Raw genomic sequence first — 53496 nt, 5'->3', positions numbered from 1 at the left:
TAAATGGATGAGATAGCTTTCTACTGCCTGAGCTATGTTGTTGATGTAAATTGAGAAGAGTGTGAGGCCTAGGATTAAGCCATTGGGTACTCCCTTGGTGACAGGCAGTGGCTGAGACAGCAGATGTTCTGACTTTATACACTGCACTCTTTGAGAGAGTTATTTAGAAAACCAGGACATAGTCCCCACAGAGACACCAATACTCCTTAGCTGGCCCACAAGAATGGAATGGTCTACCATATCAAAAGCTTTGGCCAAGTCAATAAAAATAGCAGCACAACATTGCTTATAATCAAGGGCAATGGTGACATAATTGAGGACCTTTAAGTTTGCAGTGACACATCCATAACCTGAGAAGAAACCAGATTGCATACCAGAGAGAATAATATAGACACCAAGAAAGCCAGTCAGTTGATTATTGACAAGTTTTTCCAACACTTTTGATAAACAGGGCAAAATAGAAATTGACATATAACAGTTAGGATCAGCTTGATCTCCCCCTTTAAATAAAGGACGAACCGTGGCTGCCTTCCAAGCAATCGGAACCTCCCCAGAGAGGAGAGACAGGTTAAAAAGGTCAGAGATAGGCTTGGCGATGATAGGGGCAGCAACCTTAAAGAAGAAAGTGTCTAAACTATCTGACCCAGATGTTTTTTTGGGGTCACGTTTAAGGAGCTCATTTAGCATTTCGGACTCAGTGACTGCCAGCAGGGAGAAACTTTGTAGCGGGGCAGGGGAAAAAGAGGCAGGAGCATCGGGGCTCGTCTCATTAGAAGGGGTGGAAGATGAGGAAATGTTGGATGGGCAAGGAGGCATGGCAAATCAAATAGTCAAATAGGAATCCTGACTTAATGAAGTGGTGATTAAAGAGCTCAGCCATGTGCTTCTTGTCAGTAACAACCACATCATCAACAATAAGGGACAATGCTCAGCTGTGAGGAGGGTTTATTCTCCAGGTCTTTAACCATTTTCCAGAACTTCTTGGGGTTAGACCCACAGAGAGAGAACTGCTCCTGAAAGTAACTAACTTTGACCTTCCGGATAGCCTGAGTGCATTTATTTCTCATTTGTGAACGAGAGCTAGTCAGCCTGAGTATGCGTGTGCCGAGCATTTCACCAAATGCAAATCTATTTTATTTTTTAATTTTTTTAAATATATATATATATTTTTTTTTTTAAATTGTACCCCCTTTTCTCCCCCAATTTTCGTGGTATCCAATCGCTAGTAATTACTATCTTGTCTCATCGCTACAACTCCCGTACGGGCTCGGGAGAGACGAAGGTCGAAAGCCATGCACAACCCAACCAAGCCGCACTGCTTCTTAACACAGCGCGCCTCCAACCCGGAAGCCAGCCGCACCAATGTGCCGGAGGAAACACCGTGCACCTGGCCCCCTCGGTTAGCGCGCACTGCGCCCGGCCCACCACAGGAGTTGCTGGAGCGCGATGAGACAAGGATATCCCTACCGGCCAAACCCTCCCTAACCCGGACGACGCTAGGCCAATTGTGCGTCGCCCCACAGACCTCCCGGTCGCGGCCGTCTGCGACAGAGCCTGGGCGCGAACCCAGAGACTCTGGTGGCGCAGCTAGCACTGCGATGCAGTGCCCTAGACCACTGCGCCACCCGGGAGGCCCACCAAATGCAATTTTTGAGGTGGAGTAACTCTGCAAGATCACGGTCGAACCAAGGGCTGAACCTGTTTTTAATTCTAATTTTCTTTATGGGGGCATGTTTGTTAATAACAATACCACTGAAAATATAAAAAAAAGAAGGTCCAAGCTTCGACAGAGGGGATCAAGCTGATTCGATACCATTTTACAGGGGGCAGTTCATGAAGGAAGGCTTGCTCATTAAAGTTTTTTAGCAAGCGTCTATGACAAATCAGGACTTGTTATTTCACTGAGCAGCCATTATGAACACAGGCTGTTAAACAGTGATCACTAAGGTCATTACAGAAAACACCCGACTGATACCTATCAGGATTATTTGTGGGGATAACATCGAGAGTCGCCTTTTCTGGGTGTTTGGAGTCATACCTTGTGGGATTGGTAATAATCTGAGAAAGATTTAGGGAGTCCCATTGCTTTACGACTTGGTCAGGTGGTTTAAGTATGTCCCAGTTTAGGTCACCTAGCAGGACAAATTCAGACTTAGTGAAAGGGACCAGGAGAGTGCCTAGGGGTAGGTAGGGTACAGGCTGGTGCTGATGGAGGACGATAGCACCCAGCAACAGTAAACAAAGAGCTATTTGAAAGTTTAATGCTTAAAACCAGAAAATCAAATTGTTTGGGGACAGACTTGGTGGAGACAGCCAAGCACTGAAGGTGATCCTTGATAAAGATTGCCACTCCCCCACCTTTGGAAGATCTGTCTTGCAGAAAAAGGTTATAACCAGAAAGGTTAACATCAGTATTCAAAACACTCTTCCTTAACCACGTCTCAGTAATGACCAACACATCTGTATTGGAAATGTGAACCCACACTTTCAATGATCCGTTTTTGGTAATAAGCTTCTAGTGTTAACTTGCGGAAAACCCAAGCTTTTACGAGAGCAGAAATCAGTGAAGCAGATATCAGAGCACAATTCAGAATTGAGGCTAGCAACAGTAGATGGGCCAGGGTGTACATGCACATTTCCAGATATCATCAACAGTAATGCAATCAAGGCACAGCAGAGGACAGGGAGAGATCTGTAGTGTTGATTTATGACGTTTGAATGTGCGTTAGATGGCAACAAGATCATATTGTACAGCAATTTCATCAGGTAACATGAATACAAAGCCGGCGAGAGGTGGTTAGAATAGGATGGGAGGCCAAAAGTCAGTGTAACCAATAGAGAGTCAGAGTCCCGAGTGTGGGAACAAACAGTCTGTTGTGATTGTGTGGGTCATTTGTAGAAATGGAATTAGAGGGATTGTCCTTCTGCTACTTCAAAATGGTGAAAGTCCTCAATGGCGCTGCCCATGCTAAAACAGGATTTTGGCCACTGGAGTCCTCTATCTACCTCTATGTGTCAATGTAACAGTATAACTTTAAACCGTCCCCTCGCCCCAACACGGGCGCGAACCAGGGACCCTCTGCTAACTAGCTAGCCATTTCACATCCGTTACACTCACCCCCCTTTCAACCTCCTCCCTTTCCGCAGCAACCAGTGATCCGGGTCAACAGCATCAATGTAACAGTATAACTTTAAACCGTCCCCTCGCCCCGACACGGGCGCGAACCAGGGACCTTCTGCACACATCAACAACGGTCACCCACGAAGCATCGTTACCCATCGCACCACAAAGGCCGCGGCCCTTGCAGAGCAAGGGGCAACACTACTTGTAGGTTTCAGAGCAAGTGACGTAACTGATTGAAACGCTATTAGCGCGTACCCGCTAACTAGCTAGCCATTTCACATCCGTTACACTCACCCCCCTTTCAACCTCCTCCTTTTCCGCAGCAACCAGTGATCCGGGTCACGGCACCAATGTAATAGTATAACTTTAAACCGTCCCCTCGCCCCGACACGGGCGCGAACCAGGGACCCTCTGCACACATCAACAACTGACACCCACGAAGCGTCGTTACCCATCGCTCCACAAAAGCCGCGGCCCTTGCAGAGCAAGGGGCAACACTACTTCTAGGTTTCAGAGCAAGTGACGTAACTGATTGAAACGCTACTAGCGCGTACCCGCTAACTAGCTAGACATTTCACATCCGTTACATCAAGTACCTCAAAGTGAGCATTCTCAGACTTGTCTATCAACCAGAAAGCTATTGTAATGTTTTCCATTATATAAAAGTCAATTGTAATGGCAGGTAATAAATCCTATACAATCATATTTCCTAGCTATTCTAACTATGTTAATCAGTCACTAAGACTTCACCTACCTTTCTCTCTCCAAGAAGTTTATCTTAACACAAGTCTCAGCACGTGCACCTCTAAGGCGAAGACACAGGGGGCAGCTGATTGGCAGTCATATAATTTATTCAGGGATTGAAATCCCATACCAGGAATAATAACAGAGACAACTCAGGGTCTTATTAATCAACAATTCAGTTTTATTAAACATAGATAAACATATATTCATCAGTGTTATCAACCCCTTGCCTTTGGGGACATGGTAGCAGGACATAATGCAAATATACAGACTGAAAGTGGGTGGAGAGAGAGAGGGAGACTGTATATATACATAATATGACATGTGTAATGTCTTTATTCTTTTGAACTTCTGTGAGTGTAATGTTTACTGTTCATTTTATTGTTTATTTCACTTTTGTATATTATCTACTTCACTTTCTTTGGCAATGTTAACATATGTTTCCCATGCCAATAAAGCCCCTTGAATTGAATTGAGAGAAAGAGAAAGTGAGATTGCTAGTTCATCGCCACTGCTGATGATAACAATTCCTCTCATTCCTTTTCTACAAACGACCCACGCAATTTACCCGCACATTTTCCCAACAGTTCCCCGCGAGAAAAATATACTTTCTATAATTTGACGCCGTTGACGCTCGCGGCTCGTCTGTTTTTTCTCATCACTCATCAAAGACTGTCAATTATATTGACAAGATAGTCAAGTGACCGCTCTAACAATGGAAATACATGTCCTCAAAGATGGAAGGCAGGCAGGAATGTGGCGAGATCAGGTGGGACCATTCTAGCCAATGAGAGGTCAGATCAAATCAAATCCAGCATTATTTATATAGCACATTTCAGACATGAACGCAACACAACGTGCTTCACAGGAAAAATATATAAATAAAAAATAACAGACATAAGAGGGTAAAACAAAATAATAATAACAAAAACTGAAAGACTGAAAAGCACCCTAAGAAAAAGCAAAGCTAAAAAAGGTGTTTTTAAGATCTCTTTTAAATATGCCCAAAGTTTCTGCCCCTCTTGGTTCTCTGGCAGGCTATTCAGGAGGCAGGGGGAATAGTAACTAAAGGCTGCCTCTCCAAGCCTCTTAGTCCTAAGCATTGTAATAGTGAAAAGGCCAAAGGACCCGAGGGACCTACTGGGTACATAACTCAAAAGCATGTCTGATAGGTATTGGGGTGCACAATCGTGGTTTGATTTAAAAACCAATAGAAGAATCTTAAAATGAATTATAAAACTCACAGGCAGCCAGTGCAAAGACTTTAAAACCAGTGTAATGTGTGCTCTCTGTCTCGGTCTTTGTCTATATGTTTTGCAGTTTACCAATGGCTTTCTTGGTTAGACCAGACAGGAGAGCATTACAGTAGTCAAGTCTGCTTCTAATAAAAGCATGTATGATTCTCTCTGTATCAGCCTGAGACAGAAATGGCCGCACCTTGATAATGTTCCTCAGGTGGTAAAAATCTATTTGGTCACATTCCTAATGTGTGATTCGAACTTGAGTTCAGAATCTAAAATGACACCTAGATTTTTTTTACCTGGTGTTTTATCTTTATTGCTTGTGAATTAAAATATGCAGCCAGATTCTGTCTCTGTGCTTTGGCTCCAATAATAGGTACCTAGGTTCACCATAGCAGTTTTTAGTGCAGTGGGGAGGGATTAACAATAGATAGCATTTCTTCAGATATGCAATTAAAAACTGTTTTGAAGAAGGTGTTGGTGATAGGATCGAGAAGGCAGGTAGAAGGCTTAAGTTGTGATATCACTTTCCTGAGTATGTCTGTGTCAACCAGGGAAAATAACTCCATAGTGCCTTTGCGTGATAGACTGGGGCACATATCATCAAACTTCTCATCGGGTCTTGATTGACTGATACCCAGTCACATGTTTGCTATCTTAGCTCTGAAATATGCAGCAAACTCATCACATTTAGATTGCAAGGAAAGTTCATGTAGGTTTGCGAGGGTAGGTTTTATCAAGTCATCAATGGTTGAGAAGAGCACTCTTGAATTATTCTGATTATTAGTGATCAAGTCAGAAAAATTTGTCCGTATGGCATTTCTAATTGCCTTGTTATATATGCCAAGTTGGTCTCTCGGAATATCATAATGGGCCTGCAACTTTGACTGTATGTGAGGTAGGCCTAAATAGACCTACCTCACATACAGTAGCCTATATCTTCTGGTTATCCAAATGTTTCCCCCTTTAATGTGGATAATGCAAGGTGCTGACAAAACTCATGTTTGATATCACTTTGGTTTAATCATGCCATGTGTGAACCTGTCCAGCTATTATTTTGTTCTAAGAGGGTGTTCTTCAAGTACCAACATCTAATTTTAGTTAACCCTCATTTGTGTAGTTTGTAGTTTTAACAGGACTATTATAATAATCGTTTAAATTACTTAATGGTTAGCCTAGATTAATTGGACCAATTGGATGAATTGTAAAAATATAACAGTCCAAAAATCTGGCCTCAAAATAGAAAAACACGGGTTATTTTCCCTTTAAATAATAATTTTCCCTTTAAATAACGAATCTCTTCCCCTCGGTTTACTCCAGAGCAGCTCTCGTTCAGTCAGAAGACAACAAGCGCACCTCAAAAGACTTACTACAGGAGACCACACACCTATGGGGATAGCAACCACATTTACTACGGGTTCCTAATGTTTCGGAAAGAACGTGAGTAGGGCTCGTTAAATAATGATCAAGGGGAATGTTTTATTATAGGTTGTCGATGGGCGGGTGGGATGTTCAAATCAGCAAGCGAACCTGGGGAGCGTATGATGCAGCAAATGAATCGCGACTATGTTGTTATGCTCAGCGATATATACAGTATTACTATGCAATTATATTATTAGAATTAATAGATATATTTGTGATTTGTCGCAGCATTGTGTCATTGATTAATTATGGAAGAGCGCCTGATTTTAGTCACGATGATGGAGCGTATCATACACTCAAGTGCATTCTCGGTCAAGTTCCGACTCAGACTAGACTCAGCAAGAATATCTCAGCAAGAATATCTGGTTTTGTCACATTTGTCATTGTCAAAATTCCACCATATGTGTGCGTGTCATAGCTAAACTAGCGCATGTACAAAGCCAAGGGCAGATGTGCCATCATGGGCAACGAGGCCGGCAAAAACTTGTAAAAGATAGAGTGCACTGCGGGATGGTCATGGTCACTCTGTTCTGGGTCTTCGAGGCTACGGTTGCAGTCATGGGCCACCGCCGCTCACGGCACAATTGATTAACGGACTTCACTATTTTCGGTTAAAAGGATAGTACAAAAGTTGAACTTGAACATTCCTAAATGCTGTCTGACAAAGGATGCACTATAATCAGTGTATAAAGGTGTTCTTACTAAATAATAGTGATTAAAGTCTTTAGAAAATCTAATCAAACTTGACGTAAACTACAGTGTTAGGCTACAGTGTTTCCTTAACAAAGTGTGGAAAGATCTTAAATAGGTTAAGTATATCCATTGATCAAATAGAGTTTATGATTTTTTTCAAGGGCTCACCTTCTGTCACCTGCCTAACCAACATGCTAGTTAGTGGCCAATAGCTGTACTGACTGTCCATTGCCTGTCTTTAGTTTATAGTGAATTATGTAAGCATGTAGCTGTAGTGTTTTTTGTAATAGGATTAGTAACAGCAGGTCAGGTAGTCATCACTGAGCTCAAGGTCACTTGTGTAGCCCTAGACTTGAACTTGAACTGAGACAATTAATGTTGATGATGCAGTAATGCAAATATGCCCCTAAACACTTACCCTCCCCAAAAACATTTACTGCACAGTTGTGCATTCCCCACAGTTGAAGTTATGGTAAAGGTTATCTGAAAGGAAGTTGATATTCAAAAGGTCATGTATGTCACTGAAGGAGTCGGAATGTGGAAACAGTCAGCCATGGTGAGTAGAAGTCAGGTATATTTGATATGATACTAATCTATGAAATTCAAATGGCCTAATTTGTAGCTAGTTTGAAATTATATGAATCTCTAGGAAATAAAAGGGGAAAACAGCAGGAATCACAAATAAAAATCAATGGCTCAATTGAATCACGTTTTTTTTATGCTATTCTTAAAAATGCTGCTTGAAGTGTTATTAGTGCAGAGCTTGCCGTCAGTTACGGGGGAAAACACAGTATGTTGCTGCAGTGTCATCAATGTGTGTGTTCCTGATGGAGTGCATTATATTGCTGAGTCACCTCAAGATTATCTGTGCTTATGCTGATGCAGAGATATTCTGCCTCATAGTTCAGTTTGCTCGTGTCCTTTCCTGTCATTTTTTGCAGCAAATTCAATGTTTACTGCAAATTACCTCATTGTAATTCAACAGATTTACTGAGAATCTATAATCAATTGATATAAGTCTGACAGAACATGTCATCTGTATACAGGACTGGTCCTCTTGTGACAGTGGCACTAGACTAGTGACAGCCTTATCGGTAAGTGGCATGATTTAGAGGAACAGATAGACTGTACATTTCACAGAAACATTAGTTGCCATACATTTCCAATTCCACCCACATATTGTAAAAATGTCAGGCTGGGAGAGTAGGCAGAAGGGAATGTACTTTTTTTTCTTTAGAGGGACACAGGAATTCTAAAGCTGCTGGGGAACTGCAATGAAGTATATGTCTGAACTGCTGGAGTGATGGGCTTTAGGTGGTTGTGTCTAGGCCCTCTGTAATAAGAGTTCAACTGAAAAATATGGTCCAAAATATTGACCAACTTCCTCTGTAAGCATAAACATGAAACTTTTTAATTCACAACTTTAAAAATAACATTGCAGTACAAACATTGAGTTATTTTGCTGGCCAGGTTTTACAACCTATCAAGGACCATACAACGGAATTTGAATTAATGAGTCACTGATGAATGCCTCACTCCTTGGCCTGTGGAATTTAGCACAGTGTGTCTGTGTCTGTGTGTGTGTGTGTGTGTGTGTGTGTGTGTTGGTTAAGATGCCCAGTGAAAAAACATCCGAGGGTGTGTACCCACTGGCCCAGCTCTGCCTGCTGAGATAGATAAAGTTGGCTTTAGCCAGCGGTACGCACGGAACCTGAGGGGGGGGGGGGGTGTATCTATTCCACACAGGAGGCTCAGATGGCCAGACAAGACCACGCACGCAGGCCCATCAATGCTGCTGAATGGATCAACAGTTGACGTCTGTTAAGTGTGGTGGGGGACCCCCTTCAAGGTTTCATCACTGACTCTACAGTACAGTACATATGTATGTGCCCATTGCCTATATAGGACTACGGTACAGATAGAGGGTGAGTGAAGACTGCTGAGAGATGACGGACCTGGAGGCATCGACAGTGGGTGAACCCCCTCCCCCATACATGATCTTCCTCCTGGTTTTCTTCTTCTTCATCACGGGCCTCCTGGGTTTCCTGGTCTGCCACCTTCTGAAGAAGAAGGGCTACCGCTGCAGGACAGGGGAGGAGGAAGATGAAGATGAGGAGGAGTGTGAGCAGAAACTGGGACCAGACAAGAATGGTAAGTATCTACCAGGGAAAACAAGCATCTGTCAGAAAGAGTTTTATATATTGGCTTTTATCTATCCATTGATGTCAGGATCAGGGATATGGCTTGAAGAAGTTAACAAGCGTCCATTATTGATTTTCTGAGGCAGATACATATGTGTGACTTTTTTCAGAGGTGTCGGTCTTTATCCCAAGGGCCTTGGCCCTTTCCTGAACAGGAAACAGAGGAACTCTTGTACTATTTAGTTTAAGAGGATGTTATTCAGCTTGAATTAAATTAATTCCTATGTAAACATTGGACACTCACAAAGAAGTCATATTTTCCATATTAAATTACTGGGTACTTCAAAAGCCGACCCGTTACTGGATGCTTTAGTTGAAATAAACTACCTTCAAGGAGCTGTAGAATCGGTTGATTCACACAAACAAGAAATAAGTGGTGAAAAAAATGCTTAAGGTTGACAACTTTGAGAATTTCCTTTAATAATCTCGAATGATGACGGAGCAAGCTTGGGGGCAAGCTGCTTCGTCAGACAATCTTTCATATGTTACAGATGATGAAGAAGGGGACCATCAAGACACTGTTGAACAAATCCTGAAGTGCATCATTGAAAATGAAGGTAGTAACTCAAGAAACAACACAATAGATACTAGATTTCGTCAATACCTTAGGAATTACACTTTAAAATAAATGTGTATTTTTTGTGTTCTGTTTTGCCTTCTAGCCAACATGGAAGCCTTCAAGGAGATGCTAGGAAAACAGGATATTTGTGAACATCATGATCCTACGTATGTATAGCTAATACCAACTTTTTTTGATTTGGCTATGCTATCTATTAGTCATGTAAGTGGATTCACATTCACCTTGTCTTAAAAATATACTGAAAATAAGTACACTTAAAAATGTGAACTGTTTTGATTCAGAAAATGAAGCACAGCTTGTTCAAACATTAAGCCTCTTTTAGATATAAAACATTGATTTACATGATGCTTAGTTCATCTGACTGGCATTACTCCATGGCTGTATTATCACCCTTGGTGAAAGTCTTTTAGTGTGCAGAGCTAAGGTAAACAAGCACCTTACTTCCTAAGAGCACCATCTCTCTCAAGTAATAGAGTCCTAGTTCCTTTTAGCTCTTAAACAAACCAGTCTTTATGTGGTACATAATACATATGGTTATGTAGGTCTTCTGTACTCGGTGTACTATACTACTTTTCCCTCCTGCTTTAGGGTGTGGAGTTTTCAGAGAGGCCACAATAATGGGTGTACATTTCATTGTGCCTCTAGTAGTCAGACTGAGCCTGGATAAAGTGTATTGTGTGTAGCTTGTATTTTATCCTGGGACCAGATGGTAGCTTTACAGTGGGGTGCCCAGCCCCTCTGTTCCTGTGTCCCTGTAGGCAGCTGTGTATGCAGTCAGTGTCTCTTACCTTGGGCTGTCTGTCCCATGGGGCTACCTGGCTTATTGTTGCCCTGGCATCAGCAGCTCTATTATGGGATTTGATCTTTACTTCTGTGTTCTGAGGCAAAACACAAATAGTCTCTCAACATATTATGCTACAACTGTACGCCAACGAAGTGTTGCTCACGTCCATATAAAGCATTTGAGGAAGCAACAGAACAAGAGAAAACATCTATTCTACTCACAACAGCTCCCAACAACATGCTACTACTCACATCCATATAAATGGTATAAAGTACTTAAGTAAAAACACTAAGGTACTACTAAAGTAGTTTTTTGGGGTCTGTACTTTACTATTTATATTTTTGACAACTTTTACTTTTACTTCACTACATTCCTAAAGAAAATAATTTACTTTTTACATTTTAGACTTTTACTCAAGTAGTATTTTACTGGATGACTTTCACGTGAGTTATTTTCTATTAAGGTATCTTTACTTTTAATCAAGTATGACAATTGGATACTTTTTCCACCACTGCATTCTAGGTTGAGATGATCGAGGGCATTTGAGAGAAACTCCGACCCAGTGATGTGCTGTGATAATATAGCTGTGATGTGCTACTAGCGTATTAGAGAAAGGAAAACTGATTTATGCTTTTTAATTAAATCCAGGTTCTTACTTGGCACCTCTAGGTTGAGTGTTTTAGTGTTCCTGCCTGTTTGCCAAGCTAGTGCTCAGACTGATAGCAGCCTACAGGGCTGTGGCATTCGTTGGCCACCCATTCGTATTCTTCCCACACTCTCCTCTCTCAGCCAGCTACAGCACAGCTACAGACACCTCCCCAGGGACGCTGTAGTCCTGATGGGAGGGAGGTCACGGACAGAGGCGGTCAGAGTCGGGAACCAAGGGACTAATAGATCACACTAGAGATTCATATTTCACAGACAGATTCCAATAAATATGCTATAAACCGGCAGCTGCTTCTTGGAAAAGTGTCTTTGGCTTTGGATGTTTTTGCTTAGTCAGGGTTCAGTGTGTTTGAATGGAAAATACATATGACAGAGTGATTCCTTCTTTGTCTTTCCGGAAGGTTACTGCGCAAAGAGAGCCTGGGTGGTATTCCACCTCATCACCACACCGTGCACTCTGGAGCCCAGCTTGACCACAAGTCCTGCACGCTCTGTGTGCAAGGGCGCACCAAGAAGGCCCGACGCCGGAGCCGTGTACCTCGGACCAATAAGCCGAGAACGCCGGGAGAGAGGAGAGAGTCCACTGTGTTCGCTGTGGGAAGGTGAGTCACACTGGACTGCCCACTGGTGTTTGACAACACAATACATTCATATTTATTTATTTAAACCTTTATTTACACTCTTAGAAAAAGTGCTCCAAAAGGGTTATTCGGCTGTCTCTATAGGAGAACCCTTTTTGGTTCCAGGTAGAACCTTTTTGGGTTCCATGTAGAACCCTCCGTGGAAAGGTTTCTACATGGAATCCAAAAGGGTTCTAGCTGGAACCAAAAAGGTTCTAGCTGGAACCAAAAAGGTTTCTTCAAAGGTGTTTCCTATGGGGACAGCCGAAAAACCATTTTAGGTTGAAGATAGCACCCTTTTGGTTCCAGGTAGAACTCTTTTGGGTTCCATGTAGAACCCCTTCCACAGAGGAGTGTAGCCAAGTATACTTAAGTATCAAAAGTATAAATAATGTAAAATTGCTTATATTAAGCAAACCAGACAGCCTAATTTTCTTGTTCTTTTAATTTACAGATAGCTAGGGGCACGCTCCAACACTAAGATATAATTTTAAAACGAAACATGTGCTTAGTGAGTCCGCCAGATCAGAAACAGTAGGGATGACAGTAGGCAATTTTCCTGTCCTGCTAAGTGTTCAAATTGCTTTAAGGTGTCAGGGGAAATGTATGGAGTAAAAACTACTTTTTTTTTTTAGGAATGTAGTGAAGTAAAAATAGTCAAAATATAAATAGTAAAGTACAGATACACCAAAAAACTACTTAAGTAGTACTTTCAAGTATTTTTACTTAAGTACTTTACACCACTGAAACTACTTTCATATATACTTCCATTTAAAAAAAAAACTGGTACCAGGCTAACTTCAGATGAGTCTTGTGAGCATCCTAGAGCAAAACAACCGACATGTACACTATATATACAAAAGTATATGGACACCCCTTCAGATGAGTGAATTTGACTATTTCAGCCACACCCGTTGCTGACAGGTGTATACAATTGAGGACACAGCCATGCAATCTCCATAGACAAACATTGACAGTAGAATGACCTTAAGGAAGAGCTCACTGACTTTCAACATGGCACCGTCATAGGATGCCACCTTTCCAACAAGTCAGTTCATCAAATTTCTGCCCTGCTAAAGCTGCCCCGGTCAACTGTAAGTACTGTTATTGTGAAGTGAAAACGTCTAGGAGCAACAACGGCTCAGCCGCAAAGTGGTAGGCCACACAAGCTCACAGAACGGGACCACCAAGTGCTATTGCGCATAGCGTGTAAAAATCGTCTGTCCTCGGTTGCAACACTCACTACCGAGTTCCAAACGGCCTCTTAAACAGTGGTGGAAAAAGTATCCAATTGTCATACTTGAGTAAAAGTAAAGCTACCTAAATAGAAAATGACTCAAGTAAAAGTGAAAGTCATCCAGTGAAATACTACTTGAGTAAAAGTCTAAAAGTATTTTGTTTTAAATATATTTAAGTATCAAAAGTAAATGTAATTGCTATAATATACTTAAGTATCAAAATTATAACTAATTTCAAATTCCTTATATTAAGCAAACCAGACGGCACCATTAAGAAAAATTCTTACGGATAGCCAGGGTCATACTCCAGCACTCAGTGCATTCGGAAAGTATTCAGACCCTTTGACTTGATGTTACAGCCTCATTCTAAAATTTATTAAATCGTTTTTTTTCATCATCAATCTACACACAATACCCCATAATGACAAAGCAAAAACAGTTTTCAAAGTTTTTGCAAATTAAAAAAAAAAAAAAAAAAGGAAATATCAAATGTACATAAGTATTCAGACCCTTTACTTAGTACTTTGTTGAAGCACCTTTGACAACAATTAAGGTATAACGCTACAAGCTTGGCACACCTGTATTTGGGGAGTTTCTCCCATTCTTCTCTGCAAATCCTCTCAAGCTCTGTCAGGTTGGATGGGAAGTGTCGCCGCACAGCTATTTTCAGGTCTCTACAGAGATGTTTGATCGGGTTCAAGTCCGGGCTCTGGCTGGGCCACACTCTGGCCACTCAAGGGCTTTTAGAGACTTGTCCCGAAGCCACTCCTGCGTTGTCTTGGCTGTGTGGATGGGTTGTTGTCCTGTGGGAAGGTGAACCTTTGCCCCAGTCTGAGGTCCTGAGTGCTCTGGAGCAGGTTTTCACCAAGCATCTCTCAGTACTTTGCTCTGTTCATCTTTCCCTCGATCCTGAGGGAACAGGATCGTCCCCACAGCATGATGCTGTCACCACCATGCTTCACCGTAGGGATGGTGCCAGGTTTCCTCCAGACGTGATGCTTGGCATTCAGGCCAAAGAGTTCATCAAACCAGAGAAACTTGTTTCTCATGGTCTGAGAGTCCTTTAGGTGCCTTTTGGCAAATTCCAAGTGGGCTGCCATGTGCCTTTTAATGAGGAGTGGTTTTCGTCTGATCATACTACCATAAATGTCTGATTGGTGGAGTGGTGTAGAGATGGTTGTCCTTCTGGAAGGTTCTCCCATCTCCACAGAGGAACTCTGGAGTTCTGTTAGAGTGACCATCAGGTTCTTGGTCACTTCCCTGACCAAGGCCCTTCTCCCCCGATTACTTAGTTTGGCCGGGCAGCCAGCTCTAGGAAAAGTCTTGGTGGTTCCAAACTTCTTCCATTTATGAATGATGTAGGCCACTCTGTTCTTGGGGACCTTCAATGCTGCAGACATAATTTGGTACCCTTCCCCAGATCTGTGCCTCAAAACAATCCTGTTTCGGAGCTCTACGGACAATTCCTTTGACCTCATTGCTTGATTGAGGTCAAAGATACACTGTCAACTGTGGGACCATGTATAGACAGGTGTGTGCCTTTCCAAATCATGTCCAATCAATTGAATTTACCACAGGTGGACTCCAATCAAGTTGTAAAAACATCTCAAGGAGGATCAATGAAAACAGGATGCACCTAAGCTCAATTTCGAGTCTCATAGCAAAGGGTCTTATGTAAATAAGGTATTTCTGTTTAAAAATGTTAATACATTTGCAAAAAAAAATTAATACATTTCTAAAAACCTTTTGCTTTGTCATTATGAGGTATCGTGTGTACATTGATGAGGAAAAACATGTATTTAATACATTTTTGAATAATGCTGTAACTTAACAAAATATGGAAAAGGGGAAGGGGTCTGAATACTTTCCGAATGCACTGTAATTTACAAACAAATCATTTGTGTTTAGTGAGTCCATCAGATCCGGGGTTAGTAGAGATGCCAGGGATGTTCTCTTGATAAGTGCGTGAATTGGGCCATTTTCCTGTCCTGCTAAGCATTCAAATTGTAACTAGTACTTTTGGGTGTCAGGGAAAATATATGGAGTAAAAAGTACATTATTTTCCTTAGGAATGTAGTGAAGTAAAAGTTGTCAAAAATATAAATAGTAAAGTACAGATACCCCCCAAAAACGACTTAAGTAGTACTTTAAAGTAATTTTACTGCTTTGGGAGCAACGTCAGCACAATAATTGTTCATCGGGAGCTTCAGGAAATTGGTTTCCATGGCCTAGCAGCCGGACACAAGCCTAAGATCACCATGTGCAATGCCAAGCGTCGGCTGGAGTGGTGTAGAGCTCGCCGTAAAATTTGTTGGAAGTTTGGTGGAGGAGGAATAATGGTCTGGGGCTTAGTTCCAGTGAAGGTAAATCTTAACGCTACAGCATACAATGACATTCTAGATGATTCTGTGCTTCCAACTTTGTGGCAACAGTTTGGGGAAGGCCCTTTCCTGTTTCAGCATGACAATGCCCCTGTGTACAAAGCAAGGTCCATACAAAAATGGTTTGTCGAGATTGGTGTGGAAGAACTTGACTAGTCTGCACAGAGCCCTGACCTCAACCCCATCAAACACCTTTGGGATGAATTGGAACGCCGACTGCAAGCCAGGCCTAATTGCCCAACATCAGTGCCCTACCTCACTAATGCTCTTGTGGCTGAATGGAAGCAAGTCCCTGCAGCAATGTTACTACGTCTCGTGGAAAGCCTTCCCAGAAGAGTGGAGGCTGTTGTAGCAACAAAGGGGGGACCAACTCCATATTAATGCCCATGATTTTGGAATGAGATGTTCGATGAGCAGGACCAGGTGTCCACATACTTTTGGTCATGTAGTGTACGTGTTCGAAAAGACCGATTTCCGGGATGTGTCCTGGTCTGACAAACACTGCTCTGCCACCTTCCACCGCAGATGCTGATATCTCTAGCTTAAACTGACAGATTTGGATGTTTTTGTTTTTATTGTGCTCATTCGACTCTAGGGGGTTCAGGATTTAGGATTATGAGGATTCAGAGGCCTTTGTGTTTGTGTTTAAGTACTTTACATGTGTACAGTTATGCTATGTAATGTCCTCATCGTAGTGATGTACTTAACTAATTGAGGTCCGTATACCTGCAGGTTCCGAGTCACCCACATGGACAAAAAGGATCAGGGGTCTGGTGACCAGTTAGACCAATCGGAGGCCCTGGATAGTGAGAAGGGGGATGAGGAGGACCCCCAGAGGAAGGAGGGGTACAACCTGCGGAGCATGTTCAAAGACGTCAAAACGGACAGCACCAATGGTGTGGTTCCCATCGCGGCCAAGCGGAAGAAGAGTCTGGTTCTGTTCTCACCACGCAGAGGTAGTGATCCAGTGGGGGCCAAAGTGCCACTGAGCCAGCCCATGGTAGAAGAGGAACCCCTCTTCACTGCTCCAGTGAAGACTGCTCCAGTGCAGACCTCCAGCCCTGTTAAGATCCTGTCGTCCCAGCCCAGCCTGGACTCTGGTGCACCTGACGACACTGATATGGCTCCTGTTAAAATGTACCCCACTAGGGTCACTTTTGTAGTGTCCCCCACTGAGAGTCCAGTACCAGTCACTCCCAACGCGAGTCCAGGAGGCATCTCCCCTCTAACACCCCCAATGCAAGATTCCCCCACCACCCCAGTACAAGTCACCCCCATGACCCCTGAGATATTACCCCTTACCCAAGGCTCCTATAATAACCCTAGTCTTAGCGCCTTAAATGTCTCTCTTATCCCTACCCCTGTACAAGCCTCTCCAACCTCTAACCTCTTGAATGTCTCCCCTGACCTGTCCTCCAGAAAAGTGTTCCCCTCCCCTACTCCCTTAAATGTTTCTCCTACCCCTTCCCCCATACAAGTCTCCCCTGGCCTGTCATCCAGAAAAGTGTTTCCTTCCTCTAGCCCGTTAAATGTCTCCCCTGCCCCTACTCCCTTAAATCTCTCTCCTGCCTCTACCCCCTTAATGGTGTCCCCCACCACTCTACCCCGTAGCATTCTAAAGAATACTACTACTTTTGTCAAGGTGGACGAAACCTCACCCACCACGAAAGGGCCAGAGGACAAGGTTGAGAGCCTTGCTACTGTCAGGGCCGACAAAGTTTCTCCCACTGCTGTTCCTGTGAAAGTCTGCCCCACTGTGGACCCCATGAAAGTCTCCCCCACCTCAACCTCCGTCAAGATCTCCCCCACCAGCGGAGGCCCTTTAGAGGACAAGCTGGAGGTGGGGAGTGTTACCATAGTCAAAGCCAGCCCGGACAGTCAGATGGAGTTCTCTGTGGTGCGTACGGCTGAGGTAATGAAGGAGGAGGAAGCGGAGGACCCTGCTGTGGCTCAGAGCCCCCCAGAGAAAAGGAAGGATGATGAGGTGGAGATGGAGGACATAAAGGACTGTCGGGTCAGCCAGGAGGAGGGCGTGTCTCTGGAGGAGAAGAGGAGATCCGTGCACAGTCAGCACAAGTGGTGAAAGAGAGAGAGAGAGAGAAAGAGAGAGGACACGCTGGGATGGGGGAGGGGGAAAGACTGGCCACACCCAACTGTGACAAACGGATATATTGCAATACTACAGAGGTAAACCAACCAGGCCATGTCAAAACTGAACTATACCAGACTGAGACTGGCTGTCTGGAACCAACTAGACCTTGACATGGCTTTAAAACGGCGGGGTCGTACCAGCAAGGCTGTGATTTATTCATTGATATAGACAAGTTGTGGTTAGCTAAGCACTGGCACCTTATATCCAGATGTATTGATCTTAAACGCTTGCATAATGTGGCTAACAGCACAGCTACAGTACTACTTCAATTATCAACAGACAGTGCAAGCCCAGGCCTCCATCTACAAGTGCACTTTTTGAAAACACTGCTCACAGACTGCATTTTACAACAATCAACTTTAACCCCAACAATCAACTACACCACAGTGTAAATCGACCAACAGCAAATAACGGGTAATATCTGTGTATTCTAATTTATTGTCAGTCCGATCTCTAACTCTTCTATATCAGTGGGGGCTGCTGAGGGGAGGACGGCTCATAGTAATGGATGGAACGGAATAAATGGAATGGTATCAAACATGTGATTTCCATGGGCCAACATTCCATCCCCTCAGCAGCCTCCACTGTTCTATAGAGTTGAAGTCAGAAGTTTACATACACCTTAGCCAAATACATTTAAACTCAGTTTTTCACAATTCCCTGACATTTTAATCCTAGTAAAAAATTCCCTGTCTTAGGTCAGTTAGGATCAACACTTTATTTTAAGAATGTGAAATGTCAGAATAATAGTAGAGAGAATGATTTATTTCAGCTTTTATTTCTTTCATCACATTCCCAGTGGGTCAGAAGTTTACATACACTCAATTAGTATTTGGTAGCATTGCCTTTAAATTGTTTAACTTGGGTCAAAAGTTTTGGGTAGCCTTCCACAAGCTTCCCACAATACGTTGGGTGAATGTTGGCCCATTCCTCCTGACAGAGCTGGTGTAACTGAGTCAGGTTTGTAGGCCTCCTTGCTCACACACGCTTTTTCAGTTCTGCCCACAAATGTTCTATGGGATTGAGGTCAGGGCTTTGTGATGGCCACTCCAATACCTTGACTTTGTTATCCTTAATCCATTTTGCCACAACTTTGGAAGTATGCTTGTGGTCATTGTCCATTTGGAAGACCCATTTGTGACCAAGCTTTAACTTCCCGACTGATGTCTTGAGATGTTGCTTCACCAGTCCCTCTTGCAGCAAAGCACCCCACAACGTGATGCTGCCACCCCCGTGTTTCACGGTTGGGATGGTGTTCTTCGGCTTGCAAGCCTACCCCTTTTTCCTCCAAACATAACAATGGTCATTATGGCCAAACAGTTCTATTTGTGTTTCATCAGACCAGAGGACATTTCTCCAAAAAGTACAATCTTTGTCCCCATGTGCAGTTGCAAACCGTAGCCTGGATTTTCTATGGCAGTTTTGGAGCAGTGGCTTCTTCCTTGCTGAGTGGCCTTTCAGCTTATGTCGACATAGGACTCGTTTTACTGTGGATATAGATACTTTTCTACATGTTTCCTCCAGCATCTTCACAAGGTCCTTTGCTGTTGTTGTGGGATTGATTTGCACTTCTCGCACCAAAGTACGTTCATCTCTAGGAGACAGAATGCATCTCCTTCCTGAGCGGTATGATTGGTCCCATAGTATTTATACTTGCGTACTATTGTTTGTACAGATGAATGTGGTATCTTCAGGCGTTTGGAAATTGCTCCCTAGGATGAACCAGGCTTTTAGAGGTCAAAATTATTTTCTGAGGTCTTGGTTGATTTCTTTTGATTTTCCCATGATGTCAAGCAAAGAGGCACTGAGTTTGAAGGTAGGCCCTGAAATACATCCACAGGTACACCTCCAATTGACTCAAATGATGTCAATTAGCCTATCAGAAGCTTCTAAAGCCATGACATCATTTTCTGGAATTTTCCAAGCTGTTTAAAGGCACAGTCAACTTAGTGTATGTAAACTTCTGACCCACTGGAATTGTGATACAGTTAATTATAAGTGAAATAATCTGTCTGTAAAAAAAATTGGGAAAAATTTGTTCTGTCATGCACAAAGTAGATTTGCCAAAACCAAAGAAATTTGTGGAGTGGTTGAAAAACAAGTTTTAATGACTCCAACCTAAGTGTATGTAAACTTCCGACTTCAACTGTATATACTATACTATGGAATTAGAGCCATAAACTGCCTTTGAGTAACTCAAGGTTCCCTTTTCAGTTGGTCACTCGGTATGACATACTATGAGGAGTCACCTGAAGAAAACTAAAAACACGCCCGACGGGCCAATGAATGCAAAGTCCGCCATCAGAAGCCCCGACTTTCCTAGCCATAACCCCGGGGCTCGCATTCATTTCCTCAATTCTCCGCTCTTCAGCTCGCCTGAAGGAGAACTTGTCACTCGATTTACAAGCACACAAAGATTACTGGATTCGGCTCTGTACTCGTCCCCCAAGATGTTGCGAGTTTTGGGTCTTGGTATCGGTTTTTGTGTTAGCTAAAAGCGAATTACTTTCTGCTCTGCTTGTGTAGCTAATGCTTCATTGCTTGAGTAGGGTTTGTGTTTGCAAAAAGCCGACTACCTCTGTGGTGATTGTGCTTCCTTGCTTGAGTAAGATGGTCAAAAAGGCTAACCAGCTGGATTTGAACCTCCGACCATGGCCTAGGGAATATTATTTCACAATGAAATTGAAAGATACTCACAAGTGCTGTCCTGTTTGCCTGGGGTGGAAACATACACTCAGGCTGCCTTGGCACGGACTAGTTCGTGTGACCAGTGTCACCGGCTGAATTTAGACTCTATTGTATGTTGACTTCTTAGGAAGATTGGGGTTACTGTAGAAGTACCTTTTTTTTTTTTTTAAATAAACAATTACGGGCTGTTTTGTGGTTGGAATTGTTCCCCTCCGTCATGCAGGGGACTGGGGTTCAATTCCCCGATGGGCAACCCAGCCAAGCTATGGGCTAGTTGGCTGGGTTCTCTTCTTCCCTGAAGGGCAACCGCATTCTGGAAAGGATGAGGTGTCTCTGACTGGTTCTGGGGGGTTTTCGGAGAAGGAGGTGGATGAGCTAGCTCAGGCAGCTTCATGTTTCTACCACGGATGTCACATTGGGCTGCAGAGCAGCGGCCGGCTGTATGGCTCTCCTTCGCAACGGAGATAGCTCATGTTGGGGAAAGTTTTACCACCTGTAATGACTGCGATAAAGTGTCACTTGACTCTCTTTACGTTTTTTGACTTGAAATAACTCACATTCAGCCAAGTTGCATGAAATGTGGAACTGTTTTAGAGGGGGCACGTTTCGCTTGCATGCTAGTATTGAACGCTAGTTAGCCACCTGGCCTCGGAGGCTAACAGAGAGGCTAATCCTTGTCCTTCGCTCCCGAATAGAGCACGGCTTGCATGCTAGTTTGTCATAAATAACCTACCGGAGCGGGGGGGAATGAGTTTTGGGCAAGCCAATTTCGCCGAAGGAGTGTTTGGCTCAGCTATGGAGTCCATGCAGTACCGTTCCTAGAAGAAGCAAAAGCAGGAAGTAGAAGTGCTTTCCTGCTGGGAAAAAGCATATGAACACCCGTCCAACTCTATGACTAGGAGACTCGGTTATGATATCTGGACCCCGATCTTTTTCATATGCAGGGCCTCGACGTCATGCACCACTGAGAATGACAAACAAGAGCACTTTTTTTTGTCTGTCAATGGTGACATTGTTTATTCGCATTTTGGTAATTTGGTGAACACTCTTATCCAGAGCAACTTGCATTAATGTGTGCAATGCTTCTACCCAAGGATCTATGGTGTCCAAGGGTATCAAAAGTATGGTATCACCCATATGTGAGCATAAATCAGTCTTTTCCCTGAGTCAGACACAAGGTTGTCGGGAGTGGTAGCTGTGGGAGGACATGACAAAATAACCACATTATCGCAGTCCTCAAGGTGGTGCCCGCCCCTGCAGATGACAATGTATGGGAGGTTGGCCGTGTGCTCCGCCCAGTGGCGGGCATGTGAGGTGTCATCGCGGGTGTGTCCTAGCGCCTGTTTTGAGAGAGGACATTTCCTCACTTCTTTGGAAGTGGTCTATTCGGGTGGTTCCCGTGTTAGGAGTACAGAGCGGTTGGTATAGCCGGTATTCCCAAGTTCCTAAGAGCAATGGAACGTTGCATCCAATTCTGGTCTTGTGTGGTTTGGACAAGCACCTTCAGGTGTGCAAGTTCAAAATACTCACGCTTCGGCGGCTACTAGAGTCGATGCTTCACCGCGATTGGTTCACGTAGCTACGCGTCTGGATGCATCTCGCCATAGCCATCAGTTGCTCAAGATATCCCCATCGTGCCTGAGGGTGTTAACTCCTTGGAGAACCCTGCGACTGTTGTTGCAGGGGGTTCCCATTGGCTGGGTAGTGTCCTGCAGGGTGATCACGACAGACGCATCCTCACTGGGATGGCAAGCACTGTGTGTGGGCTACTCGGAAAGTGGGATTTGGTCGACAGCGCTAAGGGCACTGTATATCAATAACCTGGAGCTACTGGCTGTTTTTCTGGCACTGAGGCGCTTTCTTCTGATATTGGAGGGACAGCATGTGTTGGTAAGTTCTGACAACAGTCTCTCTCTTGAACCTGGCCCGTTATCTGCTCATAGGGAGCAATGCACATTTCCTGTTGCTCAGTGTGACATACCTTCCAGATCTCTCAACGTGTGTGTGGATCTACTTTCCAGGGTGGGTCCTCTCTTAATGGAGTGGAAACTTCACCCCTCGGTGGTTGCCCAGATATGGGATCGGTTCGGCAAGGCCGACGTAGATCTTTACACATTGTGAGAAAACACGCATTGTTGCTTGTTCTTCTCAATAAAGGATCTGGGGAACAAATTCTTTGGCACATCAGTGGCCTCAGGTTTGGCTTTATGCTTTTCCTCCGGTGGACCTCATTCAGGCCACCTTGAAAGGGTCTGTCAGGAGGGTCTGTTGTTGATTCTGGGGGCCAGACAACCCTGGTTCCCATCATCCACCTGTTAGGCGGGGACCTGTGGAGAGTACCGTGTTGTCGGGATCTGTTGTCCCAGGCGCACGGAAGTGTTTGGCATACATAACTGTAGATATGGAATATGTGGGTTTGGCCCCTGAAAGGCTGAAATTGAAGGCTAGGGCTTTATACCCTCGAACTTGATTATGACTATACAGTCGGCACGAGCTTCCTCTAACATATAAGTTGTGCTCGTTTGAGAGTTGGTGTAAGATTAAAGTATTTTCTCCTTTTCAGAGCTCTTTGGTGGATATTTTGATGTTCTTGCAAGAGCTTTATGCGCAGGGCATTTATTTTTCTATACCATAAGTTTAATGCCAGCCATCTTAGCGGTGTCATGTAGGGATTGATGGCTCTACCCCTGGGTCTCATCCTCTGGTGATGCGGTTCCTGAAAGGCGTGCATTGGCTCAGACCAGTGTCTAAGTATATGGCACCGACCTGGGTCCTGGATTTGGTCCTGGACACATTGTGTGAGCCTCCTTTTGAACCATTGGAGTCTGTGGACCTGAAGGTCCTTTCCTACAAGACTGTCCTGCTCATGGCCTTGGCGGCAAAGTGCGTTGGGGCAATCTCCACACGCTATCAGTACACCCTTCCTGTTTGGAGTTTGCGCCTGCAAGGTGGTGTTACATCCTAATGCATCTTTTGCTCCTAACGGTTAACCCTAATTCCTACAGGTCTCTAGCTTTTCAGCTGTTCCCTGTCTCACCTCCTCCGTTTGCTTCCAGTGAACAAAGGAAGTTGCATGGTCTGTGTCTGGTGCGTGCTTTACGCACATACAGTATATGGATAGGATCAAGGATATTCATGTTTGTGACCAGTTTTCTGTCTGTTTCGCTAGTCCAGCTTGGGGTAAGTTGCTTTCTAAGCATCGTCTTTTTCATTGGATTGTGGAGGCTATCTAATTGGCATGTACAGCAAAAGACAAGGGTTGCCTAGCGGTGTGCGTCCTCACTCCGCTATGGGTGTGGCAGTGTCTTGGGCATTGTTCAGGGGAATTATGATTGGTGATATCTGTGCTGCAGCAAGATGGGGTTCCCCACAGGCCTTTGTGAGGTTTTATCTCTTGGACGTAACTGCTCCCAGTGTGATTTCATAGTGTTCTTATGGCTGGGTCCGGGAGTTAGACAGAGCGCAGATTGTGCATTTATCCGGGTTGCTACAGTTTTTGTGGGTTTGAGCCTTGGACTGCCGTGGTTCGTTGATGAGGCGGCACACAAATGCTCATTTTCAAGTCACAGCAGATGCCCTGTTGTTTTGGACTTGCGGTTCCTTGTGTGAGTTCTGGCATTCCAGACTCCTTGGGTCTCTGTGGGAGCCTTTTTGGAACCGGTAGGGTCTATGGACTTGGGCCGCCGTGGTCGATGTTAGGCAGCATTTTGTCCGGGTTACCATAGTTTTCCTGTGGGTTTGAGCCTTGGGCTGCCTTGATGGGTGGCAGTGCGCAGTATGCATTTATCAGGTAGCGGCAGGTAGAATTGGGCCAGTAGTGGTTAGAGCGTTGGGCCAGTAACCAAAAGGTAGCTGGGTCGAATACCCGACCCTGTAAAACAACACATTCCACTGCACCTATCCGGTGTACAGTACGTGACAATAAAACATCAATTTTTTTAGGGTTACCACAATTCCCTGTGGATTTGAGCCTTGGGCTCTGGTCAATGTTATGCAGTGCGCGTGTGCGCTTTACCAAGTCACGAAAGGTGTTCTGTTGTTTTGGACTTGCAGTGCCTTCTACAAGTTATGACATTTCAGGCTCGTAAGGTAAATAAGTATTGTTCTTGGAACCGTGGGGTCTATGCAGTGGCAGCGTGTCAGTGCGCATAACCAAGTTGCTGCAGGTTCTGGTTATCTATATATATGGGGCTCTGACAGTTCAGGCCTCATGAGGCTCTGACAGGTCATGCCTCTCGGATAAGGGTTAGGGAAAAAGATGGCTTCTATAACCACTTTCTGGAGCCTGTGGAACCTGTGTGCTTGGGCTGCCGTGGCCCTCCTAGTTTGGTACCACCTGAGCCGGCTTTTGGCATGATTGTATGTCACCATAGTATGTTATGCCGAGTGACCGACTGAAAGGGAATGTACAGTTATGAATATAACTAATGTTCCTTAAAGGAAGGAACGAGGTATAACATATTTTGGCCCTGTGCCGTCAGGGGGTTTGGGCTCGCTGTAGTGGTACTGATTTGAGGAAATTAATGCAAGCCCCGGTGTTATAGCCAGGAAGGCGGGGCTCCCGAGGGTGGACTCTGTATTCATTGGCCCGTTGGGTGTTTTTAGTTTGCTTCAGGTGTGATTGGTCGTTGACTCTCCATAGTATGTTTTTAATTTTTTACTTTAGTTTATTTAGTAAATATTTTCTTAACTCTATTTTCTTAAACTGCATTGTTGGTTAAGGACTTGTAAGTAAGTATCACGGTAAGGTTGTATTCAGTGCATGTGACAAATAAAATGTAATTTTATATGTATGTTTAACACCCATTCCCTCCTTCAGGGAACAGTAGTTATATTCATAAATGTACATTTTTATCTAGCCATCTGAAATAAATAGTCCTTAACCAACTATAACAAATACTCATATTTCAGTCTGAATAGTGCTATTAGCTAATGACTTTTAGAATAAAATGTTAAGGTACTGGAACATATTATTATTATTGTTGTTTATTTGTTTACTTGGAAGCATACAGGAGCAGCGTACAATCCAAAGTATTATTCTGATCCTATTTTAGAAATCATATAGAAATCATAGGCCAGCACTGTAGTTGATAAATACACATCATTAGGATGCTAGTTTATTTATTGTGATTCACAGTATTCATTTGTTTGGAAGTAATTTGTTTACTGTCAGGGTGACCTCACTATTCCCACTGGACTACATACTCTTTGGCAAAGAAAACACTCAGATGCTAATAGTTAGAATGTGTAGTCCTGAACAAAAACATATCTTTTCAGGGATGTATTTACAAGGAACGAAGTAGAAGCAAAAGAGCCGAAACAGGGAGGGACCTACCTGATTTTGTCCAATGAGAAAGGTTTGTTTTTGTTTTCCGTTGCAAAGCATTTTGCTACGGTGTGCACTAATGAATATCTCCCAGATCTGTTGTGGTGAACAGTGTTTCCCTCTATTGTATACACACAGCACACATCTCACCTCTTCTCTCTCATCGACTCCCATTTCTTCTCACTACACTTCATAATTTTAACAAAATGCCAATGTGATTTTTAGGCTGTTTACACAGGCAGCCAAATTCGGATCTTTTGCCCAATTATGTGAAAAAGATCTGATTGGTCAAAAGGCAAATTAGCGGCAAAAGATCAGAATTGGGCTGCCTGTGTAAACGCAGCCTTGATGTGAAACATATTTTATGTCAAGAAGGCATCAAGGCTGTGTAATTTTTTTTGCACAACATATGTCTTTATTGTTATGCAGAGAATACGGTTTTAGCCATGCGATGACAATATTCCTGAGCTTTACTTGACTTTATGGAAATAATGTGCACTCTTGAATACCAGTTTATTTAATCTAGATTTGCTTCCTTAATGTCAACAGGGATGTAATTGAATATTTGTTGAAACTGATGACATCTGTGTCAATTTACTATAGATGCATTGCACTTAGAAAGTGTAAGGTTTTGATGTGACTAAATCCTTAATTGAATACTTGTTTTGAAAAAATGTATGGTTTTGTCAAGGAAGCAAATGCCAGGTTAAATGACTGTGATCCACTTCTGAATGTTGATCACGGGTTGATCAGATTTGAATGGGATTGTTTGTGTAGCCTTGTAGAGATAGTATAAGCATCTTAAAATTATAATACGCAATAAAGAACAGCTAACATAACAGCGCTTAAATGCATTAGATATACGGTTTACTTTAATATACATCAGAGGTGTGAGATGATCAAGAAATGAAAAGCTTACTATATACCTACTGTATGCCACAATCATAAATGTTTCACCAGCAAATAGTACTGTCACTACACATGTGAATGGTAATATGGTTACAGCTCCACCAAGCACAGAATATGACTGATTTCAATTAAGATTTCATGTTTTCAAATGAACTGGTAAACCAAAAGCACACAAATCAAAGCATTATTTTTGTTACCTACATTTGGTCCCTTCTGCTGTTTATGGCTGCTACATGTATTACCAGTTCACAGCAATTACCTAACTCCTCAACTAGTCTCACTCTGTGTCCATTGAGTGTAAACTATATCTAAATGTGTTTGTAGTGGCCTTGGAATCATATATTGCATGTGTCTTCATTGACAGAAGCTGGAAAAACATAAGGAAAACATACATGTATGTACAGAACCAACGTTTGGACACACCAACTCATTCAAGGGTTTTTCTTTATTTTTACTATTTTCTACATTGTAGAATAATAGTGAAGACATCAAAAATATGAAATAACACATATGGAAACATGTAGTAACCAAAAAAGTGTTAAACAAAACAAAATATATTTTATATTTGAGATTCTTCAAAGTAGCCACCCTTCGCCTTGATGACAGCTTTGCACACTCTTGGCATTCTCTCAACCAGCTTGACCTGGAATGCTTTTCCAACAGTCTTGAAGGAGTTCCCACATATGCTGAGCACTTGTTGGCTGCTTTTCCTTCACACTGCGGTACATCACATCCCAAACCACCTCAATTGGGTTGAGGGCAGGTGATTGTGATGGCTAGGTTTTCTGATGCAGCACTCCATCACTCTCCTTCTTGGTCAAATAGCCCTTACACAGCCTGGAGGTGTGTTGGGTGATTGTCCTGTTGAAAAACAAATGATAGTCCCACTAAGCGCAAACAAGTTGGGATGGTGTATCGCTGCAGAATGCTGTGGTCGCCATGCTGGTTAAGTATACCATGAATTCTAAATATATCACTGACAGTGTCACCAGCAAAGCACTTCACACCTCTTCGCACTTCACATTCTTCACGGTGGGAACCGCACATGCGGAGTTCACCTACTCTGCGTCTCACAAAGACACGGCGGTTGGAACCAAAAATCTCAAATTCATCAGACCAAAGGACAGATTTGCACCAGTCTAATGTCCATTGCTCATTTTTCTTGGCCCAAGCAAGTCTCCTCTGCATATTGGTGTCCTTTAGTAGTGGTTTCTTTATAGCACTTTGACCACGAAGGCCTGCTTTACGCAGTCTCCTCTGAACAGTTGATATTGAGATGTGTCTGTTACTTGAACTCTGTGAAGCATTTATTTGGGCTGCAATCTGAGTTGCAGTTAACTCTAATGAATGTATCCTTTGCAGTAGAGGTAACTCTGGGTCTTCCTTTCCTGTGGTGGTCCTCATGAGAGCCAGTTTCATCATAGCGCTTGATGGTTTTTGCGACTGCACTTGAAGAAACTTTCAAAGTTCTTGACATTTTCTGGATTGACTGACCTTCATGTCCTAAAGTAATGATAAACTGTCATTTCTCTCTGCTTATTTGAGCTGTTCTTGCCATGATATGGACTTGTTCTTTTACCAAATAGGACTATCTTCTGTATACCACCCCTACCATGTCACAACACAACTGATTGGCTCAAACACATTAAAAAGGAAACTAATTCCACAAATTAACTTTTAACAAGGCACACCTGTTAATTGAAATGCATTCCAGGTGACTGCCTCATGAAGCTGGTTGAGAGAATGCCAAGAGTGTGCAAAGCTATCATCAAGGCAAAGGGTGGCTACAATGAAGAATCTCAAATATAAAATATATTTTGATTTGTTGAACACTTTTTTTGGTTACTACATGATTCCATATGTGTTATTTCATAGTTTTGATGTCTTCACTATTATTCTACAATTTAGAAAATAGTAATAAAAATAAACACTGGAATGAGTAGGTGTGTCCAAACGTTTGACTGATACTATATATTATTCATCAACGACCTGATGATTTGAGTATGTCTCAAATGTGAAAATGCAGCTGTACAACAAACAATTATTAAGGAATCAAAGTATATATTAAAGCTATGAATTTTATCTTGTGGTTCATATTACTAATTTTGCAGTTGACTTGCTTTTAACACAATTTAGGAATGTAACTCTGATGAGAACATTACTTTTTGATACTCATCCTGTAATACATTGGTAAGATATTAATAAGCGTAAACACACCAGGAAGATTGTTTAATAAATTCCAGTGTCCGTGTTTGATTCTGTTTATCATGGAAATAGAACATGACATGTAGAATATTGTTTACTACTGTATAATTAATACAGTATATGTCACGAATACCACCGAAGGTGGCTCCCCTTCCTGTTCGGGTGGCGCTCGGCGGTCGTCGTCGCCGGTCTACTAGCTGCCACCGATCCCTTTTTCCTTTTCGTTTATTTCTGTCTAATTGTTTTCACCTGTTCCTTGTTGGGGTTTTGGGATGGGTGTTATTTAGGTTAGTTTTGCCCGCTAGTGTTTGTGCGGGCATATTGGTTGTTACGTTTGGTGATGTATCGTGTCTTGTTTGGGGTTTTTCGCTGTCCAGTGTTTGTAACGAGGTTTGGGGTTTGTTTAGCGCCAGTGTTTTGGGCATTCACCCATGTTTGGACCTGTTACGTTTTTGAAGGACATTAAAGCGTTTTCCCGTTCATTTCGCTCTCTGCATTTGACTCCTCACTCATTTCACTCACCCGCCGTTACAGTATAAGGTAAAAAGATTAGGCACAAGTTCACTTTAACCACAATACTGCACATTTCTACAGGATCAGAAATAATTCCGTATTTGATCATAAGCAAATACAAACAGTGCCTATAGTAAGTCTACATCCGTTGAATCTTTTTCACATTTTATTGTGTCAGTGCCTCAGAGTTTCAGGCATTAACATAAGGATTTTCCCCCACTCATCTACCCACACCATACTACACACTTTTGGGGATTTTTTTGTTATTGTGAAAAAATATTAAAAATACAAAACAGAAATATCATAATTGGATAAGTCTCCACCCCCCCTGAGTGAATACTTGGTGGAAGCACCTTTGGCACCAATTACAGCTGAGCGTCTGTTGAACTAGGTCTCTATCAACTTTGCACACCTACTGTAGATTTGGCAATATTTGGTCATTCTTCTTTACAAAACTGTTCATGCTATGTCAAGTTCCTTGAGGAGCGTTGATGGACAGCAATCTTCAAGTCATGCCACAAATGTTCTATTGGATTTAGGTCGGGGCTCTGATTGGCCACTCAAGGACATTTACCTTTTTATTCCTTAGCCACTCCACCGTAGCTTTGGCTGTATGCTTCGGGTCGTTGTCATGCTGAAAGGTGAACTTCCGTCCCAGTTTCAGCTTTCTTGCAGAGGGCAGCAGGTTTTCCTCAAGGACTTTTCTGTACATTGCTCAATTAATTACCCCTTCTATCCTGATAAGTGCCCCAGAAAACATCCCCATAACATGATACTGCCACCACCATGCTTCACAGTAGGTATGGTGTTCTTTGGGTGATGTGCCATGCTGGGTTTGTAACGCTTTGCATTTTTGTTTTGTCAGACCACAAACGTTTTTGCCACATGGCTACATAATCTCCCAAGTCTTTTTTTGCTTACTTCAAACGGGATTCAACGTGGGCTTTCTTGATGTAATGGCTTCCTTCTCGCCACCCTAACATACATGCTTGGGATATTGTCGTCACATGCACACACGCAGCTCTTTCAAGGGTGCCTTTGGACTCTTGTTAGCCTCTCTGATCAGTCTCCTACTTGCTTGGTCATCCAGTTTGGAGGAATTGCCTGATCTAGGCAGGGTCTTTGTGGTGCGTTACACCTTCCACTTCTTAATAATCGGCTTGATATTTTACATTTTTACATTTTTAGTCATTTAGCAGACGCTCTTATCCAGAGCGACTTACAGTAGAGTGCATACATTTTTATTACATTTTTTACATACTGAGACAAGGATATCCCTACCGGCCAATCCCTCCCTAACCCCTAACCCGGACGACGCTATGCCAATTTTGCGTCGCCCCACGGACCTCCCGGTTGCGGCCGGCTGCGACAGAGCCTGGGCGTGAACCCAGAGACTCTGGTGGCGCAGCTAGCACTGCGATGCAGTGCCCTAGACCACTGCGCCACCCGGGAGACGAGCACTTGCACGGTACTGTTCCTTGATAACGAAGTCTATGAAGTCTTTGAAGTCTATGAGGTATAATGACTGAGAGTGTGAATCTCCACCTGCCTTGCTGTCTGACAGCCTCTGTATTTCCAGTGGGACAGCAGCTTGCAACCTGTCCTCCAGATCTCTAGGAGGTGTACTGTTTACAGACCAGGACCCAGGGCCAGGTGAGGAGCAGAAGAGACCGCAGAGTGTTCCAGAGACAGGAATGGGTGGAGAGAACAGAGGAAGAGTAGGGGTGTGAATGATGCGGAATGGAATGTCGAAACAATGGGTTTTTTTCAGATCATAAAAACAACATCCGATAATCCCCTTGAGTAGAGAATGCAGAGATTTCTTTCAACATCCTCCAATTCTCTCTGCAGAGATGAATCTTCTATCACCTGACTAGTCTTATGGAATGTGTTGTACAGTACTACAACAATATGCCACAAGGTGGCACACCGCACAATTAGACCACATCCGTACTGTTCAGAGCTTTCTTTCTCATCAACCCTTGTATGCTTTTATTGAAGGTACATTTGACAACAATGTCTCTTTCAGAGTGTTAACCAGATCTCTCACCTCTCCCTCATGTCTCCCAACAGCTCCACCACCAGAGAAGGGAAGACCCCTACACGTCCATCCAGCTCTTCCTCCCAGAAGCTGTCCTCCACCTCTCCCTGGTGGTAACGCAGCAGTCTGATGACCGCCACTTCTAGGAAGGTCAGCTCCTCTGCACCCTGGCCCTGGTACTCATTCAGTGCCCACGCCAAACTTGCATCACAGAGCACACCCACACTCGGAAATGAGAGACAATAATACATGGGAAAACGTTGTTTACATGACTAATGATAAACAAGATGGAGACACAGTAATATCAATTACACATTGAACCTGGAATTTGGTGAATCATCTCACAAACATTCAGAGGTGGGAGAGAGGAACTGGCTTTCTGGTTATTGTTTAGTGATGATTCTTAAGAGAGGAGAGCTTCTACTAACCCCCAGAGTGAGGGACGCGTCCCTGCTCCTTCTTGGAGTGTTCTGATGAAGAGCCGGAGCTGTACAAGGACCAGTCCTGCTGGGGACCAGGGATGCCCAGCTTAAGGTAGGCAGAGGAGCCTTCTGCTAGGGACAGGAACTGCTGGTAACTCTCAGGGACATAGCCAACCTGGCCTGCTGCATTATGGGCCTGCAAAAAGAGCACACATGCAGTGATGCTCAAAATTAGGGCTTTATTTTGACATTAGGTGAACAAAACATGGCTTTATGGATAGTGTAGTCAGGTAGAGTTTGACTTCATAGATGTGTAAAGTAAGCTAGTATAATAGTCTTTTAATTCAATTATGGCATCTCAATATTTTTCAAAACTGTTATGGGTCAGTAAGGATGAGGTTGCGACATAGTACCTCTTTCTCACACAGGAAGAGCAGTAGTGTATTTACTCTGTGCTGAGTATAAACAAGATGTGGGGAGACTGCAGCAGTTTGGTAGAGGGTAAATGTACTGTAGTCAATGTAAGGGACCAACTGACTGCTACAGGAAATAGCACTGTTCATTGAGGCATAAGATGCGTCCTAAATGGCAACCTATTTCCTCTATGGCACCCTATTAGCCCAAAAATAGTCAAAAATAGTGCACAATATATAGAGAATAGGCTGCCATCTGTGGCGCAGCCAGAGAGAAACCTGTCCTTTACCTTCAGCCAGTCCTCCATGTCTTCATCCTCTATCACCTGAAGCTCCTCCCCCTCTGTGATTGATAGGCTCATCTCTTAGCAGGCCTACAAGAAGATGGGCGGGGCCAGTTGCGCACTATAAAACCTGAGACTAAAATCCCATTCCTGTAATATTGACTTTGCACGCTTTCATTTCCAAAACAGTAAGTTATGATATTCTCACCTGATAGCTGTAGAGAACCCTGCAAGCCAAGGGGTATCCGCACGGCATCGAGCACAAAGTTGAATCAATGAAAGCGTCACCATATTTATCATATTCGTCAAAGTCTGTAAACTCAGACTCGCTCTCGGAGATGTCTTCGTTGGACATATGTGCCTCGCTCAGCCTCCTGTCCCTCTCTAGCTACTCGTCTGCCTGGGTCATGGCGGTGCTCGCCAGCCTGGACTCTTGGCTAACCTGGACACACACACATGCACCTTTCTACCACCCGTCACCCCTCCCACACGTCTCTCACAGGCACTTAGTACCAGATTGATTTTACTCAGTCATCCCTTTTACAGCCACACCTAGCACACTGTCACACCTCAGACATAATACATCAACACCTTAAAGATGGAATCTGCATTTGGAGAAACAGCACCACTGTTCGCCCCAGCACCTTTGTTATTGTTTTGTTGATTAATCAGAAGAGAGGAGTGTCTGGCAGAGTGGTAAAAAAAAATCACACGTGCAGTGATGTCTGAAGGGGGACGACAACGACGACGACAGTGTTTGTTGTTTGCTGTAACTTCTTTGTTGCTGTAATATCCCAAATGGATGTGGCAGTTTCACCAATTAAGGATTATAGATTTCATCATTATACGGCACAGCAAAAAAAGGGTTGTAGTCAACAAGGACATCTGGGGTGGGCATTAGCATCATACTAGATTAATATTAGCAGCATATTGTCTGCATTATTCTTCCTAAACCCAACGTCTGTCCCGTAAAGTAAAGTAAAGAAACATGGTTTTCCAGGCCACAGCAAAATCTTGATATCCATTTTTTAAGACAAAGACAACAGCAGGAGGAGGTGGGTGAGGTGTGTGGATTGAATGAACAGTGCCAACTGACTCATGGTGCCAGCAGCATTTGCATTTGTCCTTGTGTGATGTGGGAAGTAGACAGTGACTCACGCATTCCATTCGGATACAGATACAGGGCACCCACCTGCCACAATGGGCCAGGCAGAGCGGAGAAGAGAGCCCTGCCATTAGATCTACAAAAGGGATCTTGTAGTACAAAGCATCCTGCATCTGCAGAGGCTTGGCTATAGGCCTAGGACACATGATGCAGCCTTCGTTTCTTTCTTCATCACACACACCACTCACATAGCATAAAATAACTTAGTCCACCTCTGCAGAAGGCTAACACGGGTGAATAAAAGAGGAACTCTGGTCTGTTAATAGAGCCTGCTTAAAGCTTAGTCGCTACATCAATTTCGACTTGATATATATGATATAATGATATAATGATAATATAATGATATAATGATATATATACCCATTGATTCCTGAAGAATATAACTTACAAATGCCTCATGAGCTTAGTTCAACTATCCCACCCGTTTGGGTACCCATCAGAACCCAAAATATACGCTTGTTTGTAAACAATGTAAATGTAAACAAACACTGTGTAGCCTCAAAACACTATAATGTTGATATCATGGATGGTCAGTCCTGGAGCTCCATTGATTCAGAATGCACACCTTTAGGAAGAACAGGAGAGGTGAAGCTGGGATTATTTCACACACAAAGGATCATTCACTCCATGAAAATGAATAAACATTTTCACCAACAATCAGGCTTTTATCAAAACAGCTTTGTGGATATTAATTATCATATAATGGTGTTTACATGGTAACCAAGGAGAGTGGTAACAAAGCGAGCCACACCTTGTCTTTAGGGGCAACCTGGAAGTGAAAGCCGTCCGTTCTGGTGAAGGCCGGGGACTCAAGGAGGAAAAACAACCAAATAAATCTGTCTGACTGACTCCCACAGAACAGAACATTCTGCCTGGCCACCGTCAGCGGTGTCCAAGTGAGAAATGTCACAGCTCTTGGCATAAGAGAGGGACTACTGTCCGTGGAGGGTTTTACTGTGAGAAGAGCTTCAGTGGGTCCCACGCCTGACCTCACCTTGGTGGAGTCCTCGCAGATCTCGCTAAAGTCGCTGTGCGTGGACTGGCAGGTGTCGATATCTGTGCAGCACAGCAGAGTGAAGTTCTCTCGGATTTGGTCATACAGGTCGCCGTCCAGTCTCTGTTGGGTAAAAGGCAGAAGTGACAGCTGGGGTTATGGCCGAAGCCCTCATGCCAGACAAAATCAGAGGTGTTTTGAGGGGGAAATTCACTTGAGAGGATTTTAATCAACTGATTCATAATGAATTGCATTTGTTACTGCAATAATAAGAGTTGAGTCACAGAGAGATTTCCCTTGAGTGAGAGATGAAGAGGCACATTCAAGTAGATTGTGGTGTTATGAATGTTCTGTGGGGAAAATAACCCTTAAATTAATGTTTTCTGCTGAGCTGAACGTTTGACTCACATCATTACTTTGCAAAGGCAAAAAGTGAATAGAAAACATTTGAGCTCTACAGCTAAGACAACCACAGACAGGAAATGATTTAAGAGCTATCTCATACACACGAAGGAAGTTTTTTTTTTCAGTGATAGGAGGAACGTCTGAGAGTGCAGACTATGCAAAGTGCTCATTCCTATAAGAGCCCATCTAATATACCTAAGACAACAGCCCATGATGAGAATCCAGAGAGACAGTATGAAGTTAGGAGATGCCAGGTGGTCTTACCCTCATGATGGCAGTCAGCTCTGCAGTGTAGAAGTACTGGTGAGGGGATTTGATGGAAGGTACTCATTACGCACCTCTGTCAGTCTCTGGTCATACTCTCTCGGCTTGTCATTCAGCTGGACAAGGGCAACAGGGAGGAGTGAGTAGATTATAAAATGTGCTCCATTTTGCAATAAATTCTAATATTACAGGTAATCAAAAGGCAAAGTGTCAGGTGTCTAAGTAGAGTACAATATTTAAAAACTCAACTACATTATTCGTACATGCTTTATTGAAGACATTTCTACATAGTAAAGCATATAACCGATCGCAATCCTTTAACCTTTTGGAAATATTTGTACTCCAAAGGCGCAACTTTCACTGGGGATGGGGTCCCCCACATACATTTTTGTCCCCCCAGTTTTATCACTGGAATGTGATACAAAACGAGGCAACGGTGTGCTTTAGGACCATGCGCACGCCTCCAAGTGGTCGGGTAGGCTGTATGGAGTGTTTATCAGACTGGATAAAATAAAATAAATGTATACATGTATGTTATGTCCTCTCCAGTTCTAAAACCAAAGTTGTGCCCCTGGTGTACTCTACAGTGCCTTCGGAAAGTATTCAGACCCCTTGACTTTTTCCACATTTTGTTAGGTTACAGCCTTATTCTAAAATGTATTAAATATTTTTTATCCCTCATTGATGGCTTTTGACTTCTAAACTTGAAATAGGGTTAATTATCAGGTGTCCTATGGAAATGAGGAGAGCCATAGTCTGGTTTCTACACCAGTAGAATGGTTATCTGTAGGAGGATTGTACAGTATATGCTCGAGGCAATTAAGCTTCGAATGTGCTGAGTAAAGGAAAAGCAATCACATGGTTGCAGTCACTGATAAGGGTGGAGAGAGGTGGTTAGTGAGGAATGAGGGCCGAGGTCAGGTCAGGTCACATTAAGGGAGAAGGAACAGTTTATTGCCTGCATCACTTAACGTCTTGCCTAGCAATAAAGATGTAATGTTTAGAGAGTAGGAGGATACTTCACCCAAATTGGGGTATATATACTCGTGCTGGGGGAAACATGTCTTTGTCTGTTCACCTTTTACGTGAATAAACTTGGTTTGAGCTTTTAATGTTATCCGTCAGTTTTTACCCTGTTATTTAGAACCTAACATCATCAATCTACACACAGTACCCCATAATGACAAAGCAAAACACTTTTTTTTTTAAATGTTTGGAAAATTAAAAATTAAAAAAACGGAAATATAACATTTACATAATTATTCAGACCCTTTACACAGTACTTTGTTGAAGCACCTTTGGCAGCGATTACAGCCTCGAGTCTTCTTGGGTATGACGCTACAAGCTTGGCACACCTGTATTTGGGGAGTTTTTCCTATTTTTATCTGCAGATCCTCTCAAGCTCTGTCAGGATGGATGGGGAGCGTTTCTGCACAGCTATTTTCAGGTCTCTTCAGAGATGTTCGATCGGGTTCAAGTCCGGGCTCTGGCTAGGCCACTCAAGGACATTCAGAGACATGTCCCGAAGCCAGTCCTGCGTTGTCTTGGCTGTGTGCTTATGGTCGTTTTCCTGTTGGAAGGTGAACCCTCGCCCCAGTCTGAGGTCCTGAGCGTTCTGGAGCAGATTTTCATCAAGGAACTATCTGTACTTTTCTCTGTTCATCTTTGCCTCAATCCTGACTAGTCTCCCAGTCCCTGGCGCTGAAAAACATCCCCACAGCATGATGCTGCCACCACCATGCTTCACCGTAGGGATGGTGCCAGGTTTCCTCCAGATGTGACGCTTGGCATTCAGGCCAAAGAGTAAAATCTTGGTTTCATCAGACCAGAGAATCTTGTTTCTCATGGTCTGAGAGTCTCTAGGTGCCTTTTGGCAAACTCCAAGCAGGCTGTCATGTCCCTTTCTGGAAGGTTCTCCCATCTCCACAGAGGAACTCTAGAGCTCTGTCAGAGTGACCATCGGGTTCTTGGTCGCCTCCCTGACCAAGGCCCTTCTCCCCCAACTGCTCAGTTTGGCCGGGCGGTCAGCTCTAGGAAGAGTCTTGGTGGTTTCAAACTTCTTCCATTTAAGAATGATGGAGGCCACTGTGTTCTTGGGGACCTTCAATGCTGCAGAAATGTTTTGGGACCCTTTCCCAGATCCTTGACACAATCCTGCTCTACGGACAATTCCTTCGACTTCACAGCTTGGTTTTTGCACTGACATGCACTGTCAACTGTGCGATCTTATATAGACAGGTGTGTGCCTTTCCAAATCATATCAATTGAATTTACCACAAGTGGACTTTAATCAAGTTGCAGAAACATCTCAAGGATGACCAATGGAAACAGGATGCACCTGAGCTCAATTTCGAGTCTCATAGCAAAGGGTCTGAATACTGTAAATAAGGTATCTGTTTTTTACATTTGCAAACATTTATAAAAACCTGTTTTTGCTTCGTTATTATGGGGTATTGTGTGCAGACCGCTGAGGATAATTTTTTTTTTAAATACATTTTAGAATAAGGCTGTAACGTAACACAATGTGGAAAAAGTTAAGGGGTCTGAATACTTTCCGAAGGCACTGTATGTGTAGCAACTAGCCAGGTGACATTTATGCGGTGGTGGTGGGGTACTTCGGCCTGTACACACTTGCATGTGTGTCAGACTACATTACGTAGCCTACCTTTGAACACATTTTTCTGCAAGCCTGTACTAAATGGAAAAATCTATGGTCACACTTCTTGGGTCTGAAAAAGGTCAGATGAGGACGTGATAGAAATAATAATAGCAAGACTCGTATTGCCATTATTATAGATTATGATCAATTGACATAAAATATACACTTCAAGTGCGTATCTGAACATCTAGAATGTAATAACTACAGGTTTACATAACATCTAACATCCCATTACCTGCTCCCTCTCAGATGTTGAACTCCCTAACTATGGTACAGTGGGAAGCAGCATTCATTTAAGGCAATATGCTGGGGGAAAAACAGGCCTAGAGTAAGAGTATCATTGGTGGGAAGATCAATCAAAAATAGATATGGTTTTACACTACATCACCAAAAGTATGTGGACACCTGCTCGTCGGACATCTCATTCCAAAATCATGGGCATTAATATGGAGTTGGTCCCCCCGTTGCTGCTATAACAGTCTCCACTCTTTTGGAAAGGCTTTCCACTAGATGTTGGAACATTGCTGCGGAAACTTGCTTCCATTAAGCCACAAGAGCATTAGTAAGGTAGGGCACTGATGTTGGGCGATTAGGCCTGGCTCGCAGTCAGCGTTCCAATTCATCCCAAAGGTGTTCGATGGGGTTGAGGTCAGTCTCTGTGCAGGCCAGTCAAGTTCTTCCACACCGATCGACAAACTATTTCTGTATGGACCTCGCTTTGTGAACAGGGGCATTATCATGCTGAAACAGGAAAGGGCCTTCCACAAAGTTTGAATCACAGAATCGTCTAAAATGTCATTATATGCTGTAGCGTTAAGACTTCCCTTCACTGGAACTAAGGGGCCTTGCCCGAAAGATGAAAATGAGTCCCAGACCATTATTCCTCCTTTACAAAACTTTACAGTTGGCACTATGCATTGGGGCAGGTAGCGTTCTCCTGGCATCCACCACACCCAGATTCATCCATCGGCCTGCCAGATGTGTTTCCACCGCTCCAGAGTCCAATGGACCCTCCACCTCCAAATTCGATCCCGCTCCAGAGTACAGGCCTCGGTGTAACACTCATTCCTAAGACGATAAACGCGAAGCCGACCATCACCCCTGGTGAGACAAAACTGCGACTCGTCAGTGAAGAGCACTTTTTGCCAGTCCTGTCTGGTCCAGCGACGGTGGGTTTGTGCCCATAGGCAACGTTGTTGCCGGTGATGTCTGGTGAGGACCTGTCTTACAACAGGCCTACAAGCCCTCAGTCCAGCATCTCTCAGCCTATTGCAGACACTTTGAGCACTGATGGAGGGATTGTGCGTTCCTGGTGTAACTCGGGCAGTTGTTGTTGCCATCCTGTAACTGTCCCGCAGGTGTGATGTTCGGATGTACTGATCCTGTGTAGGTGTTGTTACACGTGGTCTGCCACTGCGAGGACGATCAGCTGTTTGTCCTGTCTCCCTGTAGCGCTATCTTAGGCGTCTCACAGTACGAACATTGCAATTTATTGCCCTGGCCACATCTGCAGTCCTCATGCCTCCTTGCAGCATGCCTAAGGCACGTTCACGCAGATGAGCAGGGACCCTGGGCATCTTTCTTTTGGTGTTTTTCAGAGTCAGTAGAAAGGCCTCTTTAGTGTGCTAAGTTTTCATAACTGTGACCTTAATTGCCTACCATCTGTAAGCTGTTAGTGTTTTAACCATTCCACAGGTGCATGTTCATTAATTATTTATAGTTCATTGAACAAGCATGGGAAACAGTGTTTAAACCCTTTACAATGAAGATCTGTGAAGTTATTTTGATTTTTATTAATTATCTTTGAAAGACAGGGTCCTGAAAAAGGAAAGTTTCTTTTTTTGCTGAGTTTATATATATATATACACAGTTGAAGTCGGAAGTTTACATACACCTTAGCCAAATACATTTAAACTCAGTTTTTCACATTTCCTGACATTTAATCCTAGTAAAAATTCCCTGTCTTAGGTCAGTTAGGATCACCACTATATCACCACTAATTTCAGAATAATAGTAGAGAGAATGATTTATTTCAGCTTTTATTTCTTTCATCACATTCCCAGTTGGTCAGAAGTTTACATACACTCAATTAGTATTTGGTAGCATTGCCTTTAAATTGTTTAACTTCGGTCAAACGTTTCGGGTAGCCTTCCACAAGCTTCCCACAATAAGTTGGATGAATGTTGGTGTAACCGATGTGAAATGGCTAGGTAGTTAGCGGTGGTGTGCTCTAATAGCATTTCAATCGGTGACGTCACTCGTTCTGAGACCTGAAGTAGTTGTTCCCCTTGCCCTGCAAGGGCCGCGGCTTTTGTGGCGCGATGGGTAACGATGCTTCGTGGGTGTCAGTTGTGCAGAGGGTCCCTGGTTCGAGCCCGGGTCGGGCGAGGGGACGGACGAAAGCTATACTGTTACATTGATGCTGTTGACCCGGATCACTGGTTGCTGCGGAAAAGGAGGAGGTCAAAAGGGGGGTGAGTGTAACCGATGTGAAATGGTTAGCGGTGGTACGCGCTAATAGCGTTTCAATCGGTGACGTCACTCACTCTGAGACCTGAAGTAGTTGTTCCCCTTGCTCTGCAAGGCTTTTGTGGCGCGATGGGTAACGATGCTTCGTGGGTGACTGTTGTTGATGTGTGCAGAGCCCAGGTAGGGCTCGAGCCCAGGTAGGGGCGAGGAGAGGGATGGAAGCTATACTGTTACATTGGCCCATTCCTCCTGACAGAGCTGGTGTAACTGAGTCAGGTTTGTAGGCCTCCTTGCTCACACACGCTTTTTCAGTTCTGCCCACAAATTTTATATAGGATTGAGGTCAGGGCTTTGTGATGGCCACTCCAATACCTTGACTTTGTTGTCCTTAAGCCATTTTGCCACAACTTTGGAAGTATGCTTGGGGTCATTGTCCATTTGGAAGACCCATTTGGGACCAAGCTTTAACTTCCTGTCTGATGTCTTGAGATGTTGCTTCAATATATCCACATAATTTTCTTGCCTCATGATGCCATCTATTTTGTGAAGTGCACCAGTCCCTACTGCAGCAAAGCACCCCCACAACATGATGCTGCCACCCCCGTGCTTCAAGGTTGGGATGGTGTTCTTCGGCTTGCAAGCCTACCCCTTTCTCCTCCAAACATGACGATGGTCATTATGGCCCAACAGTTATACTTTTGTTTCATCAGACCAGAGGACATTTCTCCAAAAAGTACGATCTTTGTCACTATGTCCAGTTGCAAACCGTAGTCTGGATTTTTTATGGCAGTTTTGGAGCAGTGGCTCCTTCCTTGCTGAGCGGCCTTTCAGGTTATGTCGATATAGGACTCATTTTACTGTGGATATAAATACTTTTGTACCTGTTTCCTCCAGCATCTTCACAATGTCCTTTGCTGTTGTTCTGGGATTGATTTGCACTTTTTGCACCAAAGTACGTTCATCTCTAGGAGACAGAACGCGTCTCCTTCCTGAGCAGTATGACGGCTGCGTGGTCCCATGGTGTTTATACTTGCATACTGTTGTTTGTACAGATGAACGTGGTACCTTCACGCATTTGGAAATTGCTCGCAAGGATGAACCAGACTTGTGGAGGTCTAGAATTGTTTTTCTGAGTTCTTGGCTGATTTCTTTTGATTTTCCCATGTAGGCCTTGAAATACATCCACAGGAAGATGCTGGAGGAAACAGGTACAAAAGTATCTATATCCACAGTAAAACGAGTTTACTGCATTTACACTTTATGTGTATTAAATGACAAATACTGTACATAGTTTAACAGTGCTGTAACGATGTTCGTCTGAGGAAGAAGGAGTAGACCAAAGCGCAGCGTGGTACGTGTTCATGATGTTTATTATAACCTTAACACTTGAAACAAAAGTGGAACAAAACGCAACAGTTCTGTCAGGTACTCACACTAAACAGAAAACAACTACCCACAAAACCAACATGGAAAATGGCAACCTAAATAGGCTCCCCAATCAGAGACAACGAGAAACAGCTGTCTCTGATTGGGAATTAATTCAGGCCACCATAAACCTACAAACGATAGGTTTAGACCATAAAAAATACCCATAGATAAACAAAAACCCTAGACAAGACAAAAACCCCTAGACAATACAAAAACTAAATAAACCACCCTTGTCACACCCTGACCTAACCAAAAATTAAAGAAAACAAATATAACTCAAGTCAGGGCGTGACAAGTGCATGTAGCATGTGGAGGTCTAAGCTGTGATAGTGTGATGGGTTTTCTAGGGTTCTCCACCGCTCCAATATTAACCATTAGATCACAATCTTTTCAAGACTAATGAGTAACTCACATCCCTGCTTTGTTTGATTATCTGCCATTAACAACAACTACCTCAGAGTAGCATAAAGATTGAGAGGAAGTCCTCAGTAAGTGATCAATTTGTTGCCCTGTCTACAAAGGTATAGAGGATATGAAAGGCTTTGGTTGTTTGTGTTAGATTGTGTTAGAATGTATTTCCCTCCTAGAGAAAAACTGAAAGTATAACATGAGAAAACCTCTTGTAATGAGTTTTATGGTTTTGTGAGGGGATGCATTGTGGACTTAGAACAGCGTGCCATGGTTACATCATTGTGTCATTTCCAGAAGCATGGAGGAGTCTATCGTAAACTACACTCTGTTAAACTAATATCTCCTCATTGACATGGAGAAAAATTAGTAAATAAGTGTACTTAATCGGAGTAGATCATTCTAGATCATTCTAGTGGGCTTGATGTGAATGTGTGTACAAGCTGTAGATAAGCTTTAACAGACTCCAAAACAATCTCTACACAACGTTCTCAACTTAGCGAAGCCTGATGAAGACAATTTACAGTTATGAACGCTACACTACTTTTGAGAAGTAGTGTATCTGGCTGGGTACTCAGACTCGGCTGCACTGCATCATACATTACTTCAGTGTCCTCCAATAAGCCACTCCACCGCTCAGCTCACCCTTTTGGCTCTCAGCTCCTTGGTTGACTTCTTCAGAGTGTCAGTGGTGAGTGAGCGATATCCGTCGGCGGCCGTGAGATGACGCGGTCCGCTCTGCGCCGTGGCCTCAGAGACCTACACATAGCAAACACACTCCTGGGAATAACACACACACACACACACACACAAAGGTAGGGTATTACACCAGCGATATGGCATCCCCTGATGTTAGAATGTCTGATTAGAGAAGAGAGTATAGTATTCATACCCCTTGACTTATTGCACATTTTGTTGTGTTACAGCCTGAATTCAAAGTTGATCAAATTTATGTTTTTTTCTCACCCATCTACACACAATACCTCGTAATGACAAAGTGAAAACATGTTTTAAGATTTTTTTTCACATTTATTGAAAGTTAAATACATAAATAGCTCATTTACATAAGTATTCACACCCCTTTGCTATGACACTCCAAATGGAGCTTGGGTGCATCCAATTTCCTTTGATCATCCTTGAGATGTCACTACAATTTTATTGTAGTACACCTATTGCCAATCCAATTATTTGGACATGAATTAGAAAGAAACACACCTGTCTATATAAGGTCCCACAGTAACAGCGCATGTCGGAGCAAAAACTATACCATGAAGTCCAAGGAACTGTCTGTAGATTTCCGAGATAGAATTATGATAAGGCATCATTCTGGGGAAGGGTATACAACTATTTCTATTTTCTGTGCTCTTGAAAGTTTCCAAGAGCAGAGTGGTCTCCATCATTGGGAAATGGAAAAAAGTATGGAACTTCCCAGACGCAGCCAAGAGCTGGTCGTCCGACCAAACTGAGCAACAGGGCAAGAAGGACCTTGATCATGGAGGTGAACAAGAACCCAATGACCACTCTGACAAAACTACAGATTTCCTTAGCTGAGATGGGAGAACCTGCCAGAAGGACAACAATCTCTACAGCACTTCACCAATCTGGCATTTATTGGAGTGGCCAGACGGAAGCCACTCCAGAGAAAAAGGCACAAGAATGACTCAGAGAATAAGGTAAAAGGTTATGTGGTCTGATGAGCCAAAAATGGAACTCTTTGGCCTGAATGCAAAGCGATATGTCCGGAGAAAACCAGGCACAGCGTATCACCCATCTAACACCACCCCTACCGTGAAGCATGGTAGTGGCAGTATCATGCTACGGGATACTTTTCAGCAGCAGGGACTGGAAGACTGGTAAGGATATAGGGAACAATGAATGGAGCCAAATACAGGCAAATCCTTAATGAGAACATGCTCAGTATGCAAACAGACTGGAGTGAAGATTTTAGTTCCAACATTACAATGACCCCAAGTATACAGCCAAAGCAAAGCTGGAATGGCTTCAGAACAAGAATGTGAAAGTCCCAGACTTTCACATGAGAAATGAGTGGCCCAGCCAAAGCCTAGACTTGAATCTCATTGAAAATCTGTGGAAAGATTTGAAGATTGCTGTTCACCCCCACTCCCCATTTAACTTAACAGAGCTTGAGAAAATCTGTAAGGAAGAATGGGAGAAAATCCCCAAATCCAGATGTGCAAAGCAGATACAGACATACCCAAGACTACACAAAGATGTAATCGCCGCCAAAGTTTCTTCTACAAAGTGTTGACTCAGGGTTGTGAATACTTATGTAAATTAGATTTCTGTATTTCATTTTCAATAAATGAAATAAAAGAGCATGTTTTCACTTTCTCATTATGGGGTATTGTGTGTAAATGGGCAAATTTTTTAAATTATTTAATCAATCTTGAATTCAGGCTGTAACAACAGAATGTGGAATAAGTCAAGGGGTATGAATACTTTCCAAAGGCACTGTATATTACATATTTCCTTCATATCTGCCTTTGAAACATTGCATGCATCTTGTCTTACCAAAATGGGAGGTTGGAATGACTGATAGTAAAAATGTCATTGTGTAGTGGGATCAAACTATCAAGCTCCTTATAGGTTACCCAGAGTTCAAAGAGTCTTCCTTGCCTCTTTGCCAGTCTTTCTTTTGGAACTGTATGGCCAGCCTCTGGGGAGCCTGAAAAAGGAATGTTTTAAAGTTGATTGGACACACAGGTAGGGGTATTTAATTCACCTTATAAACCTTGTTATAATCCATACATAGGAATTTGGTTTGTAATGCAAGTGCAGAGCCCAATTTACAGTAAACACGTCTTGTTTTTGTGTACGGGAGAACTTGCAGATGTTTGGAGCTAAAGGCAGAGGTTTGCTATCAATACTTGAAGCTCTGCAGGCGAAACCCTTGGTGGAAAGTCAACAACCCAGTGAAAACAGGCCTGTCCAGTGTTCACTTCCTGTTTCAGGGGAATTCACTGCCGACGTCAGAGAACTGATCCAGGAGCCTGGCTCAGAAACAAACTGGCTCCTTCACACCCAGACATCACATAGCAGAGCTGCTACGGGCCAGCCACCAGTAGTACTGAAGCCACAGACCGCTTTTATTCTGAAATGTTCAGATGTGGAGGGATTGGTTCACAGGCCCTTATTTCACCATCACCACCCTGCTACATTCTCCATGGTGCTAGGGTCTGAGATGGACCAAGTCTCACAGTCTATGGGTGGAAAATACTTGCCTGAGTGTTTATGTGAAAATTATTATAACTGTTAGACCTACTCTGTAGGTGTAATACTGATGCTAACTACCAACAGAGCCAGAAGCACAAACACCAGGAACAGCACAACAGGACAGTTGTTTCACTATGGAAACAAACTAGAAACCACAATGGTCAGAGGCAAGTTCAATGTCCATGGCAACAAGTCGATAAAAGACTCATTAGGAATGCTCTTCAAGTCTGGCACTATAGGACGTTACTACACTATAACCCAGCCAGTCATAATGTTAGAAAACTAATAGGATTAGGTCAGTTCAGTACATCTAAAGCAGACACAGCCATTCAGTCATTTAATGAAGATATCAGATAATCAAAAACCCTATTATGCACATCTTACAGAATGACCTACACCATCCATATTGCTCCATGGGGAAACATCCAATCAGAAATCAGCACTACTGTATGACACAACTAGAACTGTTTCCCTGGTTCCTGAGACAAATGCACAATGTGTGCTGTATTCCTCTGCCTTGCTTTAAGGACATAGACAACACCAAGGTCCCTGAAAGTCACCAACTCAATATCTGAATACATTCTATGAAAACATTCAATATGAGTGTTTTGAGTAGTTTCAAGTTGTATGTCACATGCACAAGTACAGTGACAAGCTTAACTTGCAAGCACTATCCAACAGTGAAGTATTCAATATCAAAATAGTATAACTAATAAAATAATATATTTTTAAAAAACAAGGGAAATAAGAGAGGAAGATATTGTGGCGATTTCAGCGCCAAGATCTTTGTAAGGCAGGGTTTACACACACAAACACACACCACCAGTCCAACTGAAGGGTTAAAACGGTTTATTATTATCAGGCTACAGCAGCATGGCTGATATACCAAAACTCAAAACAAACAGAGTAAACACTTTGTCACCAATGGAAGGTCCTCCAATCTTGGTCTTTGGGGGTTCAAATCTTGTTGAAATCATAATTTCCTTTTTTCTTAAAAACCTCCTTCACCATATGCTCTGTCTTTCCAATAACCTTCTACTCCTTCACCTGCCAGGCTCAAAAAAAAAGAAAAGAATAATGAAAAAAAGAAAAGAAAGACAAAGAAAGACAACCCAGGGCGAGGTTCAGTAGAAGCACTGATTCGTTTCACCTGACTGCAGTTTGGCTCTGATTACAAGTGGAGACAGGTGTGGCTGTTCTGATACAGTCTAGAAGTTTTCCCCTGGTCCTGCCTCTGGGGAATACTTCACAATGCTGTCTGTGGCCCTGGCAGCCAAAAAACAAAGAAACCTTGCAGGCACATAACTCCATCCACCACACAAGCCATGAAACCGCTACACTATATACAGGGTCAATGCCAGTACCAAATTTACAATGAGCATGGATACTGGAGTATTTGAGTACTGTATGTAGGGATTAGGAGAAAGTGACTGATAGTAGGATAAATAATTATAATAATAGTAAACAGTATGGCAGCAACATAAGTGGTGGGTGGGTGTGTGAGTGATAGGTGGATATACATGTAAACAGGGCTGAAAAGTGGCAGGAATATATAAATACTTATGGTAATATGTAAGCAGGAGTAATAGTGGCCATTAGCAGGATAAATAGATAGATACTAATGGTAATGGCAATCAATAATCAATGAACAGAAGTGTAGCGGTAGTAATAAATATAATCAATATTTATTTTAGCAGTGTTGGTGTGAGGGGGAGCAGTAGTTGTTAGCCATAAAACAGTCTTATGGCCAGGGGATAGAAGCTGTTTAGGAGTCTGTTGCTCGTTGAGCGTCAGAGTGGCAGAGGTGTTGTTGCCTACCCTCACCACCTGGGGGGGCGGCCCGTCCGGAAGTCCAGGATCCAGTTGCAAAGGGAGGTGTTCAGTCCCAGGGTCCTGAGCTTGGTGACGAGGTTGGAAATCACTATGGTGTTGAACGCTGAGCTGTAGTTGATGAACAGCATCCTCACATAGGTAGTCCTCTTTTCAAGGTGAGAGAGGGCAGTGTGGAGTGCAATAAAGATTGCATCTTCTGTGCATCTTCTGTGGTACGCAAATTGTAGTGTGTCCAGGGTGTCTGCGATGATAGAGTTGATGTGTGCCAGGACCAGCCTTTCAAAGCACTTCATTATTACAGATGCTAGTGCTACAGGGTGGTAGTCATTGTGGCAGGATGCCTTAAGAGTTTATGGGAAAAGGAATGATGGTAGTCAGTTTGAAACGTGGGAATTACAAGGAGAGGTTTAAAAAGTCAGTGAAGACGCCTGCCAGCTGGTCTGCACATGCCCTGACGTCACGCCCTGGAATTACGTCTGGCCCTGTGGCCTTACGAGTGTTGATCCGTTTAAAAACCTTACTCACGTCAGCCTCGGAGAGAGATCCCCCCCATTCCTCCGGATCAGCAGGGGCCTTCATGCAGGGCACTGTGTTGTTTTCGTCGAAGTGTGCGTAAAAGGCATTGAGTTCGTCTGGTAGAGAAGCATCATTGGGCAGATCATGGCTCGGGCTTCCTTTCTAGTCCGTAATGTACTGTAGCCACTGCCACATACATTGAACGTCTGAGCCGGTATTGTTCCGATATTGTCATTTTGCCTGTTTGATGGCTCTGCGGAGGTCGTCGAGGGACTTCTTGTACGCGTTTGTGTCCTCAGCCGTAGCCACAAAGATGGCTGCGATAGCCTTGTGAGTGGTAGCTCTGTCCTTTAGCTTAGCACGCATCTCAGTGTTAACCCAGTAAATCCCTTAATGTAGGGAGGGCTGTGAGAGTTTTGGTTAAAGTAGTTGTAGAAATTATGCTAACAAAAACAGACCCTGAGAGGGCAGGTAAGTGTCCAGGGGATATTCCAAACCAATTTTAGCTCAATGATATGCCACTCTACGATATGGCAGGTCGTATCACAGGGTGTACTGCCCACCATGACTGGAGAGTGTGACGTGGTACAGAACATATAAGGGTACATTATAACACACACACACACACCTGACCACAGCTTCTCATTTAGCATTAGTAGTATGAGAGTCCTCTCACCTGACTGTACTCTTTCTCTATGGCAACCAGTTGTTTACTGAAAGACCTGGGCAGAGAAAAATAAACATCACATAGAAACACAGTTTCATCCAGGATATGTCAGTGAACTGCATTTAGGCTGTAATTATATCCCCTCTTGCCCTCTCTCTCGCTCTCTAAGATACAATAATTGGCAGAAAGCAATAGGCTCACAGCACATACCTTGAAAGCTAATATCTCTAAACACTGATCAGATGCTAGACTGGAGCTGAAAGCTCAGCCATAGATCATTCTGTTTCACATACTCAGCATCCTTAGTGTATCTAATGGTTCTTGTGATGTCTACAATGCAAATTGCAGCCATACTGGGGCCATGTACAGCCATACTTATCAGGTATGTACAGTATGTACAGTTGAAGTCGGGAGTTTACATAGGTTGGAGTCAGTAAAACAAATTTTCGCCAACTCCACAAATTTCTTGTTAACAAACTATAGTTTTGGCAAGTCGGTTAAGACATCTACTTTGTGCATGACACAAGTAACTTTTCCAAAAATAGTGTACAGACAGATTATTTCACTAATAATTCACTGTATCACAAATCCAGTGGGTCAGAAGTTTAAGTTGACTGTGCCTTTAAACAGCTTGGAAAATTCCAGAAAATGTCATGGCTTTAGAAGCTTCTGATAGTCTAATTGACATCATTTGAGTCAATTGGAGATGTACCTGTGGATGTATTTCAAGTCCTACCTTCAAACTCAGTGCCTCTTTGCTTGACATCATGGGAAAATCAAAATAAATCAGCCAAGACTTCAAAAAATGCTACCAAATACTAATTGAGTATATGTAAACTTCTGACCCACTGGGAATTAGATGAAAGAAATCAAATCTGAAATAAATCATTCTCTCTACTATTATTCTGACATTTCACATTCTTAAATAAAGTGCTGATCCTAACTGACCTAAGACAGGGAATTTTTACTGGGATGAAATGTCAAGAATAGTGAAAAACTGAGTTTAAATGTATTTGGCTAAGGAGTATGTAAACTTCCAACTTCAACTGTATTTATACAAACATAGGCTTCAGTAGGATGGAACAAGTCATAGACTGTTCTCTCTACTACCGCACGGCAGCGGTACTGGAGTGCCAAGTTAAGGTCCAAAAGGCTAGTTAAAAGCTTCTACCCCAAGCCATAAGACTCCTGAATAGTTAATCAAACGGTTTCCCGGATTATTTGCATTGACCCCCTTTTTTTACGCTGCTGCTACTCGCTGTTTATCTATGCATAGTCACTTTACCCTACCTACATTTACATATGACCTCAATTAGTGTTACCTCATGCATGTAACTGAAGTTGACTTTTACCTTTGTTTTGAATGCTGTTCCCATCAAGGCCACACTGGCTAACCACTATTAAAACATTGTCTCCTTTTTATTACAGCCCAACACCGTGCAGGACGTTTGGCATTTGCCAGAGAACACCAAGATTGGCAAATTCGCCACTGGCGCCCTGTGCTCTTCACAGATGAAAGCAGGTTCACACTGAGCACATGAGCACATGTGACAGACGTGACAGAGTCTGGAGACGCCGTGGAGAACGTTCTGCTGCCTGCAACATCCTCCAGCATGACCGGTTTGGCGGTGGGTCAGTCATGGTGTGGGGTGGCATTTCTTTGTGGGGCCGCACAGCCCTCCATGTGCTCGCCAGAGGTAGCCTGACTGCCATTAGGTACCGAGATGAGATCCTCAGACCCCTTGTGAGACCATATGCTGACACATGCACATTTGTGGCCTGCTGGAGGTCATTTTGCAGGGCTCTGGCGGTGCTCCTCCTTGCACAAAGGCGGAGGTAGCGGTCCTGCTGCTGGGTTGTTGCCCTCCTACGGCCTCCTCCACGTCTCCTGATGTACTGGCCTGTCTCCTGGTAGCGCCTCCATGCTCTGGACACTACGCTGACAGACACAGCAAACCTTTTTGCCACAGCTCGCATTGATGTGCCATCCTGGATGAGCTGCACTACCTGAGCCACTTGTGTGGGTTGTAGACTCCGTCTCATGCTACCACTAGAGTGAAAGCACCGCCAGCATTCAAAAGTGACCAAAACATCAGCCAGGAAGCATAGGAACTGAGAAGTGGTCTGTGGTCACCACCTGCAGAACAACACCCTTTTATTGGGGGTGTCTTGCTAATTGCCTATAATTTCCACCTTTTGTCTATTCCATTTGCACAACAGCATGTGAAATTTATTGTCAATCAGTGTTGCTTCCTAAGTGGACAGTTTGATTTCACAGAAGTGTGATTGACTTGGAGTTACATTGTGTTGTTTAAGTGTTCCCTTTATTTTTTTGAGCAGTGTATTTCTGTAACCCTTACTGAGAATGTTATTGTAGTTGAAGTCATCTGTTGGTTTATTCTGTAGGTTGGATCATTTTGAATATCACCGCTACCAGTTCTAATCAATAATAATTTCTAAAATGATTATTGACGTAGTCAACACTGCTAGCTAGCCAGCTAGCCAACTTCTACCGAATAGCAGCACTGTAGAAACTATTACATTACAACGGAACGACTTGATTAGTGTAGTGTTAGCTAGCTACATAGTTGTCTTTGCTGTCTTTGTATCTAAGATAATTGTGTAGTTTAGAGTAATTATCGAGGTTAGCTAGCCAGCTATTTTCGTCCGCCGCGCCGCGCCACCGTTCTCCTACCTAGTCAACAACTGCTAGCTAGCTAGTCAACTTCTACCGACTAGCAGCACTGTAGAAACTAATACATTACAACGGAACGATTTGATTAGTGTAGTGTTAGCTAGCTACATAGTTGTCTTTGCTGTCTTTGTATCTAAGATAATTGTGTAGTTTAGAGTAATTATCGAGGTTAGCAAGCCAGCTATTTTCGTCCGCCGCGCCGCGCCACCGTTCTCCTACTAAGTCAACAACTGCTAGCTAGCTAGTCAACTTCTACCGACTAGCAGCACTGTAGAAACTAATAATACATTACAACGGAACGATTTGATTAGTGTAGTGTTAGCTAGCTACATAGTTGTCTTTGCTGTCTTTGTATCTAAGATAATTGTGTAGTTTAGAGTAATTATCGAGGTTAGCTAGCCAGCTATTTTCGTCGCCGCGCCACCGTTCTCCTACCTAGTCAACAACTGCTAGCTAGCTAGTCAACTTCTACCAACTAGCAGCACTGTAGAAACTAATAATACATTACAACGGAACGATTTGATTAGTGTAGTGTTAGCTAGATACATAGTTGTCTTTGCTGTCTTTGTATCTAAGATAATTGTGTAGTTTAGAGTAATTATCGAGGTTATCGAGGTTACCTAGCCAGTTATCGAGGTTACCTAGCCAGCTACACTTTCAAACAAAGTCAACAACGCAGCCACTGCTAGCTAGCCTACTTCACCAGCCAGCAGTACTGTATCATTTTAATCATTTTAGTCAATAAGATTTTTGCAACGTAAGCTTAACTTTCTGAACATTCGAGACGTGTAGTCCACTTGTCATTCCAATCTCCTTTGCATTAGCGTAGCCTCTTCTGTAGCCTGTCAACTATGTGTCTGTCTATCCCTGTTCTCTCCTCTCTGCACAGACCATACAAACGCTTCACACCGCGTGGCCGCTGCCACTCTAACCTGGTGGTCCCAGCGCGCACGACCCACGTGGAGTTCCAGGTCTCCGGCAGCCTCTGGAACTGCCGATCTGCGGCCAACAAGGCAGAGTTCATCTCAGCCTATGCTTCCCTCCAGTCCCTCGACTTCTTGGCACTGACGGAAACATGGATTACCACAGATAACACTGCTACTCCTACTGCTCTCTCCTCGTCTGCCCACGTGTTCTCGCACACCCCGAGAGCTTCTGGTCAGCGGGGTGGTGGCACTGGGATCCTCATCTCTCCCAAGTGGACATTCTCTCTTTCTCCCCTGACCCATCTGTCTATCGCCTCCTTTGAATTCCATGCTGTCACAGTTACCAGCCCTTTCAAGCTTAACATCCTTATCATTTATCGCCCTCCAGGTTCCCTTGGAGAGTTCATCAATGAGCTTGACGCCTTGATAAGTTCCTTTCCTGAGGATGGCTCACCTCTCACAGTTCTGGGTGACTTTAACCTCCCCACGTCTACCTTTGACTCATTCCTCTCTGCCTCCTTCTTTCCACTCCTCTCCTCTTTTGACCTCACCCTCTCACCTTCCCCCCCTACTCACAAGGCAGGCAATACGCTTGACCTCATCTTTACTAGATGCTGTTCTTCCACTAATCTCATTGCAACTCCCCTCCAAGTCTCCGACCACTACCTTGTATCCTTTTCCCTCTCGCTCTCATCCAACACTTCCCACTCTGCCCCTACTCGGATGGTATTGCGCCGTCCCAACCTTCACTCTCTCTCCCCCGCTACTCTCTCCTCTTCCATCCTATCATCTCTTCCCTCTGCTCAAACCTTCTCCAACCTATCTCCTGATTCTGCCTCCTCAACCCTCCTCTCCTCCCTTTCTGCATCCTTTGACTCTCTATGTCCCCTATCCTCCAGGCCGGCTCGGTCCTCCCCTCCTGCTCCGTGGCTCGACGACTCATTGCGAGCTCACAGAACAGGGCTCCGGGCAGCCGAGCGGAAATGGAGGAAAACTCGCCTCCCTGCGGACCTGGCATCCTTTCACTCCCTCCTCTCTACATTTTCCTCTTCTGTCTCTGCTGCTAAAGCCACTTTCTACCACTCTAAATTCCAAGCATCTGCCTCTAACCCTAGGAAGCTCTTTGCCACCTTCTCCTCCCTCCTGAATCCTCCTCCCCCCCCCCCCCTCCTCCCTCTCTGCGGAT

General features: G+C 43.5%; 1 protein-coding gene across 2 annotated transcripts; it reads left to right on the top strand.

Moving 5' to 3' along the window:
• Positions 1-9017: 9017 nt before the first annotated feature.
• On the top strand, positions 9018-50162 carry rell2 (RELT like 2). Of its 2 annotated transcripts, XM_038994029.1 has the most exons (7): positions 9018-9375; positions 9872-9982; positions 10088-10151; positions 11857-12057; positions 16427-18260; positions 31561-32062; positions 50118-50162. In XM_038994029.1, exons 1-5 carry the CDS (start codon positions 9171-9173, stop codon positions 17775-17777), a joined length of 1932 nt encoding a protein of 643 aa, XP_038849957.1. In that variant the 5' UTR covers positions 9018-9170; the 3' UTR covers positions 17778-18260; positions 31561-32062; positions 50118-50162. The 2 variants fall into 2 exon arrangements, with proteins under 2 accessions (XP_038849957.1, XP_038849959.1); XM_038994031.1 differs by lacking the exons at positions 31561-32062; positions 50118-50162 and adding an exon at positions 25812-25969.
• Positions 50163-53496: the final 3334 nt, after the last annotated feature.

The sequence above is a fragment of the Salvelinus namaycush genome, chromosome 5 (genome assembly GCF_016432855.1).
Source record: "Salvelinus namaycush isolate Seneca chromosome 5, SaNama_1.0, whole genome shotgun sequence".
Classification (NCBI taxonomy): domain Eukaryota; kingdom Metazoa; phylum Chordata; class Actinopteri; order Salmoniformes; family Salmonidae; genus Salvelinus; species Salvelinus namaycush.
This window is presented reverse-complemented; position numbering and strand designations above follow the sequence as displayed.

Bases quoted from the DNA above. Each gene is read 5' to 3' on its own strand.
- rell2 (XM_038994029.1), top strand. From the start codon at position 9,171: ATGACGGACCTGGAGGCATCGACAGTGGGTGAACCCCCTCCCCCATAC. The intron at 9,376-9,871 runs GTAAGTATCTAC...TGACGGAGCAAG, and splicing joins ACTGGGACCAGACAAGAATG to CTTGGGGGCAAGCTGCTTCG. The intron at 10,152-11,856 runs GTATGTATAGCT...TCTTTCCGGAAG, and splicing joins TGTGAACATCATGATCCTAC to GTTACTGCGCAAAGAGAGCC.